Genomic DNA, 64,772 nt, shown 5'->3' with positions numbered 1-64,772 from the left:
GGGTCTCAGAGGAGGCCTGGTTCTACCGCACCCCCTCCCCGCGACCTTGCGCCGCCCCCACCCCGCCCTCTCTGAACCTCAGTTTCTCCCGGAGGGCCGAGGCGCGCCCTCGCCCCGCCGCCCGCTGCAGCGCCGCGCCGCGCCCACCAGGGGGCAGTGTTGGCCTGGCTTTGGCGCCGCCCAGCGCGGCCGAAACTTCTCAGCCTCCGGCGAAGGGGTCGGAAACTTTTCCCCTCGCGCGGAGCTCGCTCGCGTCTCCCGCCCGCGCGCTCCTCCCGCCGCGGGCCCGCGCCGCCGCCTTCCACCTGCCCCGGGTTCGCGGCGGACCTCGGGGGGACGGCCCGCTCCCCACACCGCGGCTTCCCTTGCTGCTTTTTGTGGCGGTTAAGCCCCACACGGCCAAGCCGGCCGCAGCGCTGCCAGCAACGGGCCTGGAGATCGAGGCCCGCGTGGAGCACACGAGGGAGGGGGGAGGGAGTGGGGGCGGCCGGGACCATCCCGGTTGGCGTCCGGGGCGGAGGGAGGGGGGACCCTGCACCCGGGGGGGGGTCCCGCGCCTCCCCGCCTCCCCGCCTCCCCGCCTCCCTTCCTCCCCGCGGCCTCGCCCATCCCCTCCTGGCTCCCTCCCCGCCCCGGGTTTCTGCTTTTCCTCTCCGGCCAGGCTGCCCTCCTCCCTTCTCTCTCCCTCTCTGCCTCCTCGACAACAGGGATTCTGTGTCAAGAGGGCCCGCCCCAGTGCCGGCTGTCCTGGGGGCTCCTAGAGGTCCAACACGCCCCTGGGCGGGCAGGGCTTCCTTGAACTTGGGGTGAGCAGCAAGGTGGGGGGGGGGCGGGAGCAAGGGACGGAGGCTGCAGGAGGATGGGTGCCTTTCCAGGTTCTGTCCAGCTGTCCCCGGGTTCTGGGTCTCTCCCTCCCCCTCCCTGATAGCACCCAGGGTCCTCTCCCCCAGGGGTCCCCATTGGGCCCTTTTCGCAGGTGCATTTCCCCTGAGAGCTGGCAGGTGGCCAGACCCCTCCTGGGCTGCAGGCAGAAGCATGTCTGGAAGGCCCGGAAAGTGGCCACGGAGGCTTCTGTTCCCCGAACCTCACACCCACCTGAATGGACCCCCCCTTGGGGGGCGGGGTGCACGGCAGGTGCACTCACCCCCACTCACCCCAGCTCTTCTGCCTCGCCCTGAGCTCTCATATCCCCGGGCCCCATTCCATCCCCGGCACCCCTGCCCCCCTGCCCCCCTGCCCCTGCCCTGGGCCACGTGGCAGAGCTGTGTCAGACCCAGGTGGGGGCCGTGGGGGCTGGTCCCGGCTCGTGGGTGGCCGAGAGGGAGGAGTGACCCCTGACCCAGGGCAGAAGGAAGTGATGGAGAGGCAGGACAATCGCTGCTCCTCTCCCCTGTCTCTCCCTACCTCGCCGGACCTCTCCACCCTGTGAGGGCGTCGCCCGAGCCCCATTTGCTCATAAGGACTCCAAGGTGCAGAGAGATTAGGGGTCTTGCCCAGGCTGGCACACACGTGGGAGCCGGAGCTGGGACTGGGTCCTAAGCCAGCGCCCGGCCTCCGGCTCTTCTCTCAGAAACTGCTCTCAGTACAACCGTTCATGTGGGACCGAGACCCAGAGAGGTTAAGCTCTTTCTCAAGGTCACACGGATTAAGTGGCGGAGTCAGGATTCAAATTAGGCAGACGACACGAACACACAACTGCGCCACTTAGCAGGTGCCCGTGTCCCCATGCAGTGTGGGCTCCCTCTCCCCCTGGGGCGAAGTGGAATGTTCTGGAAGACGCTTCCTGCCCGGGGCCACACTCCAGCACAAGGGCACTGGGGAGAAGCAGGGCACCATCAGGGAGAGAGGTTTTTTTGTTTAAAACAAATTTTTTTTTAATGTTTGTTTTATTTTTTAATTTTTTTAATGTTTATTTTTGAGAGAGACAGAGGCAGAGTATGAGTAAGAGAGGGGCAGAGAGAGAGAGAGAGACAGACAGACAGAATCAGAAGCAGACTCCAGGCCCTGAGCTGTCAGCACAGAGCCCGACGCGGGGCTCGAACTCACGAACCGCGAGATTGTGACCTGAGCCGAAGTCGGCCGCTTAACCGACTGAGCCACCCGGGAGCCTCGATTAGGGGGAGAGGTTTATTTGGAGAGGCGGAAATTTGGGGAGGGCGTGGAGGCAGGGAGTCGCAAGATTTCCCAGGGGCATGAAGTGGGAAAGGCCGTCCTGGCTCCAGGCGGAGGGGCCAGCCGGAGACAGGCTTCTAAGTCCCTCTAGCAATGGGAACCCGAGTGAAGCCAGTCCCCAGTGGGGCTCTGGGGACATGAGCTGCCCTGGGGAACTCAGCCCTTTGCATTACGAAGGCCCTTTGTTGAGCACCTACTGTGTGCCACACACAGGCGGGGCCCTGGGCACGCAGCAGGCACCAGAATGATCAACTCAGCTCTCAGGAGGCCACAGTCCGGCGGGGGACATGGGCTCAAAGGGGCAATTCCGGGACAGAGTGTCAAGGCTATGGTGGGGGTCCCGTGGCTTTGGGAGCACAGAGGGGGACCCAAGCCACTTCACGGGGCATGGGGTGGACACCTGGGCCTTTCGGGGCCATGAGATGGGGGCGTGGTGAGACCTGGACAGAGCCACGGGGATCTCTGGGTAGGGAGGTGGCAGCCACGGTCTCTGCCGTGAGGCTGGTGCCACAAGTCCCAACATGGGCTGAGGGGGAGGGCAAGGGGCCAGAGAGGACTATCGACTGGAAAGAAGCAAAGGCGGGTGTTCCACGAGCCATGAGGGGCTGTCCACTGCTCCTTCCAGTTCCTCTGCCTTTGTCTGCCATTTATCTAAATCCCTCCCCCTGTGCCCTCCCTCTCCCCAACATTTCTGCCCCTCTGGGCCCCTTTGTCATTCTCTCCTAAATATGTCTTGAGTGACAGATGGTCTGCACCTTCCAGGGGCTCCTGTCGAAGGCCATCTAAGCCCTGCTTGGAGACAACGCGTGCTTCCTCCTCCAAGCAGCCCCGTGTAAGCCTCAACATTCTCCTATAAACAGCCTCAGGAAGCAAGATATGCTCATTGTGTCCCCGGGGCCCATCGGAACCAGTTTTGGGTGCTGTGCAGAGTCCAACCCAGAAGCAGGGATGGGACCCACCAGGATGGGCTCCGGAACTTTCCTGAAGGGTGCACTCGGACCCCAGGAGCGGCTTGCCTGCCATCTCCCATCAGGGGGCCTTGGGGACCACTAATGACTCACCCACCAGGGTTTGCCTGGTTTATTTTCTGCACCTGGCCGCCCTGGGGACTGTGGTGACACCCCCAAGCTTCCAGGGAGCCCCCCTCCCCCTGCTGGGCTCTGGGCAGTCTTCCCGCTCTCCCGGCTGCAGGGCCCAGCAATCCCCTAAAAGGATCTTCCTACAAGTACCTGCTGGCTGAGACACTTTCCAGGCACCTTGAGGACCTGGACTGTGTTCTCCGGGGGAAGATGCCCCTGCCCACCCCCACCCCCGCCCCCGGCCAGGTTGGCTCGCGAGTGACTTGTAACAGCCACAGCCATTCTGTAATATCAACAAGGGCGAGCAGGACAGACCTGGGCCCTGCCCTCACCGAGCTTAGAGCGCAGCCGGGAGTCAACAGAGGAATGATGACTGTGTGGCAGTTACTGAGCTGGTGACTGCTGGTGGCAGAAGGGGTCGAAAGACGGCCAGGTTTAAAGCTTACCTATCCGGGAAGGAGGGCACAACTCTGGGATGCAGTAGGCACTGCCCCGAGCCCAAAGTTACAGATGAAGAAACAGGGCACAGAGAGGGTAAGTCACTTTCCTAGGGTCACACAGCTAAGCTCCAGAGAAGATAACAGTGGCTTATGCTGTGATGGGGGGGTGGGGGGGGGAGGGTGGAGCACAGGTGGGTGTGTGGGGAGCGCAGGGCAGAAGCTCCGATTTCCCCCTGCCAAGAGGGCAGGGCTGCGGCCCCCGTAAGCAGGCTGGCTCTGGCTGCTGCTCCTCGCTCCTCGGTTCCACTGCTGTTCCTTCATTCATTCACAGAACACATTAATGGAGCACCTACTGTGTACCGGGCTCCGTCCTGGGCTCCAGGAACAGAAGAGATGGTGTTCCTAGCTCAGGGGGCCTTGGTGAGGGAGATCCAGAGGGGCTCAGCTTCACCGATGTGTGACTCCTGCGGGAGAAGGGCCCTGCACTGGGCTTAATGGTCTTCTGGAGTGATCTAGAAATTCTCAATCCATTTTATTTTTATTATTTACTTGGATCGATCTATCTATCTACTTATTATTTTGAGATGGGGAAAGGGCAGAGAGAGAGAGAGGGAGAGAGAGAATCCCAAGCGGGCTCTGCGCTGTCAGCCCAGAGCCCCACAGGGGGCCCGATCTCACGAACCTGCGAGATCATGACCTGACCTGAGCTGAAATCAGGAGTTGGACGCTTCACCGACTGAGCCAGCGAGGCGCCCCCGCGATGGATGGGCTGTAAGCAAGGAGCCTTGCGTTTCCGTTCTGCCCTGGGGCCTTGCAAATTGTGCGGCTGGTCCTGGACACAGACGTTAAACTGGCGAGTGCTTTGCGGGGGCCACACAGACTGCCCAGGAAGAGGGTTCGAGCGGCCTGAAGCCTGGACCCCCGCCTGGCTGGTTGGAAGGCTTGTGGCGAGTTCCGGCTGGCTGGGCAGAGACGGAGAGGCCAGACAGAGGGAGGCTGGGCAGATGGGCAGACACAAGCCCCAAACACCAAACCCCTCCCAGCACCCCCCCCCAGCACCCAGTCCTGGCCCCTCCCACTAGGTAACCCCGTTTCCTGGGCACCTTCCAGAGATACTCCGTGCACAGACGAGGGAGTATGGACAGGCCTCTATTTTTATAGAGTAATGTCAATTCTCCATACGTTCTGTATCATACACACTCTTTTGCAGTTCGTGTTCTCACTTCAGAGTCTGATACACCATAGAAGGCTCTTTCGGGGGTGGGGGTCGTTTAACTTTACTGATGGAGACGTCGGGACTGAGTGTCACCCAGCAAGGGTGGGCGTTCTGGTCACCCATGCACAGTGCCTGCCTTGGCCAGACACCCAGGCCTCCCCCGCAGCCCCTCTCCTGTCCTCAGCAGGTAAGACTTGGGCAAAAGACCCTTCCAGCCTGACAGAGGCACCAGAATGGAGCTGGTGGGGGTCCCAGCAAGGCCAGGAGGGTGGGGCTGGGCCAGGTGGCCTGCTGGGGGGGTGGGGATGGGGGGAGCGAGACAACTGAGGATGCCTGTTCCCCCCCCCCCCCGCCCTCCCCCCCCCCTCCAGGCCCCAGCCCTAAGGCCCTGCGCCTATTGTCAGGGAGGGCTGGCCTGGGGCTGTGATTCAGCATTTGGGTTCCCAGAGTTATTTTTATTGTGTTTTGTTTATTCAAAGCTTGCCTTTGAAGTCTGTTTCTAAGCCTCCCCATCCCGGAGAAAGGAGCCGGTTTGGATACAATGTGCAGTGTTGCTCGGCCTTAAAAATACTTCCCTTTGAGTTAGGGGCTCATTGTCCCTGCGCACACATTCCCCCCCCCCCCACCCCCACGTGTGGGTGCCGGTGGTGGGTCTAAAGGACAGCTTAGCACCCACCTGCAGGGGCCAAGCTGGGGGCGGGCAACACGCAGCCCCTCGAAAGTTCTATAAAGGTGGACCCTCCAGGCACAGGGGACGCCGTCGACGCTGGCTCCAGGATGCTCAACTTTTGGGGGGTCGTGAGACTTTGTCATGAAAGCTGAGGATCTTCTTTCTCAGTTCAGAAAAACGTACCTACGCCCAAAGCTTTGCAGTCAATTCCGGGAGCTTCTAGGACCTTCCGAGGACCACCCACAGACCCACTCCCTTCAGTTTGTGTGTTTATTTACTTATTTATTTAATGTTTATTTATTTATCAGGGGGAAGGAGCAGAGAGAGAGAGAAAAGAAGAAGAAGAAGAGAATCCCAAGCAGGCTCCACGCTGTCGCAAGGGCTCGATCTCACAAACCTTGAGATCGCGACCTGAGCCGAAATCAAGAGTCGAACCCTTACCCAGGGGACTGAGCCACCCAGGCGCCACTCCCCTCCCTTCAGTGTAGAGCCCGTCCCTAAATGAATCTTTTTGTCAGCCTTTTAGTAGCTAAAAGTGAGCACTTACTCTGTTTCAGGGGCTGTGCTATGGGGTTTCTCAGATTAACTCATTACCTCCTCACAATTGAGGCACAGAGAGGTTGGGTCGCTCACCCAAGGTCACACAGCCCGCAAGTGGCTAAGCCAGGATCTAAGGCCAACCAGTCTGGCCCAGTCTGCACTCTTAACCTAACATCTGCGCGCGTGCACACACACACACACACACACACACACACACACACACGGTGCCGGACATCTGAGTAAACCTGTGGGTTAAGTCCGGAGAGACGTGGGGATGGAGAGCCCCAGGTTAAGCGGCCAGGCTTGGGGTCTGGCCAAGCAGGGTGACTGGGGTCCAGTCCTTTGTGAGGGTCAGATGAGACCCACCAGGAGGAGATTCCCTTGGCCTGGAGCCAGCACAGGGGCACCCCCACTGGCAGAGGTGATGTTACCGTCAGGGAAGGAACCGGACAGCGACAGCGGGGATCCCCGTGGTGCAGACGCCTCCTTGCGGTGACTGCTACCCGGCATGGCCTTCCCCTTCCCTCCCCCTCCTCTCTGCCCCTCTTCCTCCTTTTCCCTTCTCCCCCCTCCCCATCCACGGAGGAGGATACGTCTTGCCCAACCCCCACAAGCAGCTGTGCGTCCTGTGGTCCAAACAGCCCAACTGGGTACACAGCACACTTCTGAGAAGCCCAAACCAAGTCCGGGTAGCCCTGGGCTCTCCCTGGGAGGCCTCCCCTTGGCCTCCTGCATCGACTGAGCCCACAGCACTGACTTGGCCGAGGCAGGCTCCCCCAAGACCCGGGTCCTGCCCCCTCTGTCTCCTCCTGGCTTCTCCGCCATGCACTGCCCCCCTTACTCTTGCCGCAGGCTTCTGGTTTCTTTACTCTCCTGAGCCATGCCGCAGGACCTTTGCACATGTCTCCCCCGCCGCCTGAAATGTTCTTCTCACCAGCTTCACTGACTCCTCCTTAAGATCAGGTCTCAGCTTAGATGTCTCCTCCTCGAGGAAACCCTCCTGGGTCAGAAGCGAACAATGGTAAGATTACTGCCACACCGGGGACCGTTCTCAGCAGGCCCGGAGCTCAAGGGCTTAGCCACAGAAGGGGGGTCGACAGAGTCCGCCACACAGGAGGCCCTCCATAAATGCTGGGCAAGGAGAAGGGATCCTCTCTGTGCGACTCTCCCTGCTATGTTCTGTGCCTCAGTTTCCCTGCCTGCAAAACGAGGCGGTGGGTCACCCGCCTGTACTTGCCACGCGATGATGTTCTGATGCTCCCTCTGGGTTTCTGGCAGGGATCATACTCATTTCACGGTATTTGACTTCCTTGATTATCTGATTTTCCAGGGAGGAATTTTAAATCTGTGGGTTGGGGTGGTATTTGCCTCATACCCGGGCACCCATCCCGTCCCACCAGCCTGAGTGCACCTGGCATCCTGGGGAGGCCCGTTAAAACTGCCCCCTCTTGGCAGCTAAGGCCCTGTGCAGAGAAACCCTTCAAGGGCTCTTTAACTGCGTTGCTTGGCCCATGGGGGTGGGCCGATGGCCATGGCAACAGCAGTCCTCTCTGCCACCAAAGCTATCAAGTGGAGCGCTGGGGCCCAGGAGCCAGACAGGCCGTGTGCAAAGTCGGCCTCTGTCACTTCCCGGCCACTGCGGCCCATCCTCCACTTCTCTGTGCCTCTGTCCCTCTGCTGAATAGCAGCCATAGACCAGCATGTCCCAGCTGGGGTTCAGGGGCTGACTCAGCTGGTTCCTGGCCTGGAAGTTGACATACGGTTAAGTGCTCTGGGGATCAAGCGCTCCGGTTTTCTCACCCCCGGGGCAGCGGCTAAGCCTCAAGTCCCTGGAGCCAACAGAAACCTAGGTCAATACCCGACCTGGCTGCTTAGCTGGCCGTATGACCTCCAGGTGCCTCAGCTTACCCATCTGTAAAATGGGGGCGACGGAGACACCTTCCTCTTGAGCTGCTGCCGGCTGTCCGTGCCAAATCAGTCATCGACCCTCATTATTCCCATCCTGGCCTCACCCTACCCCTCGCCTGGGTCCTGATCAATACGGGGGGCAGCGGGCCCGAACAGCGGAGCGCAGAATCCACGGGAACCAAGGGCATCGTGTCCACACAGCATGCGTCTGGCTCCGGTTTTTTTGGTTGTGCGACCTGGGGCAAGTCCAGTCCCCTCTCTGGGCCTCAAGCTGTTCACCTGAGGAAGGATGTCCCTAACCACACTGTGAGGCTTCGGTGGGACAGCGTGTGGCCATTATCGTCCTTACTGTTGTGACGTCAGAAAGTAGATTTCACAAGAAGGGGTGTGTTCAGTCTCAACCGCGGGGGAAGGACGGGCAGCGTCGACTCCTTCAAGCTTCTGGGCACAGTGGGCGGGTAGGGTGGGAACGCTGCAGGGGCGGGGGGCGGGGGCTCGGAGACTTCCCTCCCGCGGACTGAGGGGCAGTGAGGGGCAGGTGCGCCACCGCGGGCCCCGGCTCCCTGCCCGATCTCGTCGGTCCAGACGTCCCCGGTGTCCCCCAACGTCCCTCCCAAGAAGGCCCCGCGCCGAGGCTTCCTGGGCACGGGGGTGGGGAGAGGTGCCCGAGGCCCGGAGAAGGGCAGGGACCGGCCCGAGGTCGCGCCGCCCCGCCCGGCCCGGCGGCGCTGCTCGCGGGCCATGCGCGGACTTGCCCGGCAGGGACGTGCGGGGCCTCCCGGAGGTCTGCGCCCGCCCAGCCGCGGGATGAAAGGGGAATCCGCCGAAACCTGCCTCCCGCCCCGGCTCGCCCGCCCCTTCCGCAACCGGATCTGGCTGGGGGCGCCGGGCTTTGAAGTCGGCGCAGCGGCCCCCCCCGCGCCCGGCCGGCTCGGGAGCCTCCGGGAGGCCGACTTGAAAGGGCGGCCGCGGTCGTCCAGCCTTTCCCCGGGCCCCGCCCACGGAGGCGGGGGTGGCGGGGGTGGGGGTGGGGGAAGCCCCGCCCCAGGAGCGAGAGGGCGGGGTGTCCTCGGCGTTCAAAGCCCTGCGGGTGGGTGCGCCGCCTCCGCCACCCGTTGCCACGCTTCCCCTCGGCCCGCGGGCCGGACGGAACGACTGTGGTTCCCCGATATCGCCCCGTCCCGGGCCCTTGCTGTTCCTCCTGCCAGAAACGCCCTTCCCATCTTTGACTACCCGGCCTTAGGGTCGGCCCCTCGGTCTGGGCTTCATCTCTTTGCGTGGGCCTGCCCGGAAACCGCTCCCCCAACCCCCTGCCAGGCCCCCACGGCCTCAGCGACCCCCCCCCCCACCGCCGCCCCCCCGCACCGTCGCAGCACAAACTCTCCTAATCCTCCACCTGCTGCCCCCTAGCTGTGAGCTCCAGGAGGGCACCCTCGCAGCCCCCTGCCCGGCCCCGGGTGGGTGGGCGCCGGGAAAACAGAGAGGAGTCCTTCAGTCATACCAGTCATGATACTAAGAAGCCTTTGGGGCAAGCCAGCGTGAGGGGGGGGTGCAGCGGAGAGAATTCCAGACTCCTAGGGTACATCACAGGTAGGCGTCCGCCGTATCTTTGGATCACAAAGCTGGGTGACCTTTCTCCCCACCTCCAGCCGGGGCCTTGTCCTGACTGCACAGGGCCCCCAGCTGCTGCCCTTGGGATCAACCACTAGACGGCCCCAGAAAGCCCCAGCCTCTTGATTCCCTGCCCCGGGATCCCATGATGCTCTACGGCATCATGGGCGCTCAACCCTCTTCTCAGTCTGCTGGTTTCCTGGGCCTCTCTCAGCGCAGTGCTAGGTAGGGCTCAGCAAAGAGAGCCCCCCCCCCCCCGTCCCCTGTCCCACCCCAGGCTAGATTCCATCCTGGGACTGTTCAACCAAGGCGCCTCGGAGGGGGACAGGGCCCAGGTACTCTCCTTTGGGGGGGAGTTTCCATAAGTTAAAAAACACAGGAGCAACTTGGCCAGGAGCCTCAAGTAGGTTCCAGTGTCTCAGGAACTGAGGTTTTCACACACACACACACACACACACACACACACACACACCCCACCGTATAACTGGCTATGTACATGCACACAGACCCCAGGGCAGCTCTGAAAGGGGCCCTCCAGTGCCTCCCCAGGAGGAGGAGAATGGGGGGGGGGGGTCAGGCAGGGTGTAGGGGGTGGTAGTGATGCAGGGATAAATGCCCTACCCGCAGGAGCGCCTGCCTGGGTGGGCAAAGCCAGATGTGAGCCTCAGCCTCCCCTCCCCGCCAGCTCCAGCTTTAGTTCTAGAGACCTCAGAGCTCAGCTTTCCTCTCCCCAGGGCATTGGGCATTCTGTCTGCAGCTCCCTACTACCACCACTCCCGCTTTCCCCAGCCCAGCCCACCCCACTGTGCTGTCTGCTGGGTTCAGCAGAGGAGAGAGAGGACAGAAAACAGGGGGCTCCCGTTATGGCGGGCAGCAGGCAGGAGAGCTGACCCCCACCGCTGTCAAGCTTCTCAGCCTGTTTTCTCCTGTTTCCCGGAGGGCTGGACTAATCTCCTCCTTCCCACCTTTAACAAATGTTTACTGAGCACCTACTGTGTGCCAGCTTGGGCAAGGGCAGATCTTGGGGAGGGCAGGGTGGTGTGGCACAGGCCAGGGGGACCGCGCAGGGTCTGGGTAGGTGGAGCAGGACCCCCGCAGGACCTGGTCACCTACGGAACCCAGCCCAGGCTGTCCCCACTCCTCTGGTGAGGGGACTCACTGGGTGGGACCCGCAGAAGCAGGAGGGATTAAGTTGGGCTAGAAGAAAAGCCCAGCCTGGATTTCAGACCACCTGGAACGGACCGGCCAGAGGTGGGAATGGAGAAACGGGAAGCGAGGCTCTGAGGAGGGGGCGTGCTGGCCGGGGCTGGCCCCAACGTGGCCGGAAGTAGAAAGGGCCTGACCCGCTAGCCTAGAATACCCTTTCTTCCGACTACCTCTTATGGAAGCGATCCCTGGCAGACTGCCTCCGGTCCCGGCCTCCCGGCTTATAACAATAGGAGAATCATGGCCATTGCCACCATCATGGCAGCTAACGTGTATGTAGTATTGTCCTTTGAAGACATTCCTATAATCCTCACAACAATCCTTAAGTATTGGTCAAGTCAGCTGCCCCTGGCCACCCAGCCGGTAAGTAGCAGAGCTAGGATTTGAACCTAAGGCCCTCTGGCTCCAAAGCTGATTGTCTCTATGGTGTTTGACTTGACTGAATGTGCTGTTGTCTCCATGTGCCCCATTAATGGACTGGGTGCCCCTCGATATGGGTTCCTCCCCCTGCCCCTTGGGCTGGCTCGGGGCCCGGGCTGTGGCCTCCAGGACTGAGCCTGGCCTGATCCAAGGCGACTCAGAGAGGCCACCTCCTGAAGCTCCTTAGACACCGGTCTCCCGTCTGCCAAGCCCCCGCCAGATTCCCCGCAGGCTCCAGCCTCAGCTTGTCCAAACATCCAAGGTCCCGAGCCTTTTCCCAGCAGTGTGTGTGTGTGTGTGTGTGTGTGTGTGTACATACGTAGGGCACGGGGTGGGTCATGACTTCTTCTGTGCCTGAAACACAGCTATCAAGATTTTTTAAAGACACGTTTGTGATGTCGTAATAAGTGTGCTTCTTTATTAAGCATGAACAAGGTGCAGCAGCGGGTATAAAACGCAGGAGTGAGGAAAGGCCCTGGTAAAAAAGAGGCAGGAAGATCAGCGCCAGAGAGAGAGAAATCGGAAGATGCTTTGCCGTTGGCTTTGAGGAAAGAGGAAGGGGCCGCAAGGCAAAGACAGTGGGCAGCCTCTAGAAGCTAGAGAAAGCAAGGAAACAGATTCTCCTCTAGAGCCCACGAAAGGAACACGGCCCTCCGACACCCTGGCCTTGGGTCTTCTGGCCTCCAGCCCATAAGAGAATAAATGCGTGTCGTTAACGCCACTAAATTTGCGGGTCATAGGTCACAGCAGCCACGGAAAACTGATGCAGAAGGGCTGCACCACCTCACCTCCAGCTTAGCCGGATCTTAGCCAGCTCTGATGTTCCAGAAAGAAAAGAAATAATCTGAGTGATCCTGCTTTGCAAACTAAAGGGCCAAGGGGCAGGGGTGGGAGCTTCATGAAGCCACCTGGTCATACGAGGGTCCTTCTCTGGGCCTTTCCATCTGTAGTTTCCCCAGGGAACAAGTACAGCCTGTTTGACCGGCTGGGCCTCTGGGCCGAACCTACAAGGTGAGCGGAGGGACACATTAGCACCTCCTTCAAAAGGAGAGCTGCCTTCTAACCCCCTGTCTGTCTTCACCAGGAGCCCTGTGGTCACAAGCACAAGCTGGAAACAAGTTGCCCAGGCTCGGAGTCTGAGCCATCACGGGCGTCTCTGGGCAAATCTCTCCATCTCTCCGAGCCTCCATAAAATGCACAGATTAGATACACTGGATGCCGTGTTTGTGAAGAGCTCTGCGCGGGGCCGGGCACGCAGGCGTACCCGTGTGTAGGTACTTGTGAACAGGGGCACACGCGCAGGTTCGCTTGCACAGGAACGCGTACGCAGGTGTATATACTGCGTGGAAGAACATTCCGAAGTTCACCTTTGACCTGTCGCGCCCCTGCTCACAGCCCCTCCCTGCCCAAGGGAGAAGTTCAAATCTTCACCATGGCCTACGAGACCCCAGCCCCGTCTGGCTCCTGAGGCCCCTGTCCAGTCTTTGGGTCTTGGAAAGCTATCGCCTCCTCCAAGCAGCCTTCCCTGAATGCCACCCTTACTGGGGTGATCGTCCCTCCGGTCTCACTACGTGGTCCCTCCCTCCTGTGTGCTCCCCTGATCTCAGCACTACCTTGTTCAATAATGGCTCCTGAGCGTCCTTCTTTGAGGCCATGCGCCCCCAATGGCAGGAACCCAGAATGCTGTGTCCTCCCCTGTCACCAGCACCCAGCACAGGATCCGGCCCAGAGCAGGTGCTCAGAACACTACTGAATGAATGAATGAATGAATGAATGAATGAATGAATTCACGCATCTGGATGCATGAGCAAGGAGGCTGCAGTCACATGCATGTGACTCAAACCCACAAACCGTGAGATCATGACCTGAGCCGAAACCAAGAGTCGGACACTTAACTGTCTGAGCACCCCCCCCCCCCCCGGCCCCGGCACCCCTGTTCCTGCAGTTAGTGATGGGGGGTGGAGAGGAGGACAGTGATTTGGCCCAGACTGTGCCTTGGAGGGGGCTGGAGCAGGGAGGGGCCACAGCGCGTGGCTCCCCACCTTTGTCCCCTCCCCCCACCTCCCCACAGGCAGATTCACTGAGGCTCCTTTGTTGTTGGAGAGAGAGCAGAACACGGCCCCCCCGGGAGGACACATTCTCCTTCCTTCCTCCCTGACCTCCCCGTGACCCCCAGCCAGCCTGGGCCCCTCCGCTGAATGGGGGGAAGGGGCTGGAACCTTCGGTGTGTCCAGGGGATGGTGCTTCTGGACCCCCCACCCCCACCCCCGCTCTGGGTACTACCATTCCCACCCACCCCCCACCCCCAAACCTCAGGTCTGGAACCTGGGGAGGACCTGGTCAGGCCCTGAGGCAGGAAAACCAGGCTCTGTGGGAAGGTGGGGGGGAGGGGCCTGGCCTGGCCACCTCTCTGACCCTTAATCCTGTCATCTGTACAATGGCCCAACAGGGCTCGCTCGCAGCCATGAAGCAATGAAGGAGATCGCGTTTGCAGAAGCCTGGACACAATGCCTGGCGATGGAAAATTCTCGGTAAGTGTAATTTCGTCATTAGCATTAGCGTTTCTGTCTCTCCCTCCCCCTCTCCCTCCCTCCCAGCCTTCAGGACCCTGGAGGTCCAGCTGGGCTCCCCCTTCCACCCCCACCAGCTCCCCCCCCTCCCCGTCCCCCACCCAGCACAGCAGGACAGATCTGTCTGGCTTGTCTCTGTATTATCCCCAGACCCTAGCTCGGCGCCTGGCGCCTAGTAGGTACTCAGTAAACTCAGCTGAATGAATGAACCGGCAGAGTCACGTGGGGGCAAGACGGTTCCTCTCTCTGGGCCTCTGCTTCCTTGCGCCTGTAAAACCCCTGTGTCCACACGCTGGGAATCTCGGAGGCCCCCTCCCGCTTTGAAATCAAGACTGGATGTTATTGGGGCGCCTGGGTGGCGCAGTCGGTTAAGCGTCCGACTTCAGCCAGGTCACGATCTCGCGGTCCGTGAGTTCGAGCCCCGCGTCAGGCTCTGGGCTGATGGCTCGGAGCCTGGAGCCTATTTCCGATTCTGTGTCTCCCTCTCTCTCTGCCCCTCCCCTGTTCATGCTCTGTCTCTCTCTGTCCCAAAAATAAATAAAAAACGTTGGGAAAAAATTTAAAAAAAAAAAAAAAAAAAAAAAAAAAGACTGGATGTTATTGCCCCGCTCCTGTGCGGAGTCTTGGGTCTTTTTTTTTTTTTTTAATATTTGTGCCAGCTGTCACTTCCCCAGGCCCTCTCACCTGGACCCAAGCCAACCCCTCACTTTTCTACCTGCTTCTGTGCTTTGACCCTATTCTCCATCCCGGAGAGCTGGTTGCAGGGATCTTCAATACACAAATCTCTGCTGAATAGACGAGAACTTTTAATGTGGCTCACAGGGCCCTGCACAGCCCAGCCCAGCCCTTGGGAGCCCTTCCAGCCTCTTCCAGAAGCTTCCACCAGCTCCAGTGCACAGGCCTGCTCCTTTTGTCTGCCCCGTCTCCTCCCTCCGTCCCTCCCTGTACAGGCCCTTTGCACAGGCTGTCCCTTCCCCCTTCACCTGGCTAACTGCTCCTCGTTCTCCAGATCTGCCACTCCCATTACTGACCGCCTTCATCCGTCCCAGCATCTGCTGAGTCTGAAAGTTACAGCTGCTGGTGGCATAATTGGGTGTGTTTTCTCCACTAGACCAAGCGCTCTGGGGGTCAGAGCCCAGGCTTGGTTCCCCCCTTCCATTGCTATAAAATGACCAGAGGCTCGGCACGTCGGAGGTGCTGGCAAAAGGTTGGTCTTTGCCTACATCCCTCCCCGCCACCCCCCCCCCCCACTCCACCCCCGCCAGAGTGGGATCTTTGCTGGTCTCTACACAACACCCTTTTGCCTGAGGGTCAGGTGGCCACACAGGAGTGAGCGCCGCCTGGATGGAGGTTCATACTTGTCCTTCGGAGGATGGAACTCTCAAGGGCCAAGTGGTGGGGGAGGGAGCGACCTCTGGCTGTCCTGCTCAGTCCTTGCCCTCTGCCCCAAATTGCAGTCCGCTCTCAGGGAGAGTTCCGTGTTAGCCATGACATCTTGGAATAAATTCCATCCTCTTGAGTTTGGCCAGGATGAATCCCAGCCCTACCGCTCACTGCTGTGAGTCCTTAGGCAGAGCCCTGTCCTTCTCCGGGCCCCAGTTGCTCCTGTATGAAATGGAGACAATACCAGTCTCTGCCACAGGGCGGGCGGGAGCCAGTGAAGCGATCTGAGCACGATTCTCGGCGTGGTGCTCGGCACAGGGTGCCGCTGGGGCAGGAGGGGGCTCACTTGGGCACTGGGGGCACAGGGAGGGACACGGTGTGGTCTTCGGGTGGGGGGGGGGGGCATCCCCAAAGCCACTCTGCAGCTAGTCTGCAGCAGGCCTTAGGGAGGGTGGTAGAGAGAGCCTCAGAGTGGCTGCCAAAAAGAGGTGAGCACCGAGTGCGTGCGCGTGTGCGTGCACACGTGTGTGCGCTGTGAGCGAGTTCGCTGGTGAGGAAGAGCCTTCAGAGGAGGGGAGGGAGGGAATGAGCTGGAAGAGCTCAGCACTGCAGCAGCAGCCGTGAAAACAGAGTCCCGGAGGAGGGAGCCGGAGGGTCCTCCAAAGGCAGGGCAATCAAAGTGTGTGGACGGCTGGTGGGGGGCAGGGGAAGAGGGGCCTCTGGATTTCTGGACCAGAGGGTCTCCCTTGGTTCCCTAACGCCTCTAGTGTCAAGGGCTTGCCCTCCACCGCCCAAGGACCCCTGTTTGAATTTGGGCCCGGCCGCTTACCAGCTGTACCACCCGGGGCAGGGGGGGCCGGGGGAGGGTCCTTTGCCATTTGAAGCCTCAGTTTCTCTGGTTGTAAAAACGGGAGGCACACAGAACGGACCTGTGTATTAGTTCGCCAGGGCGCCTGTGACACAGCACCACGGACTGGGGGGGCTTAAGCAACAGAAATGTGTTTTCTCACAGTTCTGGAGGCTGGAAGGGCACGATCAAGGTCTGGGTAGGTTTGGTTTCTCCTGAAGCGAACCTCCCTGGCTTGCACACAGCCATCGCCTCCCCATGTATTCACACGGTCCTTCCTCTGTGCATGTCTATGTCCTAATTTCCTCTTCTTAAAGGACGCCAGCCATGTTAGATTAGGGCCCACCCTAATGACCTCATTTTACCTTAATTCCGTCTTTAAAGACTCTATGTCCTAGTCCAGTCACATTCTGAGGTACTGGGGGCTAAGACTCCACCAGACGAGGGGCGCCTGGGTGGCTCCCTCTGTCAAGCCTTCAGCTCAGGCCATGATCTCGCGGTTTGTGAGTTTGAGCCCCGCGTCGGGCTCTCGGCTGTCAGCACGGGAGCCTGCTTCGGATCCTCTGTCCCCCTCTCTTTCTGCCCCTCCCCCCCCCCCAATAAATAGACATTTAAAAAAACTTAAGAAAAAAGACTTTGTCTTATGAATCGGGGGGGGGCATTTACACAATTCATTAAAAACAAACTTAAGAAAAAAGACTTCACCTTATGAATCGGGGGGGGGCGTTTACACAATTCATTAAAAAAAAAACTTAAGAAAAAAGAAAAGACTTCACCCTATGAATCTGGCGGTGGGGGGGGGGGTACACAAGCCAGTCGATAACGCCTGTTTCGGGTCCCTGAAAGCAGGTGAAAAGAAGGGCCAGGGGGTTGGCTTGGAAGCGTGTGCCCAGGGGCAAGAGTGAGGGGTGGAGAGGGGGGAGAGTGACACAGAAAAGAGCAGATACAAACACACGGTATTGAGCTCACCATTAGGGAAGTCTGGGTGGCCAGTCCCTCGGGCTTGTCGGAGATTCCTCATGACGTGCATCTCAGGACCGCCTGCCGGAGGAAGAACGGGGGAGGCGTTTATCCCGAGGCTATGTCTGCCCTGGATCAAGGGTTGGCCTGTGGGGTGTTGTGGCTGGGCCTCTATGGCTGCTGAGCGGGTTCCCTGGGCAGGGAGGCGTGTCCCACCCCTGGCATCGGAGAAGCCTTAGGACAGGAAGTGAGACACAAGAAAGACACAGGCCGGAGCTTGGTGGGGGCTGTGGCTGCCTGGAGCTGGCCCCTGAAGCTGACCTGGCTTAAGAGGCTTGAAGTCCTGCACGAGAGCGGCTCATACAGTCCACCCCTTGCAGCACTCGGCTCTGTCCCTGTCCTCCACGGGGTCCAGGCCATTAGAGCCCCCTTCGCGTCACCGGCTACCTGCGGGCCCTGCAGAGACTTTCTGCAGACAGTTGCTGCCTCTGGGGTGGACGACCCACGCCTGAACAGTTACTCCTGTCTTTGCCCGCTGATCTCTGGCGCGGGGACCCCAAAGTGGTCAGAGGGCAGTCAAAGCTCTGAGTTCAGTGACACCCCGAGAGTGCGGGTTGCAGTCCTCCCCAACTGTCCACAGCCCGGTCTCCTGGCTCCCACCCCCCCCCACCCCCCCACCCCCCCCCCAGCGCAGGTAACCGGGACCTCTTACCCGACAAACCTAAGGTGGCCGAGAGGAGAAGGGCAAATCCCATAGAGGAGGAGGGGGGACATTGGAAGGGACGGAGGGAGGCAATCCTATTTCCACAGCTTGATCCCGGACGGCGGGTGCCAGCTACTGGGGACGCAGCATCATTGGCTGGCCGTGGCTTCTGTGTACCGGGCAGCAGAACGCCAAGGTGCCAAGAGGCCAAGGAGCCTGCCTAGGCCACCAGGCGGACCTAAGTCCGGCCTTGACTCCCAATCCAGTGTTCCCACGACCACACTCTCCAGAGAAAATGTGGGGGTCGTGGGGAGAGGGAGAGGATGGGCCAGCTCACTCCCCTCCATAGTGCCTCGCACACAGTAGGTGCTTCCTAAATGTGCCGAAAGACTGATTGATAGGTCTGGGTAGGTGGATGGATGGACGGTCGGACAAAAGGGTGGGCGGGGCTTCGCCCGGTCTTGTTCTAAGTCCAGGCCAGCCAGCCCCGGCCCCGCTTCCCACTTCCGGCTTCCTGGGCTAGCCTCATTTGCTTGCTAGCAATCTGCCTTTCAATTCTGCGGAGTCACTGCTCTCTCTCAACCCCTCGCGGGCTCCGTGCGCCAGGAATTTGGAGGGAAGAGAAACTGACAGAACCTCAGAGCCCCAACAACACCTCACCTCTCACAAGATGAGAAATCCGAGGCAGGGGGGAGAGTCCTGAGGTTTGCTCAGCCCTGGATTGCACACCCCCTCCACTCCCAGCAGCCTGCCCCCTCCCCCCCACCCCCCCACTCCTGCCCGGCTCCCCTACCCCTGCAGAGAAGCCTTAGGACTTCTCTGTCAGAGTTTGGTAACTAGTTTGCCCAGATGGGGGCAGGGAAGGGTCTGGTCAGCAGATGGGATTCCCTGAGTCCCAACCAGTCATTCCGAATCCTCCGGAAGGTGTAGAAGATGTACTGAGCCCCAGGGAAGCTCTGGCTGGCCTCTGAGAGGCACAGTCAAGGCTCCCCAGCTCCTCCTGACCCAGCCTATGGGCCGCCCCCCACACCACTCCCTCCCCTCCGTAATTCTCTCTTCTCTCCTTCCCCTGCGCCTCTCACCCTTCTCCAGGGTCTGGAGACAGTAGCCAGGGGCCCACTGCTGTCCCCCTCCTATATACTATGGCATGGGACAGACTCCTGCCCCTCTCTGCGCCTCAGTGACCCGGCTAGGGCAAGTCAGCTACCCGAGGCCCTTCTGCCCCTGACCCTCCAGGACTCCTCGGCCATCAGAACTCTTGCCCTCCCTTCTCCCTCTGCCCGCACCCCCTTTCTCTCTGGACCCCCTCCTGCCGCCACTCTGGCCTCTGCCTTGCCCCCCTCTTTGACTCCTCCGATCCACGTCGTGCCTCCTCCCTCCTCTTTCTCTCCCTCCTCCTGACCACCCTCCTCGAGAGAATGCCAAGTCTGCAGGTTTCCTGCGACCTTGAGCAGCCAGCAGGTTGAGAGCCGGCAGCGCAGAGCTTTGCCAAGGGGCCTCTCCCTCTCTCCCATCCCCTATCCCACTCGCCCTGCTCGTTTCCTATCTTCTCACTGTTTGCGTCGCTTATACATTATATCTATCGTGCATCTCCTCGCGAGAACACGAGGGCAGGGATTTTCGTCTGTCCCCAACGCCTCCAACGGGCCTGGCGCACAGTAGGTGCTTAGTAACCGCTGATTTCCTCTCCACTCGCTGGCTGAGAGCCACCATTGATGTGCACCGCCCCACTGCCTCTGATCAACAGCTCTGCGTGCCCCGGACTCTGTCGGGCCCCTTTGGGAAGACGGGGAAACTGAGGCTCAGAGAGGCCGCGCCCAGAGGGAAGACTGAGCCCAAGGTCACAGCTGTAAGCGCTGGAGGCCGGGTTCGAAGCCCAGCGTCCGGGCCCCGGCGCCGGCGCGCTCAGCCCTTCCACCCAGCTGCCAGGGGTGGCTTCGCCCTCCCGCTCTGGAAACAGCGAAGGGGGCGGGGCCGGCCCTGCGTCGAGGCCTTCGGCCAAGCCCCTAGGCGTAGAGTGGAGAAACTGAGGCACCCCCACGCCCTCTCCTCCGGCTTCCTCGGATTCCCCGGGAGCCTCCTTCCCGCCTGCGTCCCCCCCCGCCCCCCCCCCCGCCACTCCACGCCCCGGGCCCTCCCCTCGTGCCCCCCGCCCCGCCCCTCCCCTCCCCTCCCCTCCCAGCCCCCGGCCCGAGGCGGGGCTTAGCCCGCGCCCACCGGGAGCCGGGGAGGGAGAGAAAAATGAGTTTTCCTGCCGCCCGGTGGCGATGTCAATTGATCGGGCGCGGGCGGGGGCCGCGCGCCGGGCCGGGGGCCTCGCTCGCAGCTGCCGGCGCACAATTATCGGGAAAAAACTGGGGCGGCCGCTGCGGTGAAATTAGTTATCGATCCCTCGGCGGGGCCGCGGGGCCGCGCTCGGCGCTGACGGCCGCACACCCGGGCCGGGCCCGCCGGACGGGGGTGGGGGGCGGCCCTCCCGCTCCTCCTCTGCCCCCTCCCCCTCCCCCCTCCCTCCCCGCCGCCCGGCTCGCCTCTCCCATTCATCCCGCCGCAGTATCGACCCACGTCGGCCGGCGCGGGGCAGGCGCCCCCTCCCGCTGCCCGCGTCCCCGCTCACTCGGCCGCCCCGCCCGCGGGCCCTGCTTCGGGGGAGCCCTCGAGCTGGCCCCGAGGAAGGACCGACGCTGGGGGCGACGGGAGGGGAGGGGAGGGCGGGGCGGGGCAGGGTGGCTCCCGCGGAGGGAGGGCGGCAGGTGCAGAGGGTGGGAGCCACTCCCGCCCCTGGAAGCTCGGGCTTCGGGGGCCCTGCTGCCTGGGGAGGTGGCGTGACCTCTCTGAGCCTCAGTTTCCTCCTCTATAAACCAGGGTCGTTCCCACGTCTTGCTTACCGAGAGGCTACAATGAGAGGGTTCGTGAGAAGCGCCTGCGTTTGTGGCTGCCCGGGAGCGTGTTGGGGGGTTATTTTGAGTTTATACCACCGATTCTCCCCAGCGCCTCCAGGAGATGTGTCTTATCCCCATTTTGTAGATGAGAAAGCGGAACTCAGAGAGGGGAGGACCCCTCATCTACGGCCACACAGTGAGCTAGTGGCCCCAGGAGGCCACACAGCGAGCTAGTGGCCCCAGGACTCTACAAAGCCACAGCTCTCAGAGGGGAGACCCCGGGGGGGGGGGGGTGGGCTCTTCTCAGCAGGGTGCTGACATATCCCAGAGCCTGGGCTAGAGGTGTGGTCAGGGAGAAAGGAGCCGCAGGTCAGGGACCTCCAACCCCCTGTCTTAGGGCAGTTTGGCCCTGCATCCTCTAGGAAGGAGGGAGAGAGGAGAGAGAGAGGGGAAGGGGGGTGAGGAGGGAAGGGTCTCCCAACCCCAAACTGGGCTGGGGGCTGGGGAGGATCTGAGTTTTAATCCTGCCTGTCCACTCACCAGCTCGTGATCTTGGGCAAGTCCTTGTCCCAAGCCCAGACCTCCTACGCAGAGGGTGCAGAGGGTGGGAGCCACTCCCGCCTTGGCCACTTAGTCCCATCCTATCCTCATCCAGTCACAGGAGACTCCTGGCCAGTCCTCAGAAGTCTCCTGCCTCTGAGCCTTTGCTGAGGCTGTTCCCCGATGTTCCACCTAGCAAATCCCTCTGCATCAGGCCCCTGTTTGTGCTTACCAGCCTTCCCTCTGCTGACCTTCCCCTGCCTGCCAGCCTGCCACAGGCTCATTCATCCCTCCACTGAGCACCTACTGTGTGCCAGGAAGCGTGCTGTGCACAGTGGGCGCAGCTGAAAGGAGACAGCGCCTGTCCGTCCTCTCCTGGGGCAAGACGAGTACCAAGCCCCATGGCAGCTGCTTATCGATACCTGGAGTCCAAAAGGCACTGGGGTCATCGATCTGGGAAGGACCAGTGTGCTAGTGGGCAGGAGAGGTGGGTGAGGTTGGCAGGGTCAGGCCATGGAGGGCTCGGGACCTGTGAAGGAGGTTTGTCCCGAGTGTATGGGGAGGGCTTTGAGCAGAGGAATGCCGGGGTCAAGTTCAGCCCCACAACCGGAAGCCTGGCGTTCAAAACTCCTGCATGGGAGTCTTGGTTCTGTTCTTGGTCTCTCTGAGCCTCAGTTTCCTCATCTGTAAAATGATGGTCGTGATCTCCGCTGCTGAAGGGGCTATGGGGTTTGGAGTGGGTCGGCCCTGAGTTCGAGTCTTTCCTTAAAGCCATGGGGCCTTGGGCCGTGTCAACAAGAGGCTCAAAGGGGTGGGCCAGCATAGACACTCAAGGGCTCTGTGCTCTTTCCCCCCAGCTTTCCTGGCTTCCAAAATGGGGGCTCCAGAGGTGCTGCTCAAGATCTGGAACAAGGTCTCTCCCCCGATAGGGGAGATGGTGACCCCTCGGCTGGCCACAGGAGCCTGGGCCTGATGCAGAGGAGAGGCAGGACCACAGGGTGGGGGCTGACGAACTGTCCCTGCCTCTCACCCATGGGGGCTGCTGGGACCCTGGCTAACGGGAGAAGATGAGGGTGTGGTGGCCCGGGGCAAAGGGGTCCTGAGCTGAGTGTCCCCTTGCTGGCTACAAGCGAAGACAAAGCTCACAGTCCGCGCGTGCGTTCGAGCCCCCTGAGTTCAAGCCCCGCGTTGGGCTCTGTACTGACGGCTCAGAGCCTGGAGCCTGCTTCGGATTCCGTGCCTCCCCCCTCTCTGTCTCTCTGCCCCTCCCCTGCTCATGCTCTGTCCCTCTGTCTCTCAAAAATAACCATTAGAAAAAAAAAAAAGACCCTCCCTGCCTTCTAGAGAGTGGGATATGTTGTATGTATGTATGTATTTATTTATTTAGATAGATGCTGGTTATACAAGTGGATTCACTTTGTAAAGATCCATATAGCGGATTGCCTAGAATGTGCTTCTGGGGGCTCCCAGGAGAATCAAGTCCTCACCCTGTGACCTGCCTGTGGGTCCAGGACCTGCCTACCTGGCCTCAAGGCCATGTGTTTCCTGTGACCCCTCTCCCTCCTCCCCTATGTTTTGCCCCCCTGCCAGTATCTGACTGCACCTGCTGTCAGTACAATGTGAGGGGGCATGGGGGGAGTGTGAGTGGGGATGGAGGGGAGGCGGGGTGCGGGGAGGGAGGTGAAGCCCAGGAGGGACCTGGCCCTGAACACCCCCTCCCCAGTCGACCACTGGAAGCCTTGGCCACCCAGTCCCATCCTATCCCCACCCAGTCCCATGAGACTCCTGGCCAGTCCTCAGGAATCTCCTGCCTCTGAGCCTTTGCCAAGGCTGTTCCCCGATGTTCCGCTTAGCAAATCCCTGTGTACCAGGCCCTGTGCTGGGCATCAGGGATGTAGCTGTGAACCAGAGGGGCGCTCTGCCCTCTCACCAGCTCGTGAAGCTTTCCGCGGAGCGTGCAGATATCTGTGTATGTCTCCAGGAATGTGCGCGAGCGCTTCCGTTCGTAAGCGTGCAGGAATTTATGGAGACACGTACATCCTCGCAAGTACATCTTTGTGTACGAGTCTATGCACGGTGTACGTGGGCGCGTGTGTATTATTGCTACGTATGAGCGTGAGTCACTCCGTGTCTGCGTGAATAACCAGGCACCTGCCCATATGCCCGCATGCGCTTACGTAGATGTGCGCCTTTGCACATGTTTGTATGTGCATCTTGTATGTGCCTGTGTGTATCTGTTTGCACCTGGTTTTCGGTGCCCATCTGCGCGCGTGGGCGCACCTCTCCGGGAACGCTTGGAAGCACACGGGGCGCGTGGAGTTGCGTGAATGTGTACGGAATGCGTGTGCGCCTGTACATTTGAGGTGCATTGGCGTTGTGGGTGCACGGTGCGTCCACCCTGGCGCACACGGGGATGCACGTACCCATGTTTTGCACACCCACCTTTGTGGTTTCATTCCCACCCCCCACCCCCTCCGTGCTTGCGTGTGAACGTCGGCGCAGGGGACGCTCCCCAGCGCGCGCGCACGTTTCTGAGGCTGCTTCTGTTTGTGCCTGTGTCTGTGTTGGTCCCCGCGCACGTTCCAGGCCTACGCGCGGGGGTGTGCAATCCCACCCTCGCTAGGGAGCACAGCACACTGCCATGGGGAGGTGGGTGATTTGGATATGGCGGCAGAGCCCTGGGGAACAGAGAGAACAGGACAGCGCTTGGCTGCGGCTTGCCTGCTAGGGGATGCTGAAGAGGGAGGCAGAAGGCGGCCAGGACCGCCCAGCTGGGGTCCAGGAAATGGCCTCCAGGGCTGATGGGGGGGGGGGTGCAGGAGACAGCAGGTGGCCTTGATGAGCAGGCGGAGGGCTCACCCCTACAGGGTCCCCTGCCAGGGGAGGCTCTCAGGAGCTTCTGATCTTTCGGAGGCCAGCCTCCGCCGCCCTGCACCTGCACCCCAGCCTCCGCTCAAGCCGTGGGGGGCTCCGGCGGCCAGGGCCAGGCCGTGGGGTCTGGCTCCTCTTGGCTTTCTCGCCATCCTGCGGCCCCGGCTTCAAGGCCCAGGCTGGGGCTGGGCCTAGGCAACCAGAGCTGCCTACGAAGGCGAGACGCGCAAATCACCTTCCTCAGGTGGCAGAAACGGAGCCCGCGTGCAGGAAACCAGCCCGCGCGCGCCCTCGCCCTCCCTCCCTCTCTCTCTCTCACTGTGATCCCTCACCTAAGTCCGGGATGCCCCTCCGCCCACCACCGCATGCCTCCTTGTGCACCGTCCCCCCGCCCCCGCAACTTACTCACCCCCCCCCCCACGCTTGTGGCTCCTGCACCCCCGTCCCTGGGGTCACTACTCACCCCAGGTAGGGCTACTCGTCTCTGGAAGTCTTTGGGGGCCTCCTCTCCCCGCTCAGAGGAACCCTCCGGGGCACCACGAGGACCCGCGGGCCCACACGCCGGCCTTTCCTTTCGTCCACGCTGTCATCGCGGGGGTCCACCGGTTGCCCTGCACTGCGGTCCTCTCCACCTGTGGTCACGGCTTGCGGGGCTGTGCCTCTGAAGCTGGAAACGCAGTCACCCCCGCCTCCACCCCACCTGCTGCCCAGAGAGCCCTCTCGCTCCTGAGAAGTAGCTTGCGCTGGCCAGCCCCCCACCCCGTGCCTTCCAGAGAGCCCTGTCCTATAGGTCCTGCTCCTGCCCGGGACCCCTCACGTCTGTCACTTTCTGTACAATATTGTGGGCCAGTCCTGCCCTAGGGCCAGCCCAGGGCCCAGAGGAACCCGAGCCAGCCTCACCAGGCTTCACCTCTTAGTGACGTCATTGCCACGTCTTGCTCTCCTCAAGACGGCTTCCCCCACCCCCACCCCCCGACGCCACGCCCTTTGGATTTCCTGTGCCCTCTCTGCGTGTCCCATCTCCCCTGCTGGCTCTTCTGGCTTTGCCTTTTGATGAACTGAGGGTGGGCCAGGGCGGGTGCCCTCCCTGGAAGTGCCCACCCCGTCCACGGGCTCCTGGACTCCCACCTCCAGGTCATTGCCTTCTCAACGCCAGACCCGTCATGTCTGCCGTCACCGTGTCCCCATGGCCCCCCTCGGGTCCATCCCACCCCACGTGTCTCCCGCTCAGCGGGTGGTACCCCAGCCCTCGGCTCCCGGGCAGGAAGCTGGGACCTCACCCTTGCCTGGTTCTCCTTCCTTACCCTCCACATCCAATCAGTCACCAAGTGTCTGCACTTGGGGTTCACTGAGCTTCTTGGACATACATTTTTTTAAGTCTGGAAACACAGCAGTCACCATTTCCTCCAGTGTTTTTTTTTTTCTGTTCTTTTTCCCCCTTCCTCTTGGACTCCAAATACCAATACATCAGGCTGTTTGGAAATGTCCTACAGCTCACTGATGCTCTTTCCACTAGAAAATTTGTGTGTGTGTGCGGCACCTGGGTGGCTCAGTCGGTTGAGTGTCCAGCTTTTGATTTCGACTCCGGTCTTGATCCCAGGGTCGTGGGCTGGAGCCCTGCATTGGGCTCTGCATTGAGTGCGGAGTCTGCTTAAGATTCTCTCTCTCTCTCTTTCTCTCTCTCTCTCTCCCTCTCCCTCTGCCCCTCTCCCCGGCTTCCGCTTTCTCTCGCTCTCTTTTTAATTTTTTGAGGTTTATTTATTTTTGAGAGAGCATGAGTGGGGGAGAGGCAGAGAGAAAGGGGGAAGAAAGATCCAAAGCAGGCTTTGCTCTGACAGCAATGAGCTTGATGTGGGCTTGAACTCACGGACCATGAGATCATGACCTGAGCCGAAGTCAGACGCTCAATCCACGGAGCCACCCAGGTACCCCCTCTCTCTCTTTTTAAAAGTGAAAAAAAAATTTTTTTTTCTGTTTCATTTTGGATAGTTTTTTCCTGCTATGCTTTCAATCTCCCTAATCTTTTTTTTTTTTTAAACATGTTTATTTAGTTTTGAGAGAGACAGAGAGAGAAGAAGAAGAAGCAGGGAGGGGCAGAAAGAGAGGGGGACAGAGGATCTGAACGGGGCTCTGCACTGACAGCAGTCAGCCTGATGCGGGGCTTGAACTCATGAACCTAGAGATCATGACCTGAGCTGAAGTCGGAAGTTCAACCGACTGAACCACCCAGGCGCCTCAACTCACTAATCTTTTCTTCTGTTTTGTCTAATCTGCCATTAATCCCATTCAGTATACCTTTCATCTCAGACATTGTATGTTTCAACTCTTCTAAGTTCAATTGGGATCTTTTTTGATATCTTAATGTCTCTACTTCACATTTTGAAAATATAAAATACAGTTATAAAACCTGTTTTAGAATCCTTCTCTGCTCACTCTAACATCTGTGTCAGTGCTGGGTCAGTTTCAATTGCTTAATTATTCTTTTCTTTACAGATCATTGTTTCGTGCTTCTTTGTATGTCTGGTAATTTTCTCTTTCTTTCTTTCTTTCTTTCTTTCTTTCTTTCTTTCTTTCTCTCTTTCTTTCTTAATGGGCTTTAACTCACTTTATTTTTCTTGTGTAAAACCATGTGGTGGCCACAGCTGGAGCCTGGGTCTTCTGCACAGAGACTCTGGTGTGGGTCTTCGCAAGCTGGTCAGTGAATTCCTGGTAGGGAGACTTGGTGAATACCGTCTCTTTCCAGAGGTCAGGGGCACAGTAGCTGTAGGTCTTGGGACTAGCATCAAAAGTGGCCTTGGTGAAGTGGCCCGGGGTGGCAGTGTAGCCCCTGGTGGAGAGGTAGCAGTCGTCAATGCCTGCCATCATCAGTATCGTCTTGGGCACAGGGGCCGAGATAATGCCCCTGCCCCTGGTGTAGGGGATAAGGCGTTCAGCACAGAGTTACAGTGTCTGGTCCCCTTGCATGGGAAAGTGTGGGCCTCGCCAAGCTTGTTCCCCCAGTAGCTTCGCCACATGAGATGGTGGAAAGTTGTCCAGGACGATGGCCTCATGGAAGGCAGTGGCTACCTCCTTAGAGAACTGAGCACCCAGACCTACGTGTCCTTTGTACTCTCCAATGGCAACAAATGCCTTGCACCTGGTCCTCTGGCCAGCCTGGGTCTGCTTTTGCACAGGCATAATTTTCAAAACTTCAAACCTCATCACTTCCTGGGATGCCTCCAGGAAGAAGTCAATGATCTCAGATTCCTTGATGGGCAGGGAGGAGAGAGAGATCTCTTTCAGGGCCTTGATCTTCATGATGTCGACCAGTTGGCTCAGCTTGTTGATGGAGATCCACTCCTTGTCCTTGGTGTTTCCTCTGTGAGTTCCGTGGTCCTGGCCCAGCCCTGACCATGGCCATGACTCCGGCCCCACATGTTGCTGCCGAAGCCTCTGTGGAAGCCACAGGCCTGGGCTCTCCAGGCCCTTCCGTGGCACCAGCATCGTTCTCCATTTGGTGTTCTGTCAAAGAAGATGTCTGGTAACTTTCTTTCTTTCTTTCTTATTTTTTTAACGTTTATTTATTTTTGAGAGGGAGAGACAGAGCGTGAGCAGAGGAGGGGCAGAGAGAGAGGGAGACACAGAATTGGAAGCAGGCTCCAGGCTCTGAGCTATCAGCACAGAGCCCGACGTGGGGATTGAACTCACGGACTGTGAGATGGTGACCTGAGCCGAAGTAGGCTGCTTAACCGACTGAGCCACTCAGGCGCCCAAATGTCTGGTAATTTTCTGTTGGATACCAGACATTGTGAATGTTGGATATTTTTGTATTCTTATCAATTTTCTTGAGTGTTGTTCTGGAAAGCAGTAAATTGCTTGGGAACCAATTGATCCGTTTGGGTCTTGCTTGATGATTTGTTCGGTGGGTTTTAGCAATGCTCGGTCTGAGACTAATTCTTCCCCATCTCTGAAGCAATGCCCCCCTGGGTGCTCTACCCCCTGCCCCGTGAATGTTGAGTTTACCAGTCTGGCTGTTGGGAACGGGCACTATTCCCACCCCTGTGACGGCACCAGACTATTGTTCTCTCATGGTTCCTTCTTCATTTTTTTTTTATTTTTTTAAATTTTTTTAAACGTTTTATTTATTTTTGAGACAGGGAGAGACAGAGCATGAACAGGGGAGAGTCAGACAGAGAAAGACACAGAATCTGAAACAGGCTCCGGGCTCTGAGCTGTCAGCACAGAGCCCGACGCGGGGCTCGAACTCACGGACCGAGAGATCATGACCTGAGCCCAAGTTGGCCGCTTAACCGACTGAGCCACCCAGGCGCCCCTACTTCCTAATAATTCTTAAATCTGTTGGCTTCTCTCCCGGCCCCTGTCGTGGCTCCCCAGACCCCATTACCTCCTGCCTGGGATGACCGTGTCCCCTAGGTGGGGCATCCCCGAGGGCGAGACCTTGGCCCCTCATGCTGAGCCCAGCCCAACATATCTGCTGAATGAACGAATACGTGAATGAGTGAATGGATGAATAGAATGGAATTGTGGACAAGGCTCAATAAGGAGGGAGGCCGGGACCGCAGCTCAGGAGACTAGCAGCCACCTCCCAGCCCTGCCCCAACTTGCTGCGTGATTTCACGCCATCACTGGACACAACCCAGTGGTCCCCGAGGTCTCGTCGGGATCTGTCATGACACCGACGCGTGTCCACGGTGTCATGGAACGTAGACGTCATGTAGAGGACTGCCACTCTGTAGTCCTGCCGAAACCATCCTCCTTGCTTGACTGGCCGGGAATCCGAGGCCCGGTGGAGGGGGGTGGGGGACAGCTGGGCCCCAGAGGGCTCAGTGCATCAGGGACGGAGCCCAGCTGGAGGCCCGTGTGCCGGTGCTCAGTTCTGCCCCTTCTGGGCTTTGGCACAGAGTGTGGAGGTAAGGGAGTCCCCGGGGAGGGGGTGGCCTCACGAGCAGGGTGGAGGGCCCCAGGGGCAGGGCCACGACTTCTCTGCGCCTGGCACTTCCCCGTGATGCCGATGTCCAACACAGCAGCAGGGAGGAAGGGACTCAGAATCGGTCACATATCCAGACTGGGGGGTGGGGGGTGGGGGGAGGGCGGGGATGACCTGTGGGGAGGCTCAAGGTCAGCCTGAGGTCAGATCCTGTCCAGCTTAATTATTCATTAACCAGGCAGGTCCAGGCACTGAGTTAATGACCAGCACAAGGCTGGGGAGGGAGCAAATTCCTCCCCGGAGGGTGGGCATGACCTGCAAGGATAGGGGAACCTGTAATGAGCAGTTGGTGGGAAGGCTCTTCATTCATTCATTCGTTCGTTCATTCATTCGTTCGTTCGTTCATTCACTCCCTTATCTCCCTGCACCTGTCAATGAGCAGAACCCTAGAGTGCCGGCTGGTATGAGGACAGAGCAGTGGAGACAAGGACAGCCCAGAGTGGTCAGCGCAAGGGCCTGGGGGAGCACAGAGGAGACCCCCAACTCAGCCAGGTAAAATGGGCTAAGCTGCCTGGAGAAGGTGAGGCCGCAGAGGACCCCTGCAGATCTCCTGTGGCTGGACCACATCTGGCGGGTCCTGTTCCCCTGCAGAGGGTCCCTCAGCCTCTTGGCCCCACCCCATTCCAGCTCAGCTTCTGGAACATTCCCGGCTGTCAGGATGGCACCATCTGAGCTCACCTCTGCCTTTGCTTTCCTTTCACCGAGAGACCAGGTTGGGGATTTCCTCCAACGGGCTGGCTGTCCCGCCGCCCCCAGCCCCAGCCCCTGACCCTCGGCAGGGCAGTGCTGGTGGACTGTTGGGTGAGGAGAGGCTGAGGGAGGCCTCAAGTGCAGGCTGAGAAGGGAGCGAGGGGTCCCCACGTGGGGTCCAGTGGATGCGTGCCTCTGAGGCCGAGGTCCCGTCCAAGGGCAGCAGGCTCCTTGGATGGAAAGATTCCAAGGGCCATTTGGCGGTCTTGTCCGTGGCCTTGGTGGAGTCTTGCGTGCTAGGACTGGGTGCAGATGGGAATTGGCGGGGGGGCGAGGGTGGGGTTCAGCTATAGGAGGGCAAGAAGGGAGGTAGGAGGGGGGAGGAGGGGGGCTGGAAGGAGGTGGGTTCTCAGGACAGGGAGGAGGGACAGGAAGACGGGAGGGAGGCCGAGCTGGGGACCTCAGCGGTGGGGCGGTGGGTGGGCCAGGGCGTCTCCTGGGAAAGTGGCCGAAGCCACCACAGGGCTGGGCTTTCCAGAGGACACTCTGGGGGCTTCAACTGTTGGCAGCACTGACCGACCTGGGAGCTCTGTGGGAGGCAGGCCCGTGTGGCCCACGGGTGCCCGTCTGTCATCACGGGCGTAGGTCATCGTGTGTGGACTGCAAGTCAAGACTCTCAAGCCTCCGGCGTGGCTGGCTCCTCCCCAAAGGCCCTGTCTTCACCCTGGGAGAAGTCTGAAGGAGGAGAGGGGCCGGCGGTCACCAATGCCCCTCTGCTCCCCAGTTTTCTTACTTGGGAGTGGGACCAGCCTGGGGCAATCTGCAGACAGGGCCCCCCACAGAGGCCACAGCCTCGTCCCAGCCCCATGGCACTCTGGGAGCTGCAGGAAAGCACCGGATGAAAGTAGCTCTTCTTCCTGAAATGAAACTAAACCCACACTGGGGCCAGTTCACAGCCACCCCCCACCCCCACCCCGGCTCGGCCTGTCGGGGCTTGAACACAGAATCCTGGCTCTGGAGCCACGCAAGCCGCAGCCTCAGTGGGGTGCGCAAGAGGAGGTGTGAGCAGGCAGCAGGTCCCCCCCCCAGGGTGGCAGGTAATGGCATCCCATGACCTCAGTCGCTGCCTCCTCCCCCCAGGGCCCTGACGGGTGGGCCGGACATTAGGGTCCCCATCAGGTGGCAGAAGAGCCCCCCTGGGTCTCCTGCTCTGGCCCCAGGGGAGCCGGGGGGTGAGCTTGGGGTGATGGCCAGCGGGAGCAGGACGGCCCAGAGGATGGGTGCGGGGTGGGGGGTCAGGATGTAGGCCGGTGCCCCTCCAGCCCAGTCTGGGGCTGCCCCGGCAGCTTGGGGCCGGCCTCCTCCACTCCCAACAAAGACTGGCCGGGAGGAGAGAGCCTGTTTGTTCAGTGCTGGGGCTGGGGCTGGGGGGGGGGGGGCGGGTATGGGGAAGGGGGGGCAGGAAGCAGAATTTCAAAGCGGCTTCACCCTTTGTTACCCCTTCCCGGCCCCGCCCCCCACACCCCAGGCTGCACATTCCAGAACCGGAGGGGGTCCTGCCCCGGGAGAAATCCGCTTAACCGAAGGCTCTCGGGTTACAGCCTAGCTGCTCCGGGAGGTGCCGGAATGCCCAGCCCGACATTCCGGATGGCGGGTGTCCGGGTCCACCCCGTCCCCACCCTTGGAACCTCTCCAGGCCTCAGGCCCCAGGAGGGAGGGGAAGGAGCTGGAAAGAGGGGCGGGTGGTGGTGGGGGGGGGGTGGGGGCTGCAGGCTCACGTAGATGATGGAGAGATGGGGTCTGGGTTGTGTTTCCAGTACGGTCAGCCCTGGATCTGACCTCAGACGAGGCTCGCAAGATGCCTCCTGATGTGGAGGTGGGCTGGGCTGAGGTGGGCTTTTTTCCTTTCCAAATAGGGCCAACCGCGCTCTATCTTATTGCCTGTACTTCCTTGAGGTGTACTTTACACGGGTTGAAATGCTCCAGTTTTGCGTGTACATTTCCACACTGTCTCACATCGCTGTCACCGCGTGACCGCCACCTTGAACGAGATATTGAACGTTCCCAGCCCTCCAGAGGGTTCCCTCGCGCCCCCTCCCCAGGCAGGAACCGGGAGTCTGACCTCCATGACCATAGACACTCTTGCCCGTCTACACAAACGCACTGGGAGTGTGCGCTCCGGTCCCTCAGCGTGACATCTCCGAGATCCTTCGCTTCGCTCCAGCTTGTCCTTTTCTCATTGCTCAGTTTATTTCATTGTTTGTCCCTTCTGTCCCTGGCTGTCCCAGTTCGCTTCTGGTCCCAGGCTCTGAGGAAGCTGCTCTGAACATCCACGGGCCTGTCTTCTTGTGGAGGGACTCGATGGGACGCTTTTCTTTATTCCTCCATTCTGGCCTAGGAGCACACAGAACCCCAGGGCCTTTGCACCTCCATTCTGGCCTAGGAGCACAGAGAGCCCCAGGGCCTTTGCACTTGCTGTTCCCGCTTCTGAAACTCTTTGTTCTCTGTCCTTGGTGTCACGGCATTCCTTCTCATCCTTCAGGTCTCGGCTTCATTGTCACCTTCCCAGAGAGGCCCTGGCCTACCCCCTGGTCTACTAATGTCCCCCGGTCCTTCCTTCTTTGGTTTTGTGGCATTTGTTGCCACTTGCGACCATCTTATCCTTGTACTCGCTTCCTGGGTGCCAGGCCCCTCCTGGAAGCTCCCTGCTCTCTGAAGGTGGGCACTTCTGCCTTGTGTATCCCAGGGGCCAGCATGGCTTCGAGTAGCGATCAATCAGACATGTGCAGGTGCCTCTGTAGGGAGGTAGGGACTCCCCTGGGGAGCAGGTTCCCCTGGGGAGGTTCCTTGTAGCCATGACCCTTGACCCAGGAGGCCTGCCAAGGAAGGGCTGGGAACCAAGGAGGGGTGGGAGATGTGTGGGCCACCTCCATACCTTTCTTATCTTTTGGCTCATGGTTTGCCAGCGGTGTGGTGTTGTTGTGCTCCGGAGAAGAGGGGAGGAGGGGAGGGTGCGGCAGGAGGCCAGCCTTGCCCCTCACCCCTGCCTCGACCTGAGCTGCTCAGCATTCGACCATTTTGCAATCACAGGTGCAGGAGGAAAGTCTCTCTGCTAAAATGGAAGGTTTGGAAACCACTGCCGGAGGCAACGGGGAGCCACCGAGGGTGTGTGAGGAGGGGAGTGATACCGAAGGAGCCACCGGTTGAGCCTGGGTTGGTAGAAAGAAGGGCTGGACTTCGCCCCGTGTGCCAGCAGCCTACCAGGGGCTGGGCTGGGCAACCGCAACCCCTATTTGCAAGGTTGCTTTATGCCTGGGAACGGAGCGGGGGAAAGACCCACAAGTCCTCGGAGCTGGGCAAGTTCAGCCAGTTGGGGTCGACAGCGGGGAGGCTCAGAGCCTGCTCCGAACTTGGGGGGGGTGGTCCACATCCCCACAAAAGCCATTAGTGCTAAAAGCAAACGCGTGGACGTCGTGCCTTCCAACAGGATATGGGGGCCCTGCTCCTGAGCTCTGTCCTGTGGGCTAAAGGGATGGAAGGGGAAAGGCAGGTGCTCACGGCCAGTGGCCAGCTGGTTAGAGGCAAGGACAGGCGAGAAGCAGGTGTCCCAAATGCAAGACAGAGCTGGCTCCCCTCGCACCGCCCTTCCCCAAACCTGCCCCTTCCAGCCCGTAAGAACCAGGCTGGTATAGGGTCCGCTCTCCACGAGTGAGTTCCTCCTTTCTTTCCCTACTGGGGGGCCACCCGGGGGTGGTGCAGACAAACCAAGATAACCTCTCCCTCTGAAGACCCTTCATGTAATCACATCTTTGATGTCCCTGGTGCCTTGTAAGGTAACAGTCACAGATTCCAGGCATTATGACCTGGATGTCTTTAGGGGAGATCATTCAGGCCACCCCCATTGCCCTGGAGATTCCAGATAGTCTCCTGAGAAACCCTAGTCTGTAGGTTTGTTTATTTAACTGATGGCTGCTCTCTCATGATTCTCTGAGCTTACAGAAATGGGGCACCATTCAGCATTTATTTTTTTTTTTTTTTCAACGTTTTTTATTTATTTTTGGGACAGAGAGAGACAGAGCATGAACGGGGGAGGGGCAGAGAGAGAGGGAGACACAGAATCGGAAACAGGCTCCAGGCTCCGAGCCATCAGCCCAGAGCCTGACGCGGGGCTCGAACTCACGGACCGCGAGATCGTGACCTGGCTGAAGTCGGACGCTTAACCGACTGCGCCACCCAGGCGCCCCCATTCAGCATTTATTTAACAAGCCCTCATGAAGCTCCCGCGCGGTGCCGAGCCCTGTTCTGGATGCTGTGGACGTTAAGGTAAGGTGGACCCAGCCCTCACGCTCTGAGTCTGGGAGAGAGAGAGGGAGAGAGGGAGAGAGAGATCAGGCTCCTGCCTGCTCTCCCCCATCCACCCCACCCTCCCCAGTTCTGGGGCCACCCCAGCTCCAGGGTGGGCCTTGTTTTCTGTAAGCCAGCTCCTTACCAGTTGTTTGGTTCAGGAGTTCTGTTCTAAGCCAACCAGTGCCCAGCATCTCCGGAGACCTGGGCTGCCGCGTTCAGAAGGGAGGGACTTTGGACCAATGGTGGTGGGATGCCCTCTCTCCCTCCTGTTGGACTCAAGCAGGTGGCCTCCACTGTTCCCTGGGGATTAAGCTTTTGCTGAAGAATGGACAGCACCCCCTCCCATCCCCCACCCCACCCCGGGCCACCGGGTACGTCTCATTCTGATGTCCTTACTGCTAATGCCAGCCTGAGTCAGGATGCCTGCTCCTTGCCCCCAGAAGCATCCTCACTGACACCGCCCGCATGTGGAAAAGCCAGCCAGTTGTCCGGCCGGCCTGCCCTGTGTGACCTTGAGACTGCTCTGATCCCGGCCACCCTCTCCTCCTTGTCACCTCCTGTTTGCCTGTGCGCCATTCCCCAGACGCACCCTCCCCCGCCACTCCCTTTGCTCCAGCCCTTGGGTTCTTTGTCCTACAAGGTGCTGCTCAGCCAGTGTCCCCTTTAGCTTCAGCTTCCCAACCTCCCAGGCTAGAAAAACGATGGAGATAAAGGCTCCCCAACAGAGGCGAGCCCCCACGGGGGCCAGGAACTGCCTAAGGCCTTTGTGACCTCATCCGCCACGAAGAAAGTACTGTTATTATCACCCCATTTTACAGACAAGAGGTTAGAGTCCAGACGGGCCCGACCCGAGGTCTGCCCGCCTCCAAGCCCATGCTGGAAATGAACCATCAGCCCTGGCTTTCTTCTTTCGCCCGCGGGATCAGCATTCGGATCCCCATCCTTGGACAGCCCTTGCCCCTCGGCCCTCCCGTACCCCCGCCCAGGAGCACAGTGGAGGCTAAGTTTGCTGAGGACAGCGGCTCGGAGAGGAGGACCTCCTTGCCACCCCTTGAAGGGTAAACTTGCAGACAGCACCCGCCACAGCGGCGTGCTGAGAAACGCACCAACACCAGCTGCTGGGGGAGGCGAGCCAGGAGGGGGCTTCGGGCGGGGTGGCCGCGGACGGACGCTCCAGCAACGGACTGAGGCAACCGCTCGCCGCCATTCCTGTGTATACGCCTGCCGCAACCCCAAATCCCGTCTCATCTTGGCCAAGTTATAAAAGCCGCTCCTACGGCAACACTTCATTTAATCTGGCGACGGCTAAGATCAAATCGAGTGCCTTCCGGGATCGGAACCCCCTGCTAACCACTCTGTGTCCTTGACCTCGCTGGACTGCAACCTGGAGAGGAGCATGCCTTTACAGTCCTCCTTGCACAGAGGGTCAGAGACGGTGGGTGAACCATCCAAGGTCACCCTGCTTGGGAGGGGCAGACACAGGATTAGAACTCAGGCCTTCCGGTCCAGACCAGAGCACTGAACACTCCCATATATTGCTGCCCCCAGGAAGCAATGTGGTCCTCAGGAAGGGGGAGGGGGGAGGCAGGAGGGGACAGGGAAAAGGGTGTGTAGGGAAGGCCCGGGTTCCAGAGCCTGCTCTGCCCCGTCCCAGGGGGGTGACCCGGCAAGAAGGAATTTGGCTTTTCTGAGCCTCAGTTTCCTAATCTGTAAACTGGGCACTGTAAGTGGTGCCAACCTCACATGGTAGTCGTGAGAATGGCAGAGCCTTTTTTTTTTTTTTTAAATTTTTTGTTTATTTATTTTTGAGAAAGAGAGAGCGAGCATGAGCGGGGGAGGGGCAGGGAGCGAGAGGGAGACACAGCATCCGAAGCAGGCTCCGGGCTCCGAGCTGTCAGCACAGAGCCCGACGCGGGGCTCGAACCCACGAACCGGGAGATCGTGACCTGAGCCGAAGCTGGACGCTTAACCAACTGAGCCACCCAGGCGCCCCTAAAGATGCTTTAAAAAATCATCACTGGTAGCATCTTGCTAAGAAAACATCATGAAAGGAACCCAAAGACCTGCCGTATGTCGAGCAGTTATCACGTGCCAGGTAATGTGTGCAGATACTGGTCCCTCACCTGCAAAACGGGTCTCCAGCCCGTGTCCAATAACACGGTGACCTTTGGGTCAGCCACTCCTTGAGCGCCCCTGCCCTGGAGAGAGCACCCGGTGGGCCATAGTCAGGGAACACCCCTCTCCAAGTATGCCCTGTTTACGGTCATCAGGGGGAACAGAAAGAGGAAGGGCCTTGCTGTTGTGGCGCGTGCTGGGAGTGGGGGGGCTGGGGTGCAGGCTGAGTAGGGGCCAGGGGAACTGTGAAGTCCTCAGAGACACCCTGGTCCCCGCCCAGATTGGGTTCCCACCCACCCTCTCCCGGGTTCCTTCCCAGCCCGGGAGTGCTTGTAATGACATGTTATTTATAGTTTGTCCAATGTGAGGATCCTCCTCTAGAGTTCACGGCTGCGTCTCTGGGACTGAGCATGCACGTGGCACCTAGTAGGTCTCCATAAATATTTGTCGACTAGACTAATTAGTAAGATGCATAGGCAGCATCCCCAGGGCTGCGATTTTTCATCTTTCTGAATCACCGACTTCTTTGAAAACCCCATGAAACCTTTGGGTCCCTCCCCCAACGATGCACGCTAAGCGGAACGTGTAATTTTAGGGATTTCCGGGACCCCTCCACCCCAAGGTCACCCATAAAGCTCAGCTTAAGATCTCTCGGTCTGGGGAAGGTGAGGGGGGGGGTCCCCGAGATCCCAGGGAGCCGGCGGGGAATACCGCCCAGCAGGCTGGCGAGGAACGGCGTGAATGGGCCTGTTTTCTTGTACTTTCGGCTCTCCAGAAGGAAAAGGAAGCGAGCATGAGGCGATCTGGCGGGAGGGGGAGAGCTCGGGGAACCCAGGGCCGGGAAGAGAGGTCGAAGGGGAGAAGATGCGAGAAGCGGCGAAGAGAAGGGGGCGTGTTGGAGAGGCTCAGCCCCTCGGAGGGACGAGCGGGCGCGCCGCGGGGAACAAAGAGCCAGCGCGCGGCGAGAGGGCGCACAGGCGCCGGGAGGGAGAGGGGCCGAGGCCGGCCGGCCGCCCCGGCTGTCTGATTTTCTGGCAGCCGCCGCTGATTAACGGGCCGCCTTCCAGCTCCGAGCGCGCCGCCCGGCGTTCCTGGCAACCCGGCGCGCGGCTTCCCGGCGGAGGCGGGGCCTGCGGAAAGGTTACATTTGCACAAAGTGCCGCGGCGCAGCGGGCCCGGAGGGGCTGCGGGGCGGGGAGCGGGGAGCGGGGAGCGGGGAGCGGGGAGCGCGGCGCTCTCGGCGGCCGGGGAGCCGGGCCGGGAGAGAGAAAAGGCTGCGGCTCTCGGCGCTGCCTGGGTAATGGAAAAGCTCCTCTGGGGACCGGGCCGAAAAATATCAGGTTACACGGCCGCAGCACACACGGCTTCTCCGAGGGGAGCCTTCGTCCGCCGCGGGGCAGCCTGGCGGAGGGGGCGCCCCTGGTCCGTGCGCCCCAGCTGGAGCGCTCTAGCCGGTGCGCGCCCAACCCTGGCACCCAGCCTGCGCGCTCCAGCCCCCGCGCCCTCTAGCCAGCGCGCCCCAGTCCCTGCGCCCCAGCTGGAGCCCTCTAGCCAGCGCGCCCCAGTCCCTGCGCCCCAGCTGGAGCCCTCTAGCCAGCGCGCCCCAGTCCCTGCGCCCCAGCTGGAGCCCTCTAGCCAGCGCGCCCCAGTCCCTGCGCCCCAGCTGGAGCCCTCTAGCCAGTGCGCCCCAGCCCCTGCGCTCCAGCTGGAGCCCTGGGGCGGGTGGACCCAGCCTCTACGCCTCAGTACCTGCGTCCCCTCCTGTGCGCCCCAGCCCGTGCGCTCCAGCAGAGCGGCTCTGATCCCAGCGCCCCAGCCTGTGCTCTTTGGGGCGTCGCCTCGCCTTCACAGCTCCCCTTCCCTGCCTCACAGGGCGGGTGAAAAGGGCCCCGTTTCCCCAAATCTGCCCGGGCCTCCCCTCGGACTCTCCCCCCTCTCCCCACGAAGGCCGGGCGGTGTATGGCTGGAGCCAGGTCCTGCCGTGAAGGCTGACCAGATAGGTCGCGGTCGCTCTGAGTGGGAAGGCGGGCTGCCACTGGCATCTGTCCCCGCCTTCCCTCGTGCCTCGCCGCGTCTGCTCAGCTCTCGAAGGACTGGGCTGTTGCCTTCAGCACCCGATCCTGTGGTGTAAACAGTGTCCCTCCGCCTCCCCGCATTGCGTCATTCCCCTGCTCCCAGACCATCTGCGGCTCCCCATTACCGCCTCTACGTTCTGGTTTACACCCTTGGGTCTTGCCCAGCCCCCGGGGGTGGGGTGTGATGTCAAAACTCTCCAGCACCTGCGGTCTCCCCTGCCTGGGTGGGGCTGAGAGTTGAAGGGCTTCTGACGGACACCCCTCTACTCGGCGAGCTTTCTCGCCCTCTTTCCCTCCCTCCTTCTGGCTTTCTCGCTGGAGCTCGTTCTGTCGGGAGACACTGTATTCATCCTGGCCTTGCACTGGGCCTGGAGGGAGCCCGGGCTGAACCAGAAGCTGAACCAGAAGTCTGCTGTGTGTGTCCTTGGACCCCGTTACTCTCTGAACCTCAGTTTGCCCAGCTGTCAAATGGGGACGGAATAAGCAGCCAGGGCCACTCACGGGGCTTGGCTGAGGGGTTTAAAGAGACAACTCAGTCTCTCTTGGAGAGACAGAGACTCAGACAACTCTTGGAAGAGTGCACGGTGGCACCCACACAGCGACATATTTTGTTACTATAAATTAGGGCTATAAAGAAGGCCAGAAGTATGTGCATGGCAAGAAAGAATTCCAACGGAAGAACCCTAAGCCAGGGGTTCAGAAGGCAGGATGTTCAGGGCGTATCACGGCCCTCCCCATGCGAACACATCTGAGGAGCCCAAGCATGACTTCCGTGAGGCACACGCACACTTGGACCAACCAAGGTCAAGACTGCCTTTCTCCTTTAATTCAGCCTGGGGAAGGCTGGTTGCTTGGTTCAGAGGGTGGCAATCCTGGAGGGCACCTGGGACAGCATTTTTTCTGAATTATCAAAGCAGCAGGGGACATCTGTTCCTGCCCACCACCCCCCCCACCCCCCCCCGCAAAGCCTGGCTTCCGTGAGCCCAGCGGTGACAGACCAGGGGAAGGGGCAGACCGTGGAGGGAAGGAGGCCTGTCTTGTGGGTCCTCTCCAGAGATTAATCACGTCCTCGCGGAAGCTTTGGGCCCGTGGGGTCCTGGGTTTCTCAGAAAATGATCCAAGGGCAAATGCAGGAAGAGAGACGGGGGTCAAGAACATCCCGTGCTCATTGCTGCCTGGGTGTCGCTCCTGGGGCTGCAAGAACGGGTTTGCAATCAAAGCGGGGGGGGGGTCCCCGCTCTGCTTCTGAGGTGGTGACTCCCTGTGGGCTCGCGTGGTTGCCTTGACTCCTGGGGCCCTCAGCCAACCACAAAGTGACGGTTGGCATCCAGTGGTCGCTTAGCAGGTGCCGCTCCCTGGTTTCCCAGCAATCCTAGGAGGCGAGTATCTGTTCCGTTACTTTTTACAGAGGAGGAGGCTGAAGGTCAGAGACGCTGGAGAAGCTGGAACCCGAAGCCAGCCTTACGGGACACCAAGGTCTGAACCGCGTTTTAACTAAGTGCCCTGAGCCACTTCCGTTGGTGGGCCCAAGACGCCGGCAGCAAGGGGTGTGTTGGGGTGAAAATCGCAGTCCAGCTGACAGGCTGCCTCTGGCAATGTACCCACTTTACGGATGAGGTAGCACGGGTCTACTTTGGAGACTGCTAACAGGAAATCTTAGCGGAGGGGAGCTGGAGGGGGTCTTGGAGCTCTTCTAACCCAAAGCTCATTTTCCAGACGGGGAAAATGTGGCCCAAAGAGGACCCAGGCCTGGCCACCTCCTTTGCCATCCTCTTGGGCCGCACGGCCCCCCTCCCATTTCCTGCTGGAATGCCCCCGGGGGGTGGGGGCAGGAGGGAGTGTGGGGGGAAGAATGCAGCCTAAGTCAGCCAAGGTCACGGCCTTTCTTCTGGGTCCTCCCAAGTCCCAGAGCTGACTTGCCCTCCCTGACCCTCTGGAGGGGAGAGTGGGGGGGGGGGGGGCAGGGCAGAGGCATGGAGGGGCTCTGGGGCCCTTGGGAGTGAGGACTTTCATTGGTGTCCCTTGAAAATCAGGAGAGAAGAATCTTCCCGCCCCCTTTCTCCCGCCATTTGCTCCGCCCCCCTCCCTCCTCTCCAGCAGCCCAGCCCCTGCAGCCACACACAGCTTCTCAGCTTTGCACCTGAAAAATGTGGGTGCTGTTCCTCTGGGTCCTTCAGTCCAAGAAGCTGGGAGGCCAAGTGTCTGTGACGCTAACAGCAAGCGACCCGGAACCTAACGTTCTTTTTTCTTTTTTTTTTAAGTTTATTTATTTATTTTGAGAGAGAAGGTGCAAGCAGGGGAGGAGAAGAGAGAGAGGGAGAGAGAATCCCAAGCAGGCTCCTCACTGTTAGCGCGGAGCCCGATTCGGGGCTCGAACTCATGAACCTTGAGTGAGATCATGACCTGAGCCCTAAACCAAGAGTCAGACGTTTAACTGACCGAGCCACCCGGGTGTCCCCCCCCCCCCCCCGCCCCCTTTCCCAGGAAACTTGCGTTCTCTCTCTCTTTTTTTTTTTTTAACATATATTTATTTTTGAGAGACAGAGAGACAGAGCACGAGCAGGAGAGGGGCAGAGAGAGAGGGAGACACAGAATCCGGAACAGGCTCCGGGCTCTGAGCTGTCAGCACAGAGCCCGACGCGGGGTTCAAACTCACAAACCGCGAGGTCACCACCTGAGCCGAAGTCAGACGCCCAACCGACTGAGCCACCCAGGCGCCCCAGGAACCTTGAGTTCTGATTGAGTCTAACATCCTGTCCTCTTTCGGTTTACCAAGATTTATTGGGCTCCTAGGTGGTGCAGGTGGCCCTGTGCACGGACAGGTGCAGCTGGGAGTAGGAGAGACCCGGGTCCTCGTGGGGCTCCAAGCCAAGGTTTCACCTCTCAGCCTGAGTCAAGGGCTGTGAGTCTATGAGAGCCTTACTCACACCAGTGTGGTTCTAGAGTGATTTTTCTGGAAGGAGGAAGGAGGCCAGAAGGGGTGTGGAGAGAGGCGGGGTCACACGAGGGCACACTAATTTTCATGTACACTTTCAGCGAATTTAATCTTCTTGGATCTATCACACCTTTGAATACAAATGTCTTAAAATACCACCGCGAAACAGAATAATAACACTTGTCCCTTTCAGCGGGCGGTTCACCCAAGCATCTCCAATCCTCTGTGAACGTTAATTAATTAAGCCCCAATTAAACAGTTATCATGGACCGAAAATACATTTACTGCGCACATGCATCTGGCTACTGGTTTACTGATGCGACTTAACCCCTGCAGGGCCACTGCGCTTGAAATATGTGAGCAGAGGGCGTTAGAAAATCGGGTTCTTGGGGCGCCTGGGTGGCTCGGTCAGTTGAGCGCCTGACTTCAGCTCAGGTCATGATCCCCCGGTTTGTGAGTTCGAGCCCCACGTTGGGCTCTCTGCTGTCAGTGCAGCGCCCGCTTTGGATCCTCTGTGCCCCTCTCTGCCCCCCACTCGTGTTCTCGTGCGCGCTCCGTCTCTATGTCTCGAAAAGGAAAAAAACGTTAAAAAAAAATTAAACTCCAAATTCAGGAATCCCCCGGAGTCTCCTGTCCAGGGGTTTAGGGATCCTCCCCTTTTCTGCCTTCTCCTAGAGGTCATTTCCCCCTGGCAGAAGCACTACTTGGCCAAGTTAGGGGTTGACATTGGGGTGGAGGGCACGCAGGAGATGAATCTACTGAGCCAGGGCCTGCTATGCGTCAGGCAGGAGCTGAGCCATCAGTGACTTGAAATTTCTCATCAGCTTTTCCCCAGGGAACCAGGGGCCTGGGTGTTGGAAGTCTGAGACTCTCTGGTCCCCCTTGTGCCGAACAGCCCACGGGAGCAGAAGCCCCCCGCTCCAGCACTGGGCCCATGTGGCACAAAGAAAAGAAGAGGGAAACACCACCAGCTGGTAGAAAAGGAACCCTGTGGGGGGCATTTGAGAAGCAGGTGGCAGGAAGGTTTGTTTTGCATAGTGACCACTAATGGGGCATTGGGACAAATGTACATGCCAAGGGGAGTCCTAGGACTGGGTATCTCTCGAGGCTTCTATTTCTTGAAATTTACTGGGACATGTGGCACCTTTGCTTGTATCTGGGTTCCACAAATGATAGAAATAGAAAACCGGCTGAATTTGCTTAGGAGAAAAGGGGGGGAACTTATGAGCTCACATGAGAAACTGAACAGGGACAAGGGCAGGAATGGAACAGACCTCAGTGAGGACTGGGCCATGAGAGTCAAATTCTTCCAGATCTCTAGATCTTGAGGGAGGTGGAAAGGAGTGATTTAAAATTTTTTTTTTAATATTTATTATTTTTGAGAGAGAGAGAGAGAGAGAGAGACAGAGAGCAAGCAGGGAAGGGGCAGAGAGAGAGGGAGACACAGAATCGGAAGCAGGCTCCAGGCTCCGAGCTGTCAGCCCAGAGTCCGACGCGGGGCTCAAACTCACAGACCATGAGATCGTGACTTGAGCTGTAGTCGGCCGCCCAACCGACTGAGCCACCCAGGTGCCCCGGAAAGGACTGATTTTTAAAACACTGATTTGTTTTCTTTCCTGGCCATTGATTTATTTAGTTCTTTTAAGTAAGCGCTGATCACCTATATTTTTCTAGAAATTCTCTATTTTGTATATTTTCATATATAGTAACATAAAGTTGCTCATGGTATTCTCTTAGAAATCTTAAAAGTTCTACGGTATCTATAGGTCTACTCTCTTTGCATTCTTAATATTGGATATTTGTGCCTTTATTCTTTCCCTTGATTAGTCTTGCTGGGCGTTTGTCTATTTTATTGTCTTTTCAAAGAACCAGCTTTTGGCTTTGTTGATCATTTTTGCGATTGTTGATTTCCTTTTCATTTATGCTCTTATCTTCACTGTTTACTTCCATTTTTTTTTAAGGCTTCTTTAGTGAGCTGAAAGCTTTACTCACACAGGCTTAAGTCATGCCTGTTTTAGAGCAGATGCACTAAAGACTATGTATTTCTCTATAAATGTTGGTTCAGTTGCGATCTACAAATTTAATTTTGCATTTATCTTTTTATCCCCCAGTCCCCAATATCTCGTAATTCCCATCGTGAGTTCTGTTGATGTCTTTGAGGGGGCTCAGTAAATAACTTCTTTTTTTTTTCAGTAAATAACTTCTTGTTCTCTCTCCTGGATTCTGAATTTTTTTTAATGTTTATTTATTTTTGAGAGAGACAGAGACAGAGTGGGAGCAGGGGAGGGGCAGAGAGAGAGGGAGACATAGAATCGGAAGCAAGGCTCCAGGCTCCAGGCTCCAAGCTGTCAGCACAGAGCCCGACGCGGGGCTCGACTTCACAAACCGCGAGATCATGACCTGAGCCGATGTCGGACGCTTAACCAACTGAGCCCCCCGGGCGCCCCACACAAGTCAATTTTTATAAACAGAGATTCATTCTGTCACCGTTCTGGAGGCTGGAAGTCCAAGATCAAGGAGTCGGCGGGTTTGGTTTCTTCTGAGGCCAATCTACTGGACTGCTCTGTGTGACCTCACGTGACCTGTCTCCTTCCTGCCATCCCTGGTGTCTCTGTGTGTCCAGATTTCCTCTGCTTATAAGGACACCAATCAGATGGGAGTAGCCCCCCCCCCCCACGCAAAGGTTTTATTTTAACATAATCACTTCTTTAAAGGCTCTGCCTCCAAATACAGTTACATTCTGAGGCACTGGGGTTAGGATTTCAACATATGAATGGGGGGGGGGGACAGAAGTCATCCCCAAACTTATGTACTCTTGGCTGGGATAGGTACGTAGATTCATGCAATCGGAAGCAAGCTCCAGCCTCCGAGCCATCAGCACAGAGCCCGATGCGGGGCTCGAACTCACGAACCTCGAGACCATGACCTGAGCCGAAGTCAGATGCTTAACCACCTGAGCCACCCAGGCGCCCCAATGCATTCTGTCTTTTTTTTTTTTTAATTTTTTTTTTAACGTTTTATTTATTTTTGAGACAGAGAGAGACAGAGCATGAACGGGGGAGGGTCAGATAGAGAGGGAGACACAGAATCCGAAACAGGCTCCAGGCTCCAAGCTGTCGAGACAGAGCCCTATGCGGGGCTCAAACTCACAGACCGTGAGCTCGTGACCTGAGCTGAAGTCGGCCGCTGAACCGACTGAGCCACCCAGGTGCCCCTGCATTCTGTCTTTTAAGAGACAAATGAAATCAATTTACATTCATAATGATCGTTCCAATATTCAGAGTGGCTTCTACCATTTTATTCTGTTGTCCTATTCATCCTATCTTCTAAAATTATTAGTTCTCATGTTCATCTATTAAATCTGTAGTGTTCTTTCCTCCCCTTTTTTCTTTGATAGTTTGGAAACTATAGACGTGTTTCTGTTGTTTCACTAGTTTCTCTTCAATGTTTGTTTGCTTTTCAAGATTTTATTTTATTTTTTTAGGATTTTTAGTATTTTGAAGTTTTATTTTATTATTTTATTTTTATGATGTTTATTTATTTTGAGAGACAGAGAGATGGAGAGAGAACAAGCAGGGGAGGGACAGAGAGCGAGGGAGAGAGAGAGAATTCCAAGCCTGGATTCTCAAACCCTGATGCAGGGCTCGGTCCCACAAAATGATTCTACGAAACGTGGGCTCACGACCTGAGCTGAAATCAAGAGTGGGACACTTAACTGACTGAGCCAACCAGATGCCCCGAGTTGCCCTTAAAATTTTTTTTTTTAATTTTTTAAAGCGTTTATTTATTATTGAGAGACAGAGCGAGACAGAGCATGAACATGGGAGGGGCAGAGGGAGGAGGAGACACAGAATCCGAAGCCGGCTCCAGGCTCTGAGCCATCAGCACAGAGCCCGACGCGGGGCTCGAACCCACGAACTGTGAGATCGTGACCTGAGCCGAAGTCGGATGCCCAACTGGCTGAGCCCCTCGGGCGCCCCTGAATTTCTTAACATCAATGCCTAGAAATAGCTTTCCTCAACGATGTCTAACGCAGGGCCGTCCAATAGAAAAATAATGTGAGTCGCATGCATTATTTTAAATTTTCCAGTAGTCCTATCAAAAGGAAAAAGGAAACAGGTGAAAATAATTTTACTTAAACTGTGTAATTTAACCTCATATGCCAAAAATACTGCTGCAAAATGTAATCAGCACAGAATTATTAATGAAACATTTGGCGGTTTTGGTGCTCCGTGAGGAAACCCGGTACGTATCATACACTTAACAGCCCATCTCAGGCGGGACCCGCCCCGTTTCAAGTGCTCAGTAGTCACATATGGCTCGTGGCTGCTAGATTGGATAGCACGGGTCTAAGATATTCAGCCCCTCTGTTCTCCTCCTGGAGAAGAGGACATTTGAGCGTTCCTTCAATATCCTCTGAGCGCATCCTCCCCTCTGCCTTGTTTTTTTTTTTTTTTTTTTTTTGTTCTTTTTAAATATCATTTTTTTAATATATAATTTACATACAATACTCGTGCAATTTTGATGAGTGTTGAAAAATGGATGTCCCCGTGTGAGCACCGCAGGAGTGCAGATCGAAAAGAACTGATCTAGATTAGCGTTGCCTTCCCCCAGATTGTCACACGAACGGGTTTCCGCAGTATGCGTTGCTTGGAACCTGGCACCTGTCACTCCCCATAACGTCTTTGATTCGGCGGTGGTGGTTTCGAGGCTCGTTCCTTGCGTTGCGGAATGGTGTCCCGTTGTGTGGACGTTCCACGGTTTGTTTCTGCGTTCAGCTTATTTATTTAGAGAGCGTGAGCAGGAGAGAAGGGCAGAGGGAGAGAGAGAGAGAATCCCAAGCAGGCTCCATGCGCCTAGAGGAGCCCGATGCGGGGCTCGGTCTCACGACGGTGAGATCGTGACCTGAGCCGAAATCAGGAGTGGGGCACTTAACCAACTGAGCCACCCAGGGGCCCCTAGTCAGTCTTTTTTAACTTAGCCTTTCCAGTAGGTGTGAAGGGCTCCTTCATTTTGGTTTTTAATTTATATTTCCCTGATGGCTAGTGAAGTCGAGCATTTTTTCATGTGGATGAAAAAAATATACGTGTTTTCCTATGGGTGAAAGAATATACATTGAAAAATCTGTTTATTTTCTCTTGCGAAGTATCTGTTCACATCTTTAAAAATTTTTTTCTAACGTTTATTTATTTTTGAGACAGAGAGAGACAGAGCATGAACAGGGGAGGGGCAGAGAGAGAGGGAGACACAGAATCCGAAACAGGCTCCAGGCTGTGAGCCATCAGTACGGAGCCTGACGCGGGGCTGGAACTCACGGACCATGAGATCATGACCTGAGCCAAAGTCGGACGCTCAACCGACTGAGCCACCCAGGCGCCCTTTTTTTTTAAATTTTTTTTTAACGTTTATTTATTTTTGAGACAGAGAGAGACAGAGCATGAGCAGGGGAGGGGCAGAGAGAGAGGGGGACACAGACTCCAAAGCAGGCTCCAGACTTCGAACTGTCAGCACGGAGCCCGACGCAGGGCTTGAACTCACGAGCCATGAGATCGTGACCTGAGCCAAAGTCGGAAGCTTAACCAACTGAGCCACCCAGGCGCCCCTGTGGAAGTGTTAGTCGATAGTTGTGATGTCCCAGGTGGAGCCTCTTGAGTTTCAATGACCAATGGGATGCCAGGAGGAGGGGCTTATGTGCAGTTTAGGCATCATTCTCTTTAAAGGGAACCAGTATGCCTTGCCCTTTCCCTCTTTGGGATCTCTGGCAGATCAGCCAAACCTCTATCCTAATATACTAATTAGATTTATTAATATAATTTACTAACTTACTTGTTCACTCTTGCTTTTTGGTACTTTTCCCTTTTTGATTTCTATTTCTTCTCACAAAGAACATCTCTTAGGAGTTTTTTGGCCAAGAGTTTGGAGGATGAAACATTGGGGGATTTTAGAAGTCGGAGAAGTTTTCATCTCACTGTCACTCTTTTTTTTTTTTTTAATGTTTATTTATTTTTGAGAGAGAGAGAGAGACAGAGCATGAGCAGGGGAGAGGCAGAGAGAGAGGGAGACACGGAATCCGAAGCAGGCTCCAGGCTCTGAGCTCTCAGCGCAGAGCCTGACGTGGGGCTCGAACTCACAAACCGTGAGATCATGACCTGAGCCGAAGTCGGACGCTTAACTGACTGAGCCACCCAGGCACCCCTGTTGGGCTTTATTTTGAGATGAGGAGAACTCTTTGTGTCTAGTCAAGAATTTTCCCCGTGTCTTGAGCTGTTATGTCAACGATTATCATTTTATACCCATTTGTTCTTGATTCACATCTGAATATATGTATTATATAATGTATAATATATAATATCAAACATATATATATATATATATATATATCTTATATATATTTGTTATTCCTTTCCTTATCTCTCTGAGGAACGTAAGCATATTTATTTAAAAGCAATTCTTAAGGGGTGCCTGGGTGGCTCGGTCGGTTGAGCGTCCGACTCCGGCTCAGGTCATGATCTCACAGTTCATGTGTTCGAGCCCCGCTCGGCCTCTGTGCTGACAGCTCAGAGCCTGGAGCCTGTTTCGGATTCTGTGTCTCCCTCTCTCTGCCCCTTCCCCGCTCATGCTCTGTCTCTCTCTGTCTCTCAAAAATGAATAAGCGTCAAGGAAAAAAATCTACAAAAGCCATTCTTTAAGGGTTCCACCATTTGAATTTTGACAGTAGTGAATTATCTCCTGAATGTTGAGTTTGTTGCCTGTTGTGCTGAACAGATGCTAATGTCCACCGCCCACCCCCATGATGCCTTCTGGCATTCATGCTTTTATATAACCCCCTCTCTTTGAGTGTGGCCAACACCTGTGGCTTGCTTCCGGTCCATGGAATATGGGCAAAGTGATGGGATGTTGCCTCTGTGATTATGTTTCATTATATAAGACTCTTGCCAGCAGCCTTACTCTAGAGTCTCCCTGCTGGACTGGCAAAATAGGTGGTTGTGTTTGGAAAGGAACTATAGGCAAGGATGTGGCAGGGAATTATAGGAAGCCTGTAGGAAATGTGGATGGCCTCCAGAAACTGAGCCTCCAGACAACAGCCGGCAAGAAGCCAGGGCCCTTAGTCCTACAACTGCCAAGAAATGAATACTTCCAACGACCTGAGTGAATTCGGAAGTGGACTCTTCCCCAGTCAAGCCCCCAGATGAGAACACAGCCCAATCGACACTTTGCAGCCATGTGAGACCCTAAACAGGGAAAATACTTAAACACTGCCCAGACTTCTGGTCCATAATAATCAATGCATGTTGTTTTAACCCATTAGATTTGTAACCATTTGAAGACCAGAGGATCGATTGTACGTGTCCCTATATTTGATCTATAGTGTATGAAGTTCCGTCTTCAATGTGAGTGAGGATCTTGGAACTTATGTACACTGAATGGGATAGTCCACCAAAAATGTGAACAGTACCTACACATGGGCCAGAGAATATAGGTTCTTTTTATTCTCCTCTGTACTTTTTAGTATTTACCAAGTTTTAAAATACGATATCTATATAAAATAGCCAAAACAACTTCAGTTAAACATTTTATTAAACATTAGCAACAGGGGCACCTGGGTGGCTCAGTCGGTTAAGCCTCTTGATTTCAGCTCAGGCCATGATCTCATAGTTTGTGGGATCAAGCCCTGTGTCAGGCTCCATGCTGACAGCACGGAGCCTGCTTGGGATTCTCTCTCTCCCTCTCTCTCTCTGCCCCTCCCATGCATGTGCACTCTCGCTCTGCCTCTCAAAATAAATGAATAAACTTAACAAAAAAAGACTAGCAACATACAGAAAATAGGACAAATCTCATGTTCCGTTTGATGATTTTTTACAAAGTGAACACGTCTCTGTGATCACTATCCAGGGTAAGAATTAGAATGTTAGCAGCATCCCAGAAGGCTTCTCTCTTGTCCCCTCAGTCACTAACTACAAAAAGGTAATTATTACTATTACCCTTTGTAAGTGGTATTCAGTATATTCATTTGTGTCTGATTTCTCTCTCTCTCTCTCTCTCTCTCTCTCTCTGTCTCTTTTTTAAAGTAGGCTCCATGTTCAGTGTGGGACTTGAACTCAGGACCCTGAGATTAAGAGTTGTATGCTCTGCTTACTGAGCCAGCCAAGCACCCCATGTGTCTGACTTCTCTTATTTAACACTATGTTTGTGAAGTTTATAATGTAGTCTTGTGTAACAATAGTTTAATAATTCTTAACATTGTTTAGTATTCCATTGTGTGAATTTACCACAATTTAGCGATACATTCTACTGTTGATGGATATTTTGGGGATGTTTCCGGTTTGGGACTTGCAATAAAGCAAAAATAATAATAATATAATAATAATAATAATAATAATAATAAATTCAATTCAATTAAAAGTATAACAATTGGAAATAAAGAACAAACTGTCACTATTCACAGACCACGTGATTGTATCCACAAAAAATTAACAAATAAATGATTAGAATTAATAAGTGAATTTAGCAAAGTCCCTGGCTAAAATGTCCACACTAATTACTGTAACCTTATTCAAAGTCTTGAAATCTAGTGTGAGTTCTGAAGCTTTGTTATTTTTCAAAATTGTTTTTGTTATACTACTTTCTTTGCCTTTCCATGTAAATTTAAAATTGATCTTGTAGATTTTTCCCAAAAAGCTCATAAGGATTTTGTTTGGAATTAGATTGACTCTGTAGATCAATTTGGTGATAATGGACAGCTTAACAAAATTGAGTCCTCCAATCCATGAACATGGTATATTTTTCCATTTATTTAGGTGTTTTAAAGTTTCTTTCATTAGTATTTTCTAGTATTAAGCATTCAGATATAGTCATATGTTTTTTTTCAGTGACATTTCTTTTTCTTTTAAAAAACAGGTTTGTTCATTTTGAGAGAGAGAGAATGTGTGTGACAGTGGGGAGGGGCAGAGAGAGAGAATCCCAAGCAGGCTCCACACTGTCAATGCAGAGCCCAACATGGGGCTTGATCTCCTGATTGCGAGATCATGACCTGAGCCAAAATCAGGAATTGGACACTTAACTGACTAAGACACCCAGGCACCCCTCAAATTGGAAATCCAATTTCCAATTATTTATTATGAATATCTAGAGATACACTTTTTTTTGTATGCTGACTTATGTGATGTTACTGAGCTTATTAGTTCTATGGGGCTTTTTATGTAGACAATTATGTCATGTGTGAATAGAAGCACCTTTCTTTCTTTCCAAGGTGTATGTTTTATTTTCTTGTCTTATTGCACTGGCTGTTGAATAGGAGTAGTTAGAGGAGGAGACATCCTTGTTCCTGACCTTAAGAGAAAAACATTCAGTCTTTCATAGTTAAGTATGATGTGTGAATAATCCAACACCAAATCCCAATCCAAGGGTCTGTTTTCTAGGGCCTCCATAAGCACAACTGAGGTGAAAGTGAAATGCCACTAATTTTCCAGGGAATGCAATCCTGGGAAAGCTGGAGTGAGAGAAAAGGAAAGAAGAGAGACCCGATATGAAGGTACATCACTGAGCTGGTCACTTCTTGATGTTAGTCACAACCAATTGTTTGATCTTGTGGAACCATCTTGTATATGCCTGGGCATTGAGTGGATCCCATGGCATTTCAAGCACCACCAACAACAGGGAAGCCCATGGGAGCAAGAGGCAGAAATGCTATCAGGTTGTGCCTGTATGGAGCTGATCAGAGACCATGCAGACTCAGTTGGGAAAGAACACCTGGCCACGATTCTCATAGACTGTAGAGCTGAGAGGATTCAAGAGGACACATAAGAGTGTAGGAAAAATTTATTGTTCAAATCTATTTCACTTGTCCTTTTTAAAAATTTTCATCGTGCACATGCGTATAGTTTAAACCATGTTGGTCCACAGGCTTATTATGAAAACTGAAGCTTCCTGTCCCCCTTCCCCCAATTCCTCCATTTTCTGCTCCCCAGGGGCAAGCAACTTTAACTCTTTTAACTGTTGCTTTTGGAATTTACCTTCATATCACTAAATAACACGGGTTTTTTTTTCTTCAGTTTTAGGGGTTAGCTGTCAACTTTCTACAATAAAAGAGGAGGAACTATCTAACTTTCACCAGCATCACCCTTCCCTCTACCTTCCACACACAGACTTCCTGTCCCGCCATTCCTGCAATATAGTGACGGGAAATCGTGATTTAAAGTTCACATTATTATGATTACATAATCCTATTTACCCAGTACCATGTGGAACACTACAGTTATTTTTCTTTTCTTCCAAAACCTTTTGTTTTCCTGTAGTTGATATTGTCTGGGTTTTTATTTATTTGTTTGCTTAGTTTTCTGTAGAACTATCTTGAATTTATCCTTAATCCTTTCTCAGCCTCTTGATACACCCAAACATATCAGTTATCCTTCCAACTTCATCCTCCTGGAAACATTTTTCATAGGTCCTTCTGGTCTATTCCAATTTCTTCTGGCTGCTCTCCAGGCCTGTCGGGATCTCCCTTCATCAACTGCTTGAGAATTCCCTTTGTTTCTTTTATGTGTTGATTTTCTGCCTTAACTTTTTTTTGTCCCCCCCCAACCTTGTTTTGATAGAGGGTGTCTTCTAGTAAATTCCTGAGAAAGGGTGTATGGGAGTTAGACTTTTTGAGATTGTTCATTTCTGAAAATATTTTTATTCCACTCTCAGTACTGATTGACAGTTTATCTGGGTATAGAATTCAAAGTTCGAAATATATTTTTCTCGAGATTTTAAAGGCATTAGCTCCCTTTTCGTCGAATTTCGGTGGTGCCGTAAGAAGTCTGATGCCATTCTGATTCTTGGTGCTTTGTATAAAATCTATCTTTTCCCTCTCTGGGAGTTTGTATGATTTTTCATTTGTTCTTAGTGATGTGAAATTTCACAATGATGTGTCTTAGTGTGCAAATATTTTCATCCATTTTGTTGGATACTTAGTGGGCATTTTCAATCTGGAAACATGCCATTTAATTCAGAGAAATTTACCTTAATAACTTATTTGATGATTATCATTCCCTCTATTTCCTCTATTCTTTCTGGAACTCCTCTTATTTGGATGTTAGATCTCCCAGGCTGCTTCTCTAATTTTCATGTCTTTTCTCTCCTATGCTTTGTCTTTTTCTCTGCTTTCTGGGCTGTTGCCTCATCTGCAGGCTTATCTTCCCATCTTTTTGCTGAGCTTTTCAGTTGTTCTACCCAAGAGATATTTTTGTTGTAGTTGCTGTTCTCAGAGCATTCCTTTTTAATAACATCCTGTACTTGTTTAATGTGTGCTATATCTCTTATGTCTTTGATGATACTAATGATAATTTTTTTCACATTTTTCTTCTCCTTATCATCATCATCTATGTTCCTCCAAAGTTGCTTTTTGTCTTTTGGTTATCGTTTGGCTCTGAGTTAGGAGCTTCCCTCATTTGCCTGGTGATCCTTGGCTCCTGAACACAGAGGCTGCTTGGAAACTCAGAGCTGAGATTTGGCCGCCCACCAAAAACTCCACTGAAAAGTGATCTGGCTAGGCTCTTTCACTGGGAAATTTCTGATGTCATTGTCCTTAGGTCTTTCCTCCTGGGCTTCTCAGATTTTATCTATTTATTTTTGAGAGAGAGGGAGAGAGAGAGAGAGAGAGAGAATGAGCAGGAGAGGGACACAGAGAAGGAGAGAGAAAGAATCCCAAGCTGGCTCAGCACTGTCAGTGCAGAGCCTGATGTGGGGCTCAAACCCACGAACTGTGAGATCGTGACTTGAGTTGAAATCAAGAGTCAGATGCTTAACTGACTGAGTCACCCAGGCACCCCTAGAGTTATCTTTCGATCTCCTGCCTGGAGGTTAATACTAAGCTTGGTTGCCAGTTGGGAGTGTCGATATTCAATGTGAAGATCTTCACTTCATTTCCCCATTTCCAGTGACATACCCCCGGCCCCAGCTGGGTCCACTCTTCTCCAGTAAAGAGTCCCTTGGTTTTACCCTCTCCGGGGAATAAACCGTCTCTCTTCTGTCGGGACATGGTGGAGGCCGTCAGCTTGGGGGATGGGGTCTTGGTTACTAACTGCTCTACAAACTGTCTTAATTCCTGAAAGCTTCGGGGGGGGGGGGGGGCTCTAGACTTTCCTCACTGCTGGCTTAAGACTCAATTTTTTGTACCCATTAAGTTGGTTCCCACTCATTGATCGGTCTGCTTTCCAATTTCAAAATTATCCCATTTTCTTTTCCACTGGAGTAAGAATTCCTTTTCTGCCATTTTTTTTAAATGTTTTATTTATTTTTGAGACAGAGAGAGACAGAGCATGAACAGGGGAGGGGCAGAGAGAGAGGGAGACACAGAATCCGAAGCAGGCTCCAGGCTCTGAGCCATCAGTACAGAGCCCAACGCGGGGCTGGAACTCACGGACCACGAGATCGTGACCTGAGCCGAAGTCGGACGCTCAACCGACCGAGCCACCCAGGCGCCCCCCTTTTCTGCCATTTTAAAGGAGTTTCAGGAAAGAGCAGAGACAAATGCCTCTGTTTGATCTGCCACCTCTAATCAGAAACCCCGGCTCTTCTTTTTTCATTATATTTCATTCTTTTTGATACTTCCCAGGACTGTTTGGCCATTTTAATCACAGCTGTTTTGTCGTCCGTATCTCCTGGATCTGTCCTACGAGGTTGTGGCTGGGTGGGGGAAAGGGGTGGTCCAAACCTACTGTGGGTTTTATCACTTATTCCCTCCCCTGACTGCTGTTGTTTTGTAATTTTTTCTTTGTGAGCTCATCTGCAGGGACCTTTGTCAGTGTGGACCCTGGCAGCCTGGGTTGAGGTCAAGGCCCTCTGGTGAGTGTTCACATCTGTTTCTGCCCCTGCCCACGGCATCTCCAGCCAGGGACACCCCCGCCCCCGCCCCCGTTGGTGTTAATTCTTGCTTTCAGAGTCTCCAGAACATGCTGGGAAGCAGGGTAGTGTCAATTTAAATCCCAAACGCCTTGAAGCTAAGTCCGTGGTTACAAATTCCCAGAGCAGCCCGTGACCCACTGTAAGCCCAGATGAGCTTTTCACGTGATCTGTGTGAGCAGAGAGTGGTTTTGCTGTTTGTTTGTTTTTAATCCTCGTCCATCTTTTCACTGAGTCTGAAACCCTGACGAATCTGGCTTGGAGGTGGGTCTCATTTACAACTCCTTGCTTTGTGCAGCCCACAGCCTTATTTCTTGTCCCCACGGGGGCTGTAAAATCCAATCTCCAGGCTGCTGAGACCCACGGCCCGGCCCACCTGGTGGGACACGGCCGCCAGCACTGGCCCTCCCGATTCCTGCTCTGGTTTTCAGCTACTTCTTTGTTTTTATCCCTGGGGAGTTCCCTTCCTTTCCTGCAAGCGCAGCCGTGCACTTTGAAGGATGTTTGTTATATTTTAACCACCAGGGCCAAATAGTATTTCGTAGCAGGAGGGTTTTCTGCTGTGTAACTCACAGTTCTGCTAGGAAAGGAGTCCTGTGTGTTTTGTTTGTTTCCAACCTCTTTTGCATCTCTGAACACCCCACCGCAGCGCAGCGATAGAGGCCTGTGAATGTCCAGGCAACGAGACACGCGTTTCACCTACTTGGTGATTTTGCCAAAGGCCACGGAAAAGCTGAGTCAGGGTTCCTGTGGTAGTCCTGCTGTTTGGAGCAGGAGAGCCTCGGAGAACATTCGAGACCCATCCTGGGCTGGACTCAACCTACCGTGGGTACCGTCTGAGGTCCAGCCAGGCCGCCTCGGCATCTTGCCCCCCAGCCACGCACGTCTTCACGAGCTGGCCCTTCCTTTGACCTTGTTGTTTCTACCCCTCACCGGCTGCGCCGTGGCCGCCTGCTTGCTGTCTGGCCTCCCCCATCAGACTTGCACTCCCTGGGCCAGGCCCATTTGTTTTCTCTCTCTGTCTCCAGCATCCTCACGGTAACAGCGCAAACACGCGAGGCGTTTGGTAAGTGTGTGTCTAATGTGTGAATGAGCCAGCTAGCGATCCCACACAACCAGCTCCAAACTCTGACTTCGGGCTTTTACAAAATTAAAGCAGCTGTTACAGCCCCCTTGCGAAGCCCAACCTTAGCCTTCCTCCTGCCTGATGGCCACCAGCCCTGAGATGGCAGAACTATCCCTCTGGCGCTTTAATAGGCAGGTGGCAGGTCATTTGGGAGAAAAGGGACTCTCATTTGCACACCTTAGAGCGGTACCGCTCTGCCTGGAGGGGAGAGGGGAGAGGGACTTGGTCACTAACTCCTCCTCCAGCCCTCCCCTCCCCCTCTCCTGGGTGGCTGGGGTTCCAGTGCCCCAGGTTTGGGAGGAGAGATCTCTCTCTTCCCCCAAGGAAAACTAGGTGCGTGTTTTCCCAAACCTGTGAGTCCCTTGGCTGCCAGGGTAGTCGCTGACTCGCAGCGCGTTTACAAAGCCCTCTCCCTCTGAGATCTCTCTCTCTGATGAAGACACACTCTGCAGGGACTTGCCCAAAGTCACACGGGGGGTGGGGGGGGGGGCAGAGGGAGGGGGCTCAGGCCGTACTATCCACGGAGCGAGTACTTGAAGTGTGGCTAGTCTGAGCTGAGATGTGCCGGAAGCGTAAAACACGAGCCAGATTTCAAGGACTTAGAAGTACGAAAACAAAAATCCCACTAATAATTGTAATGTTTGTGACATGTCAAAATCATAATATTTTGGGTATGCTAGGTTAAATACAAATAGTGTTCGGATGAATTCCACCAGTGTCTCTTCACTTCGCTTTAATGAAGCTGCTAGAAAAATGTAAATTACCTTTGGGGTTTGCACCTGTGACTTCAACTCCTATTTCTATAGGCTGTGAGCAGCGCGGGGGCGGGGCCTCGTCTGTGGCATCCCGCGCGGAGCAGGAGGCCAAGAATTCCGCGCTGAGTGAGTGAATGAATGAATGAGTGCTCATTCGACACCCCTTGGCACTGGCTTATGAGTGAAATAGTTCACTTGGGCCGTGAACTGTTTTCCCCATCTATTCTCCATCTATGTTCCACCTTCGGATGTCTGTGGTCTTCGTGAGATGCACGTTCATGGGTACAACCGGATACTGAGAACCGACCCTGCCCTAATTTGGGGTCCCTTGAAAGCAGAGCTTGAGTTGAGTGACCCCAGGAGGCAGGAAAGCAGGGGTCGGAGGAGGAACCATGTGGCTCTCCGGTCCCGCCGTAGGCAAAGGAGGGACTTATTCAACCAGGAACTCTGGAAGTGAAAGGAATGCCTCCCAGAATTGTCACCCAGAAGACGGGAGGCGGGAGCGTCTGTCCACCGGTTCCTGTCCTCTATTGCAGAAAGTGGCCGGGCCGGGGGGGGGGGGGGGGTGGGTGGGTGGGGGGGACCTTTACTCTCCTACACTTCCGATCTGTGCTAATGGCTTCAGGAGGCCTCGGGGGGAAACGACCCTACGCAGAAAAGCATCCGCTTGAGGTGGCACACTCATTAGCATGAGACGGGACTGTCCACCTCATTGCACCAAAGAGAATTCATAATTGTTACGGCAATAGATAAAGATTAGCAGCTGAGTGGAAGGGCTGTGCGTAGACAGAAAGGGCTACGGCGAATGGGCAGTTTCTGAAGGGCTAGCTGAAACCTTGTTCGTTTGTTCGTCACGCACTCATTCCTTCAGTAACTTGTCAGCCAGTATTTATTGTCCGGCGTCTCTAGGTAAGGTCCCGGCCCACCCTAGGAAGGAGGACAGATTGAAAGAGAGGGGCAAGGATGTCGTTCTATCAACCAAGTGGAACCTTTGCCAATTCACCGATTAGGTAAATCGCTTACAAGCTTCGACCCTTTCGTCTTCATCGGTCACAAGGTACTGGTGCTGAATCGTTGGGGGACCAGCGCCCGGAGCCTCCGAAGAGCGCTCGGCCTCTTCTTGGGTCACGGAAGACTTAGAAACGAACTCCCTCGTCCCATCCTGCCTTCCTGCATGCCCTGAGCCTGCAACCCCCCGAGGGCCTGCTTGGTGCCAGGCTCTGCGTGAGTCTGGGGGTGTGGTGGTGAGCGAGAGGGAGCCCCTGCGCTCAAGAACTCACAGTCTGAAGGGAGAGAGGAGGGTACCACCCTTGTCGGGAATCTGGAGGTAGGCGCCCAGCCCTGAGGAGCGGAGGGAGGGGGTTGCCTCCTGCTAGGTCTTGGAGAGCTTTCTGGAGGAAGTGCAACCAAACATTCACCCCAAGGCCTCTGGGCCCCAGATGTGAGCTTCTGGCACAGAGCAGTCCCGGCCGAACCCCCCCGTAACCGGCTGCTTGGCGGAGGACATTGGCAAACCCAGGCTGATGCTGGGCTATTTGCATATCATTTGCATCGATCTGCATATGTGGTGGCACAGCCTGCTCTCTTCTGCATTTAAATTGCAAGTTATTTGTCTCTCTCTGAAAGCTCTCATTTTTCCCCCCAAGGGACGCGGGTTCCATTGCCCCGACTTGCCCTTATAAAGACTGGTGAGTTTGCCCAGCACGATGCAAAGCTGGAGATTTGGGATGGGGGTAGATGCTTTTTATCCTGGTCTGCAGAGTACTTTATTTTGAAGGGCCCTGTAACAGCCTGGTGCGGAAAAGAGTGTCGGGCATGTGCACCCTGTGTTCCATACGGGGAAACTGAGGCAAGGAGAGTTTTGTCTTGTTTTTTTCAATGTATTTTATTTATTTATTTTTATTAAAAAAAATTTTTTTAATGTTTATTTATTTTTTGAGACAGAGAGAGACAGCATGAACGGGGGAGGGTCAGACAGAGAGGGAGACACAGAATCTGAAGCAGGCTCCAGGTTCTGAGCTGTCAGCACAGAGCCCGACGCGGGGCTCGAACTCACAGACCGTGAGATCATGACCTGAGCGAAGTCGGACGCTTAACCGACTGAGCCACCCCGGCGCCCCAAATTTATTTTATTTTTTAATGTTTATTTATTTTTTGAGAGAGAGACAGACAGAAGGTGAGCAGGGGAGGGGCAGAGAGAGAGACAGAGACAGAACCCGAAGCAGGCTCCAGGCTCTGAGCTGTCAGCACAGGGCTCGACGCGGGGCTCGAACCCACGGTCTGTGAGATCATGACCTGAGTGAAGTCGGTCGCCCAGCCGACTGAGCCACCCCGGCACCCCTTGTTTTGTTTGTTCAAAGGGAGGTGCCCAACGTCACTTGATCCCAAATGCAGCCTTGGGTCCCTCGGCTCTGCCTGAAAACCATGGGCCCCTCTGCCAAGGCGTTTGTTTGGGCTTCTGTGTTCAGTGGCCTCTGCTGTTTCAGAGGGCCTCTTCCCCTTAAATACCAAGCACATCGATTTCTACCTATTCGGGTTGCTGTGTAAGCCTGGTGAGTGAGTGTCGTCCAGCCCAGCACATCCCATTTAATCGGGACCTGACTGAGCCCAGACGGGAGCTAGCAGGAATCCTCACTGGTGCCCTAACCGGGAACCTTCTAGGTGCAGAAGGCGTGGGTCAGGCCATCCCAGAGGGTGCAGGGCCCTCCCTACACTCAGCAGGTGCACCCGACTGTGAAGACCAAACCTGTTGGACATCAGCTTGTGTTTTAAAATGTATCGATGGAATGGGGTGGGAGCTTACTCAAGGCCAATATTGGATCTGGCTGACTGTTACGTCATTGGGGGATCTTTACTTATAAGAAGAGAATCGTGTAATTCACTGCTAATAACAGCTCCCATTTATTGAGTACTTTATTATGTACAGGCATGGTGCCGGGCTTTCACTCCGCTTATTTCCATGCCTCGTCCTTCAAGACAGAGAGTGTTATTCTTGTTGAGGCCACTGACGTTCAATGAGATAAAGGCCTTTGTTCCACAAAGCAGCAGGCTCAAGGCTCAACATCAGGGGTAGCTGGCTCCAGACCACAGGAAAGGGGTCCGAACTGTCCACTAAACCATATCACTTCCAATGTCAAGTCTAAAACTAGACCCAACATGAGCATGAACTTCTAAGTCTTAGGCAGCATAAGTCGTGATTTACGAAGCACGGACTTTCTGATAGTGGAAGGGTAGTTTTCATCCGATTAACCTTCCGCTGGTAACAGTGACAAAATCTGGACTAACCTTCCGCTGGTAACAGTGACAAAATCTGGACAAAGATATAAAACAGATTTGTCTGGCACCACAAGAAGTGACCAAAGTCAGGCAGAAACTGGAGGGACCTATGCCTCTTGAAATAAGGAAACCATACTGATGCGAGACACATTTAGTGGGCTTTTGACCTGAGGTCATTCTCTAGTTTATGCTGAGGGGAATAGAACACAAGCAGGAATCAGAAACCTTATTAGCTGAAGAGTAGGAAATTGGAGTTTAGAGCCTCGAGAGAAACTGGAAATTGAGAGAGAGAGAAATCCCAGAAAAGAGGACTACAGAGGGAGAAAACTCCCCTCTAATCCTTGGCTGACCCTGGCATGGGTCCTGACTCCAAGGGAAAAACACAAATGGAAGACTGAAAATGCTGAGTGGAGATTTCTGCAGCTGCTTGGCACTGGGGAAACAGATTTTCTAGTTCAAATTTCACCAAGTTGGAGTGGTTTGTTAAACACACCAGGATTTTCAGTGAGATCCTGGGAGACCATTACTTAGAAGCAAACCTGTCTTACCAAAGTCTAACACCAAGCATCCACAAGGTCAAGGTGAAGGGTCCACAATTTAATAGAACGATATGCAAAATTCTTCAGAGGAAGATAACATAATCCAGAATTTCGACATTGTATCACACAATGTCCAGCATAAAAGTAAAAATTACTAGATATGGGATGACGCAGGAAAATGTGACACATAGACAAGACTTTTAAAGATTTTATTTTTTATTATGTTCTTTAATTTTATTTTTTGAGAGACAGAGCACGAGCAGGGGAGGGGCAGAGAGAGAGGGAGACACAGAATCCAAAGCAGGCTCCAGCCTCTGAGCTGTCAGCACAGAGCCCAATGAGGGGCTCAAACCCCCAAATGCGACATCATGACCTGAGCTGAAGTCAGACACTCAACCGACTGAGCCACCCAGGTGCCCCTTTATTTTTTATTAAAAAAAATTTTTTTAATGTTTATTTTTGAGACAGCATGAGTGGGGGAGGGGCAGAGAGAGGAGAGAGAGGGAGACAGAGAATCTGAAGCAGGCTCCGTACTGTCAGCACAAAGCCTGAGCTGGGGGTTGAACCCATGAACTGTGAAATCATGACCTTATCCGAAGTCAGACACTCAACTGACTGAGCCACTTAGGTGCCCCATTGAAAGATTTTGTTTTTTATTTTATTTTAAAAAATTTTTAAATGTTTATTTTTGAGAGAGAGAGACAGAGTGCGAGCAAGGGAGGGACAGAGAGAGAGGGAGACACAGAATCTAAAGCAGGCTTCAGGCTCAGAGCTGTCAGCACAGAGCCCGACGTGGGGCTCGAACTCACAAACTGTGAGATCATGACCTGAGCTGAAGTCAGACACTCAACCTACTGAGCCACCCAGGTGCCCCCAAAATATTTTATTTATTTATTATTAAATGTTTCTTTATTTTTGAGAGAGAGAGAGAGACAAAGTGCAAGCGGGGGATGAGCAGAGAGAGAGAGGGAGACACAGAATCTGAAGCAGGCTCCAGGCTCTGAGCTGTCAGCACAGAGCCTGATGAGGGGCTCAAACTCACGAGCTGTGAGATCGTGACCTGAGCTGATGTCGGCCGCTTAACCAACTGAGCCACCCAGGTGACCCTAAAATATTTTATTCTTAAATAATCTCTACAGCCAACACGGGGCTTGAATTCACAAACCCGAGATCAAGAGTCACATGCTCCTCTGAGCCATCCGGGCACCCTGACAAGATATATTTTTGAGTTCAGTAGAAACAGATCAAAGACAACCCAGATGTTGGAATTAGTAAGCACACTTTTAAATCATTATGATACATTTGTTAAAGAATGTACGGGAAAAGGCAATTATAATGGATGAAAACACGAGAAATTTTAGGAGTGCATTAGTTTCCTAGGGCTGCTGGGACAAAGTGCTGCAAACTGGGGGGCTCACAACAACAGAAATTTATTCCCTCACACTTCTGGAGGCTACAAGTCTGAAATCTAGGAGTTGACAGGGTTACTTCCTTCTGAGATTTCTGAGGGACAATCTGTCCCATGCCTGTCTCCTAGCTTCTGGTGATGGCTGGCAATTCTTTTTTTTTTTTTTAATGTTTATTTTTTGAGAGAGAGAGAGAGAGAGAGAGAGAGAGACAGAGCACAAACGGGGGAGGGGCAGAGAGCGAGGGAGACACAGAATCCCAAGCAGGCTCCAGACTCTGAGCTGTCAGCACAGAGCCTGAGGCGGGGCTGGAACCCACAAACCGCGAGATCGTGACCTGAGCCAAAGTCGGATGCTTAACTGACTGAGACACCCAGGGGCCCCATATGGCTGGCAATTCTTGATGTTCCTTGGCTTGTATATGCATCACTCCAATCTCTGCCTCCCTCTTCATGTGGTATTTTCTCTGTGTCTCTCTCCTTTTCTTATAAGGAAACCAATCATATTGGGTGGAGGACCCCCCTTACTCCAGTATGACCTCATTTTAACTAATTACATCTGTATGACCTTATTTCCAAATAAGGTCATATTATGAGGTACTAGGGGTTTAGGGGATAGGACTTCAGCATATCATTTTGGGAGAGGGCATATATCAACCCATAACCCAGGAGATAAGGAAGTTTTGTTGTTGTTGTTGTTTTGTTTTGTTTTGTTGTTCGTTTAAAGAATCAGATCTGGGGCACCTGGGTGGCTCAGTAGGTTAAGCCTTTGACTCTTGGTTTTGGCTCAGGTCATGATCTCACAGTTCGTGGGTTCGACCCCCCTTGTCGGGCTCTGTGCTGACAGTGCAGAGCCTGCTTGGGATTCTCTCTCTCCCTCTCCCTCTGCCCCTCCCCCACTTGCTCTCTCTCTCTCTCTCTCACTCTCTCTCTCTCAAAATAAATAAAATAAAAATAATAAAAAAGAATCAGATCAAATTCTAACTTAAAATTGATATCTCAAAAGTCAAACATCCATTGGATGGGATTAAAAGCCATGTAAACATCCACTGGATAGGATTAGACCCAAGAAAATAGGACCAGTAAATGTAAAGACAAGTCAATATTTAGAGAGAGAGAGGGTGTGTGAACTGGGGAGGGGCATAGAGAGAGGGAGAGAGAGAGAGAGAGAATCCCAAACAGGCCCTGCGCTGTCCGCACAGAGTCCGACGCAGGGTTCAAACCCAACAACTGTGAGATCATGACCTGAGCTGAAATCAACAAACACTTAACTGACTGAGCCACGCTGGTACCCCAGGATCAAGCAGGCTTAACACACATTGAATTGGAGTCCCAGAGGAGGAAAGAGAGATAATAGGCCAGAAAAAAAGCATGTGAGGAAATATTAGCTGCTGATCTCCTAATTTTGAAAAAACCATCAAGGAAGTTCCGTAAGCCCCAATCGTGATAAATAACAAAGAAGACCGTACTTAGGCATATCATGGTCAGACTGTTGAAAACCAACAATCAAGAGAGAATCTGGGAGGCAGCTGAAGAAAACAAAACAAACAAATAAAACTAAAAAAAAAAAAAACTAAACTAAAAAAAACAAACCAAAAAACCCGAGACAATTATGCACAGAAGATCAATGATGCGAAAGACAACAGACTTCTTGTTAAAACAATGCAAGTCAGGAGACAATGGAGCGATACCTTAAAAATGATGAAAGGAAAACTTCTGTTAATTTAGAATGTTATCAGTGAGATGTCTTTGCAAATGGAAAAAAAATTAATTTTTGAATAAATGAAAGCAGATGGGGTGCCTGGGTGGCTCCATTGCTTGTGTGTCTAACGCTTGATTTCAGCTCAGTTCATGATCTCACGGTTGTGGGATCGGCTCTGCATTGGGTGAAAAGCTTCCTTAAGATTCTCAGTCTCTTCCTCTGCCCGCCAGCCCCCCACCCTCTCTCTCAAAAAAAAAAAAAAAAGACAGAAAATGTTGCCAGGAGACCCGTATGATCAGAAATGCCAAAGAAAAGTCTTTAGGTCTAAGGGAAACTATTCACCAGATAGAATTTCAGGCTTGCAGGGGGAACAATACCACTGATGATGGCAAAGATGTGAGTGGATACGGAAGACAAATTTTTCTTTTCGGAACTTCCTTCAAAATGACGGACTCCTTACAGCAAAAATATCAGTGCATTCTGGGATTTACCATACAGAAACGTGAAATCGACGGCCACAATAATACAAAAGACAGGAGAGGGGAAAAAAATAAAATTCCACTTTGGTGAAGTTCTTACAGAATACATGAAGTGGTATTTTATTTCTGAAAGGGAAACTGTGAGAATGTGAGAGTACATAGCATAACCCCTCTCCTAGAGCAACCAAAGATATAAAGAGATATAGCTAAAAAGTCAACAGATGAGACAGAATGGAACATTTATAAATACATGATTGGCCCAACAGAAGACAGTAAAGGAGGCACAAAGAAGGGGCTCCTGGGTGGCTCGGTTGGTTGGGCGACTGACTTCGGCTCAGGTCACGATCTCACCGTTTGTGGGTTCGAGCCCCGCGTCGGGCTCTGTGCTGACAGCTTGGAGCCTGGGGCCTGCTTCGGATTCTGTGTCTCTCCCTCTAAACTCGGAACCCATGGTTTACAATCCCATTCTTCTGGAAGCCTGTCAGCGAGCTTCCGGTGGGGAGGCCCCCATCGGCGGTCCACACAGCATCCTGCCTGTAGAGTATTCATCCACCTGGCCTCTGTGGAGCACCAGGTTCACGCGGACAGACGAGGCCCTTCTCACTGGCAGCGGCACATGGGTCATTTGTCCCCTGTTCCGGAGCAGAGAATGGCCTTCCTCCTTGACCCACTCTAAAGCAGCCGGGGAGGGGAGGTGAAGGCACAAGTGGGGCACCAGAGCCAGGGCTGAGCCTGAGCTCGCCTGAGGCCGGCTGGGGTCGACGGCTTGTGCCAGTGCGTCTGCCTCATGCTGCCCAGTGCCCACTCCTTCCCCGGACGCTGGGGCCAGGGATCTGCCCACCAACATCCGGTGCCCCAGCACTGTCAGCGAGGCCTCTCCCCCAGAGGAGCTCCCACTCTCTGGCCCGTAAGCCCAACCCCTTTCTTCCCCCTAGCTCCCGCCGGTCAAGCCAAGGCACCCTTGGGTCAACAGGTTGTGGTGATAAGAGCAAGGCAGGGTCGTGGGGCTGGAGGAGGACGAGGTGCCTTGGGCTTTGTCAGCCAATGTGGGCTGTGGCCTAGGTTACCGCTTGCTAGTTGGTAGTCTGTGTGGGCAAGGAAAGGGGGACCAGGGGACCCGAAGCTGCACTTCTTGGGCCCTTCCCCCTGCCCCACGTCTGGCCTTTCGGCTGAATTCAGAACCTTGAGAACCAAAGTGCTGTTTCTAGCCACTTCCCCATTGTCCGGTCCATTGGTCTCCTCCTTCTCCAAATCCCCGGTCGCCACCCCTCCTTCCCACGAGGGCAATCTCCATCTACCCTGATGTCTAACGCCACGGACCAATTGTGCCTGTTTCCGTGGCTTATATAAAAGACATCCTTTGCGCATGATGTCTGTGAGCCTCACTTACGTGGCTGTGTATGGTTGTAGGTCGTCCATCTTGAAGGCGGGCCCATCA

General features: G+C 55.0%; 1 long non-coding RNA gene and 1 pseudogene across 1 annotated transcript; one reads left to right on the top strand and one right to left on the bottom strand.

The window, feature by feature from the left end:
- The first annotated feature begins 9,889 nt into the window (after positions 1-9,889).
- Positions 9,890-15,080, top strand: LOC144614116 (uncharacterized). The gene is made up of 4 exons (XR_013551646.2): positions 9,890-11,205; positions 11,688-12,996; positions 13,712-13,793; positions 14,842-15,080. It is a non-coding gene; the product is annotated as an uncharacterized LOC144614116 (long non-coding RNA).
- Positions 15,081-26,618: 11,538 nt separating this feature from the next.
- Positions 26,619-27,511, bottom strand: LOC132662843 (small ribosomal subunit protein uS5 pseudogene; annotated as a pseudogene).
- Positions 27,512-64,772: the final 37,261 nt, after the last annotated feature.

Source organism: Panthera onca, chromosome D4 (assembly GCF_046562875.1).
Source record: "Panthera onca isolate mPanOnc1 chromosome D4, mPanOnc1 haplotype 2, whole genome shotgun sequence".
NCBI classification, from domain to species: domain Eukaryota; kingdom Metazoa; phylum Chordata; class Mammalia; order Carnivora; family Felidae; genus Panthera; species Panthera onca.
The sequence above is the reverse complement of the archived record's forward strand: the minus strand, read 5'-3'. Positions and strand labels throughout refer to the sequence as shown.